Source organism: Oculina patagonica, chromosome 1 (genome assembly GCF_052425735.1).
Source record: "Oculina patagonica isolate OP01 chromosome 1, crgOcupat, whole genome shotgun sequence".
NCBI lineage: Eukaryota > Metazoa > Cnidaria > Anthozoa > Scleractinia > Oculinidae > Oculina > Oculina patagonica.
In genome coordinates, this window is record NC_135758.1 from 11,999,253 (window position 1) to 12,070,226 (window position 70,974).

The 70,974-nt window shown below is 37.4% G+C and overlaps 6 protein-coding genes and 1 non-coding gene across 8 annotated transcripts; 3 read left to right on the forward strand and 4 right to left on the reverse strand.

Annotated features, from left to right (window-relative positions):
* The first annotated feature begins 4,911 nt into the window (after positions 1-4,911).
* Positions 4,912-12,899, forward strand: LOC144657006 (uncharacterized). 2 transcript variants are annotated; one of them, XM_078517281.1, is made up of 5 exons: positions 4,912-4,987; positions 7,614-7,701; positions 9,010-9,277; positions 10,666-10,813; positions 12,679-12,899. In XM_078517281.1, exons 2-5 carry the CDS (start codon positions 7,620-7,622, stop codon positions 12,784-12,786), a joined length of 606 nt encoding a protein of 201 aa, XP_078373407.1. In that variant the 5' UTR covers positions 4,912-4,987; positions 7,614-7,619; the 3' UTR covers positions 12,787-12,899. The 2 variants fall into 2 exon arrangements, with proteins under 2 accessions (XP_078373407.1, XP_078373417.1); XM_078517291.1 differs by having other exon boundaries at positions 4,925-4,983.
* Trnat-cgu (transfer RNA threonine (anticodon CGU)) lies at positions 9,597-9,670 on the reverse strand. Its single transcript has one exon. It is a non-coding gene; the product is annotated as a tRNA-Thr (tRNA).
* A 6,401-nt stretch (positions 12,900-19,300) lies between the features above and the next one.
* Positions 19,301-24,223, reverse strand: LOC144648616 (uncharacterized). The gene is made up of 4 exons (XM_078508128.1): positions 24,091-24,223; positions 22,975-23,173; positions 20,852-20,969; positions 19,301-19,614 (listed from the first exon to the last, which is right to left on the reverse strand). Exons 1-4 carry the CDS (start codon positions 24,161-24,163, stop codon positions 19,456-19,458), a joined length of 549 nt encoding a protein of 182 aa, XP_078364254.1. The 5' UTR covers positions 24,164-24,223; the 3' UTR covers positions 19,301-19,455.
* Positions 24,224-32,036: 7,813 nt separating this feature from the next.
* Positions 32,037-35,042, forward strand: LOC144648627 (uncharacterized). The gene is made up of 4 exons (XM_078508138.1): positions 32,037-32,175; positions 32,968-33,124; positions 33,575-33,683; positions 34,829-35,042. Exons 1-4 carry the CDS (start codon positions 32,103-32,105, stop codon positions 34,925-34,927), a joined length of 438 nt encoding a protein of 145 aa, XP_078364264.1. The 5' UTR covers positions 32,037-32,102; the 3' UTR covers positions 34,928-35,042.
* A 1,824-nt stretch (positions 35,043-36,866) lies between these two features.
* LOC144645112 (uncharacterized) lies at positions 36,867-38,036 on the reverse strand. The gene has a single exon (XM_078504591.1). It carries the CDS (start codon positions 38,034-38,036, stop codon positions 36,867-36,869), a length of 1,170 nt encoding a protein of 389 aa, XP_078360717.1.
* A 1,040-nt stretch (positions 38,037-39,076) lies between these two features.
* Positions 39,077-50,079, forward strand: LOC144645121 (uncharacterized). Its single transcript, XM_078504602.1, has 2 exons — positions 39,077-39,700; positions 49,615-50,079. The coding sequence occupies exons 1-2, from the start codon at positions 39,077-39,079 to the stop codon at positions 50,077-50,079; spliced, it is 1,089 nt and encodes a 362-aa protein (XP_078360728.1).
* A 9,242-nt stretch (positions 50,080-59,321) lies between these two features.
* On the reverse strand, positions 59,322-63,456 carry LOC144657054 (uncharacterized). The gene is made up of 4 exons (XM_078517347.1): positions 63,326-63,456; positions 62,098-62,296; positions 60,922-61,039; positions 59,322-59,614 (listed from the first exon to the last, which is right to left on the reverse strand). The coding sequence occupies exons 1-4, from the start codon at positions 63,396-63,398 to the stop codon at positions 59,459-59,461; spliced, it is 546 nt and encodes a 181-aa protein (XP_078373473.1). The 5' UTR covers positions 63,399-63,456; the 3' UTR covers positions 59,322-59,458.
* Positions 63,457-70,974: the final 7,518 nt, after the last annotated feature.

Genomic DNA, 70,974 nt, shown 5'->3' on the forward strand with positions numbered 1-70,974 from the left:
AAGGATGGTGTTTTTCAAACTGACGACAAGGAGCAGTCAGACGGAAATAAACAAATTCATCACTTGCAACTAGGGTTTATCGTCTTACGGTCTAACTAAGGGCCCAGTACTACGGGCAACATTTTCTTTCAATTGTCTCGCAACATTGTTGCATTGCACGTTGTAAAGTATTGTTGCGCGTATAAACCACCCGTGTTGCAAGTTGCGGCAACATGTTGCACAAAGTTGAACTTATGTCAGACTTTGCGCAACCTGTTTCTTTATTAGCTCTCACCTATTGTTATCACTGTTGTTAATTATTGCTTAGCTCGTTACCAGCACCTCGCTTTGTATTTTTCAAGTTTTAAAATCATTCGCTTATTGTAACCGTCACTTCTGAAGATGCGTGCTGTAGCATGCGAAACGTCAAGTAAATTTAGATTCTTTTTTCAATCCATGCGTAGTCTATGTGTTATGTTTGTTACTGCTGTTTGTATTTCAATTCTAGTCAGCTTATATTATTTATGCTAATTTTTGACAAAAAATTATAAAACGGACCTCTTTGTGAAACGTAATCGCTTCTGCATGCATTGCGTAATTTGCGTTCCCTTTATTGTGTATTATTACAGTCAACTCTCTCTAAGACGGACACCTTCGGGACCGGCCGCAACTGTCCGTCTTAGAGAGGTTTCCGTCTTGTAGAGAGTCGAGGAAATATGACACCAGTAATTTTGAGATAATAAAGCTAAGCCTATGCACAAGGAATACACGTCTGTTTTGAGTCTGTTTAAAGTCACTTTCTTTAACAAAATCTACAAACTGGGACATCAATAATATCAGAAAATTGACTTGTTTTCCCATTACAATCGATAATTCACTGCTTCACGCAAGCAGAGAAGCTTCATTGTTTTTGGTTAGTAAGCTTGGTATACGCATATCCTTAGGGCACTGACTAACTTTGCTTTAGCGATATGAAGTTTGGAAGTATTTTCAGTATAAAACATGATAAAAAAAAACACATCTTAAGTGTCCGTTGATGATGTCAAAGTGTCCCTTGTCCGTCGTAGAGACATGTTCGCCTTTTAAGGAGTTTGGTTTCAGTAAAATGACTGAAAAACGGCAGGGACCATCACCTGGTGTCCGTCTTATGGAGGTGTCCGTCCTATAGAGGTGTCCGTTAAGAGAGAGTTGACTGTATCTCCCTATCCTCGACACTAGCCTATAATACTAATGCTTTACTTAACCTTCTAGAACGGCATATCAAACGCCAAAGTTGAAGCTGACGTCGATATCGACGAAGATTTGATGAGTGGATTCAAGGTCAAAATTGCTTGCATCAAGCAAAAAATTCCAGTCAATTTGGAAACTTAAAAAATGCAACTACAAGAATGTGTTGCACGAACCATGTAGCTGAAATAAATGTAGTTAACCTTATACTTGTGGTTGTACTTGTATCATAGCACCGACAGGCGAGCCTAAACTTGCAACTACAAAGTGTTGTATGAACCATGCACTGTAGCTTAAATAAACGTAGTTGAACTCATTTGGTAGTTGAATTTTGCCCGTGATCTTTGAATGCCCATTCTCTCGTGCTTGCAGCACTGCGTACACACACACGCACACAGGCATCCCCAACATGAGCCTCTAAGGCTTCGGCCCGGTCCACACGTATTCGGTTACGTCTGTGAACGGGTAGTTTAGGCTTTTCGTCCACACGTAAACGACATGAACTGTAATGTTGAAAACTGGTTGAACAGGCATAAAGAGATGCGGTTGTAAACTTTGACGTCACACCAATTATTTTGCGCATGCTTGATGCCAGTGGTAAATCTCGTACCCAGGACTCCTTGTTTGATCGACATTGAGGTTCGTCCTCCGTGTAAAAGACCACAGCGAGGGGGGGGGGGGGGGGGGGCTCACATCTTAAGTGGACTTGTGTTTAGTTAAGGGGGGGGCTCACATCAAATTGAAGGGCAAATGAACGATACCGTTTCCTTCCTGGTTTCCTGCTAACGCGTTTTTTGTTTTGTAGCGGCCGTTTTGAATTTTAAATACGCGGTCCGCTGGTGGGAAGTCTGAAACCGAATAAACTATACGTGGTAAGCTGCTGCGAGGTCTGGAACCGAGATATCTTAGGAATGCGCTCGTAACTCTTAGAATATGGCAAGGGATGAAACTTTACAACCTTCAAAATTTGAATCAATTCGAAGCCAAATCTCTGTCTGAATTTCAAAATATTTATTCGACAGACAGGAAAAACGTTGAACTAGATATCCGTTGGTTTATTTTGCCTATTATATTCGACCATCAATGTCATCAGCTATTATTTTGTAGCTCTTTTTTTTTTTTTCGTTCCTTCGGCGATCATTTAATTTCTAAAGAATTCAATGCAAGCACTGTAATGGTAGCCAATTCCCGTGTATGCCTATTAAAGGGACTATGTCACGGGGATTTCGCAGATTTTTGGTCTTAGGACTGTTCTAAAATTACTGGTAGGCAACTTTAACTTAAGTAAACATTATCTTTGAACGTCTAAAGGAAAATATAACCTTAATTTGCGGATAGAGATCAAGCTACGGCTATAAATATCGATATTTCGAAGACACTCAGACACAACTTGAAAACGTTTGCCTTACTTTTTCAAATTGCAATCCGTTTCCATCCGTGCCATCCGCAACCAAAGATGCTCGTTAACAAATTAAATGCTCTAATATAGCAATTTTTAATAAAAATGGACTATTATATTTTGGTTTCCTGTGACACAAATATAAATTTTAGGGGTTTAAAAATCAGTAAAAATCCGTGTCATAGTCCTTTTGACAAATTGCGCACCCATTAGCGGCCATCGAGAACCAATGCTCCTAAGTCCGCCCGCAATCAACTAGTATTTCAATAAAGAAATGGCTGGATTAGTCCCCACCCCCTTCCCCTTATGCAAGAGAATCGTAGTTGTCGAAAACTGCTTATGGCCGATAACTGAAAATACAACGGCCACTACCAACGAAAAACAAGCCCCGCAAGTCTCTCGAAAATATCCCCTACAAAATATAAAGCCCATGGACTTGTGTTTAGTTATTAATCTGACTATGAGCCCCCTTAATCTGATTATGAGCCCCCTTAATCTGATTATGAGCCCCTATTGTAGGGCTTCGTTTTTATTTTACGTAGTCCGAGAATGAAGGAATATTTTTAGGATTCAGTTCGTTACTTTGTTGTATTCTCTACAGTAATAAAAAAAATCAGTCACAGTGTCACGTCCAAACGAAAAACCAAAGATTTTTGCAACGCAAATTTCAATCACAAAAAATAATGAGGTGATTCAACTAACACCTCAGAGAAATCGAGATCTCATAATCCAATTGTTTAAGTAGAATTTTAACTAATGTTCTTCAAATAACGAACTCCAATAATTTTTCCACATTTTTAGTAGTATAAAACTTAACACTTAAAGTGAAATTGCGTGCGGACTGAATTATCCTTTGAAACTTGCATCTGTACGTGTGTGCACGCGCTCATCAATCTTTAGTTCTTAAAGCCCCTTAACGGTAAATCTCTTTCTTTTAGTCCTCGATAATTCAGTTACCTAGTAATATTTCTTAATCCTCTTTTAAACTTCAGAGAAACGAGAAAACGTCACCATTTTGTAGTTAGTTATCGACAACAAGTAAAGCTTTCCATCTAATAAACGAAAATTGTGAGTGAAGTTTGTTGGCGACGACCTGATTTTTTCATCAATATTGTTATAGGCCACTTGTTTTACATATGAACGGTTCTCCTGTTGGCTACTACTTGACAAACTTACATTAGCTACAAAAAATCACTTTCCTCGTCTGCGGGGTCCCTTAACTATCTTTATTTGAGCCTGACGTTTATTTTTACCCCGAACGGCAAAAATTTCACTTCTGCCTCCATTCGTTTGGCGTTTGTACGCGAAAATGAACTTCTTTTTGTTTATCGTGAAAAGGCATTTTTCCTTATTTTTCGGAGGGACTCGTTTTAAAATTCGATAACAAAGATGAAAAAATGAAAAGCGAGCTCGCTTTTGCCGTTTTGGGTAAAACGTCGTGCTTAATCTCTCCATGCAAAACAACCAATAACAATCCCTGGGCTTATACAACTTTGTCAGGAGCCCATGACCAGACTTCGTAAGGTGTTTTAAGTGGGCTAATTACTGGGGAACTTATATCGATCGGTGGGAGGGGGGTGCTTATAAGTGGCATGAAAGGCGTTTGAAAATGAATTGACAAGAAAAAGTGATAAATTGTATAAGTGACGCTGGGGAAAGTCTTTCAACCAGCATTTTTCTGTATTTTAGCCGCCTCTTGTTTTATTGATTGCCTACGTTTCGCGAAGCGATTTATACCATTTGGTAAAAAGTATTAACGTAAAGAAAAAAATATAATTTCGATATTTGTATGGGAAGGTACGGCTATACCAACAAAGCTAAATTCATGTGTTTGGCAAAACTGCATTAATTAATATATTCACTTTTCTGACAAAACGGAATAGGGTTTGAAGGCTACCTGTAATTATTATAAATTGTCGGCTCTTTTATTAATTAAGAAAGCACTTTGCTGAAAGAAATTTCGGTTTTCGTCTTTAATCTTTGGTTTTGTCAAGGAACACTAATTTCCTTTTTCCATTGCTTTTTTTAATATTGTGGCGAGATCTATATAAACTAATGCAGAAAGAAAAAGTTCAAGTTAAGCCTAAACTTATAACGATGTATAAAGTAAAAAATATTAAACAAAGAAATTTAATCGCATCCTTGGCTATTGCTAATCTTGCTTTCCTTAATTATATCTGGGCTTAACAATATGGTAAAGTGATCCTTTCAAAGCAAATTAATATAGCGGTTGATAGTTTGATATGAATTTAAACAAACAGTCGGGCTAGGTGCAATAAAACAAGTCACTTAAGTTTGATGAGAGTATTTCTGCTAAGAGCCTTACCTGTGAAGATAAGATCTTAAGGGAGGACTTTGAGTTACAAACTGCATGCTGAGTTGGTAAGTACCTTTTGTTGAAGTTTTTTCAAGTTTAAATTTTTTTAATTAATGTTAGTGATAACTTACTGAGTTGGTAAGCATAGTTTGTTGGGTTTTTTAAAATTATGAATTTAAGTGATAACCTACTGAGAACGTGTACTAGTTTGTTGGATTTTTGCCAGGTATAAACGATAATGCGTAGGATAACAATTTGTAAAAATAGATGGAAAAAAACCTGGTCCTCCAGGTTGGGGGTCGGGCGGTGGGCCAATCACCCGCCCCCTTAAAACAAAGCAGATTACAGAAACCTTAAACACTCGAAGGCAACCTTCTCTTGGGGCCAATGTGGTACCTTGCTTAGGTAGGCAAAGCATGACGCCCTTGGGCCAAAGCCGAGAGGATGCTCAGGAGATGGAAAATAGAAGAATAAAAAAAGGAATCGTTCTCTTAGTAACGTGTTAAATTGTACAAGAATAAAAAGAGTGGAATCGTCCACTTGGTAAAGACAGTAAAGCGTTGAAACAAAATAATCCACTCAAAACGAAAAAAATGCTTTACTTTAAAGCGAAAAACTTTGTTCTAAATTCATTTGGATAAAAGCAACACTGATGAGGATGAGAGAGTGATATTCAGTAATAACAGTTTCTTTCCTGTTTTGAACGATTCTAATGCCTGTTTGAAACAGATTGTAATCATTAAACTGTTACAAAGAACTTTAATCTGTTCAATTAAACTTCTTAATGTGCCATAAAATGAATATTAAAAGCGTTTTTCGAACGATATAGAAAGTGTCCTGCATCCAAGCTGCGTCAGAAGCCAGCTTAGTCCCTTAAAAGCATTATATTAAGCCGTTTATTCTTTTCATTATTTTCTTCCGTAATGCATGATATTATCTAGTTTTCAAGATTTAATCTCAGCTTTTTTTGCAAACACTCGTCTCAGTGAAAAACGATTCATCAAGAAAAACAAAACAAAAAATAAAATGGAAATTCAGCAAAGTGTTTTCTTTTTTCACGTAGGGTTTATTGCTGTTTGTAAAGACGTTTTTTAATCATTTTACAACTTCATGGATCAATATATTTCCAAAGCTTTTCGCTATTTCATGCCCAGTTGAAAAAATATGCTTTTATTTTTATTTGTTGTTTGTTCGAGATTTAATTGTATCATTTATTTCCTCGACTTAACCACTATCACCACACCGACTTTTGTGAATAAAATGAAAATTTTAATATTTTATCTTAAAGCTTTCGGCTAATTGAGCAGCAGATGGAAAATCTAAGCACCAACAAGCTGAGGAATTAAATAATGTTTATTTGTTCTGTGTTTCTATAGTGGCGGACAATTTAATTGAAAACTATAATCTGCGAATCATTTAACTTTCTTAGTTGTATTTCATGAAAGCAAAGCGGCGTTGCTTTGTAATCACGATATTCGCAACATTGACTTCTGAGGGCCATGTTTGATTCTTTTGCATATTATTTGTGTTTTGTGTACTTTAGGGTACAATGGAAACGTTGCAATAGGAAAATACGAGCTACGTTCGGCATTAACCATATTCAGACCGGCCTTGTTTTGATCTTTTCAGAGGGGGGGATTCCTCCCCCTCTCCGTAACTTCCAGGATATTTAAGCAATTACAGTGAAAATTAGAGGATATATGGAATGTCCGGAAAATCTATCTTTTGACAAACGCCACGTTGGATGATGACGTCCCATCCTGTGCCAATTACATCATGATGTCAAAACAGCCACCATCTTGGATTTCAATATCATTAAAACGGTGCAAAAAAAAAACTAAAAAAGGGGGAGAAAAAAATTGCATTGAATTTAATTTTCATTGATAGAAGCACAAATATTACAAATTTGGGAGATATGTCTGTCAAAATGCCGTTTTCATGGTAACGCCATGGTTTTAAATGCTCTACACTTTCATTTCGTTTTTTTCTGAAAAGGATGATTACGGGAATATTTCAACAATTTTTCTTTTTTGTTTCATTTTATCTCTCACTCTCTTTCTACCTTTTTCCTTTCTTTCTTCTTCCTTCCATTTTTTTCTTTCTTTCCTTGCTTTCTCGCTTCCTTGCTTTCTTATTTGCGCACTTTAACTAGTGTTTTCTCTCGTCTGAAGTATAAGCTGGCCAGATACGCTGACCTGAGATCCTTTCACTATCATGAATGCATAGTTTTGAATATTTTTTCAAGATAACGTTTTAGACCTAACTTTTTAGACATTTTTATAATTCACATTGTTAATAGTTTTTATAGTACATGTATATATATTTGTATCTTGTATATGTAATTTAATATTTTAGTGCTCGGGGGCTCCTGTTGATAGCAAGTTGCTTTAAAGCCCCTGAAAGGACTACCCTGAACCTCAAAATTAAAAATAGCTGTCTATCTGTCTGTCTATCTGTCTGTCTGTCTGTCTGTCTGTCTGTCTGTCTGTCCGTTTGTTTGTTTGTTTGTTCCGTTCTGTTTTAGCCTCCTGGATTCACAGCTACGTTGTATAATATTACGACGAAATTCGTCATCAATAAGAGGACAGACACAAAAAGCTGTTGTTCATAATAAATGATACTATTATAGATTCAACATTTGGAAAAGGCCAACTTTATTCACACAAAATCAATCACTTGCTTATTCCGCAGTTAAAGATGAAGTTTGCATTACTGGTGACTGCAATACTATTGATCAGCGTTCGTTACGGTGAACAAGTGGACATGTCATGTCCCGCAGGTACGTGATGACAAGTAAATGTTTAAAGTTTATTACTTTGCTAGATGGTACAAGAGCTCTCTGTTACTGCATCGTTTAATTTCATAGCTCATTCTCCTGCCAAGTGTTTAGATATTGGGTCAAACTTTCCCTCTTTTATCTGGGTCAGTAGCACACTGGTCTTGAAATGTCTTGAAAATGAGCTAAAACTTGGACAACAAACTGGCAGGGTCTAAAAGTAACGTTAATTTCTTTTTATTGCGTCAGGAAAAGTTGGCTCATTTAAGGTGTTCTGGTTCTTGTGACACTAAAGTAGCTTATAGGGGGCATTAAAGAATCCACAATTTACTTCTGCTTCACACGAGGAAGGGATTTGCTGTTGTTTCTTTTAAGCTTTGGTTTTTCTTTCTTTCTTTGACAAAATCTATTTGACCAAAATAGATTTTGACCAAATTCTTGACCAAATTTTTTCTCCACCAAATTTTAAATTTAGTAATCGTATACGAACTTGAAAGTACCAAAATATTTGATAACCATAAAATGTCAATCACTTTAAAATCCAACTTTGCAGTTCTTGAAATTCATCTCTGAAAATTATACCTAAACATCTATTTTTCGTCTAGATAATTATTCACCAATGTTCACTTCGAGTAATTTAATTAGGTTTTAAGGCTATGTTCCTATCTATTGGGACATTTCAGGGACATATATTATGAAAAACATAGAAACGAGGCTAAGTAGGGCGGGGCGGCTTTTCCAAATTTGCATGCAACCTTTAAACTCAAAACACTAATCTCTCATAATGGCATATTATTTTATAATAAAATTTGGTTTGTATCTAATCTAAAAAAGGTTGGTAAAAACGTATAAAACTGAATTTTCGGTAACACTCTGTTACCTTCATCAGAGTTAAAATTGGTTCAGTTTTTGCATAATAAGTATTTTACTTATTATGCAAAAACTGAACCAATTTTTACTTATTATGCAAAAACTGAACCAATTTTAACTCTGATGAAGGTAACAGAGAGTTACCGAAAATTCAGTTTTATACGTTTTTACCAACCTTTTTTAGATCAGATACAAACCAAATTTTATTATGTCAAACACTGATCGCCCTAATAACATCGCATATTATTTTATTTATTTTCAAGTTTCGCTATCAGTGTTTTAAGAAAGTTCACCAGCCAACACAAGACAATGCACGACGGACATTTTGCATTGGTCCCTGAAAGGAGTCAATATGCTTGAATCTTTTGCACTCATTTTAGCTCGCTTAAGCGTGCTGTGGACATATTAGGTCTCTTACACTAGGTTGCAATTTTGTTTTAGTTGATTTTGCCTTGGAGCTTACGAGTTTTCACATTATCGACCAAAGTACTGGTCAAGACCTTACCAGGCTACAAGTCTATCAGGGTGCTGTTCTTGATATCACGGGAAGCGTAACCACCAACGTGCCCATTACAGCCAATTCATTTACTGCCAATGTGCGACTGAATTTGGCAGGAGAATTGTCTTTCCTTGGCATGTCATTCAATTTGGACCAACCGATAGACTGCCCTGACTCGTTCGCTGCTTCAAGCAACGATCCAAAGCTATGGTAAGTTTAAGTGTATGCTAAAAATTAAACCTCACCTTGACTCGTGAATCAAGTGCCATTGCATCTACACAAAACAATAATCTATTCCTTTCTTGCTTCGCATTGTATAATCTGAGACTTTTGAACTCAATTTGCGTTTCGAGTTTTCCACAGTAGTGTGCTATCATTGTACCAATTTGACACCAGTTTTTTTTTTTTAAATCAATATATATATAATTCATATATTTGTACTGCGGATATACATTTTAAGCAAATGAAGGATCATCGCAGTAATGTATTCAACTTAAGCAGTGGAGAAAAGCAAGTCTGAAAAAAATTCAGGCTTGAACGGGAATCGAGCCCATGACCTCTGCGATACGAGTGCAGCGCTCTAACCAACTGAGCTATCAAGCCAACTGGGAGCTGGTCATTGTGCGATATACTTGTGGATGGAGAAGATATGAAATGAAGATATGTGACGAATTTAGCGCAAACTAAACATTGGATCAATTTGATACCAATTTGGACCTCGCCGTACTTTCTCCAACCGGGTCTTTTTACTATTAATACGAATTTAGCGCAAACTTTAAAGTCAATATAATTAATGAAGAACATTTTCAATCTCACTGATAATTCATCAATTCATAATTGTACCTGAAGTTTGGATATCTGATCTAAATGAGCAAAGTTTTTGTAACGATTTTATTTCTCTATTCACTCCTTATTGTTTGTTTCGATTGACAAGATATATCAAACGTGCACTTGAGGCATTCATGACCACGTTTCCAAACAGCTCGATTTAGTTAAAATACTCTGCTGCGAGTTCTTTGTATTTTCAACTCAACTTCGGTGTTTGGAAATGTAATGAAACGGGTGACCCCTATTCGGCGGAATGGCGGAATGATGGAACAGCACTAGTTTGCTTGCGGTTGGCTTCACCTTGGTTTGCTAGCGGTTAGCTCAGTTAAGCCATCATCAAAGTGAAAAAAAATTATTCTTACCCGACCAGGAAAAGCAATCTGAAGACGTAAAGAAAATTGGCGCTTCTGTTTTTACTTTTGATATAAAGGACATGTTAAAATGACAGCTTTAAGAAATGAGCAATTTGGATGTTACAACTTGTATGACGTCAGATGCAAGCGCTCCCCCTCCTGTTTAAAGGCTGTTCAAAAAAGTAAAACCGCTTTGGACTTTACAAAAAATGGATAGTGAAAGCGTTTTTCGTAACCAGATAGTAAATTTATGGATCATGTACAACGGTTGCTACTCGGCTTTTTTTTTTTTCAAAAACAACCCCTGATCCCGTCGACTGCTGTAGAAAATATTTAATATGCGCGTTTTACGAACACCCTTTAAATCCTTCTATACGCTTTTGCTTTTCTAACAGTAGAAATTTCTCTTGTTTTAAGTGTCATCACTGCCCTCTGTGACGGGTTGGCAGAGTTGCTGGGGGCCGCGCAAACATTTTCTTGCGAACCGATTTCAGGAGTGATAAATTTCCAGGCGTCTGGGCTGCCAGTGAATCCTGTAGAGCCAGGCGTCATTCCAAGTACAGTGGTAAGAAAAATATTATCACGTTTTATACCAAGAAATAAAGCACTGTTTGCATTGATGCTTCTCTTAGACGCTCTAAAATACCAACCCCCATCCCCTCTTTAACCTTCAAGATTATTAAAGCTACGACAATGAAAATTTAAAGTTGTTTAATATACATCACGAAATGTTTTTTTTTTGGAGATCTACACAATGAGAAAATTACGCCTGCTGATTTGACGTAAGAATTACAACACAATTTCCAAAAAGCCGTATCTTGCATCCACCATCTTGGATCCGCCATCTTGATTTCTTGATTTTCATGACATCAAAAAAAAGCAGCAAAACTGGCTCAAAAAAATTAACACCGATAATTGTAGACGAATGTTAACGTGATCTGAAGAACAAAGTTCACAGCAAAGAAACTTAATAATTGTCAATGAAAAAACAGCAAAGTTCAAAAGTTGAATAGTTTGGATGCCAGGAACCAAACTTGCCAAACTTAATTGTTGGTTGAGTCTGTATACGGGCCTAGTGGCCCACCAGGCCGGAGCTTTTCCCAGTTTCCGTTGCATGAAGCGACTAGGAGTATTTTTTAATCTCCCCTGGATGGGATGCAAGTCCATCGCAGGGTTACCCCTTGCAGTAAATTCGCCAGTACTCATTTATAGAGATGGGTGGGGAGGAACACAAAACAACGACCACGGCCAGGGCTCAAACCCGGACGGCTCGATCCTGAGTCCTGCGCGGTAACCATTACACCATCGCGCCTACCACAAACTTTATTGTGGCCAGCTAAATTTCGGGTAACGTCGTAAAGTTTGATGGCTTTTGCCTTAATGTAAGGAAAAAAGTAATAACGAGTTTAAGGAGGCTCGATGTAGTTTTTAGCCGAAGGGTGGGTTTTGAAAATTAAAATTATCTAGGAAGCCAATGTTCGATTTTGCCAAAATACACCTATGATCAAATGTGACCAAATTTTAATTTTTTACCCGTCACTTGTCACAACGTACCATAGCAACGATTGACGTTTTCTTTTTTCTCAAACAAGCTTGTTTTCTGAATCTAGACTGACACTTGCATTCATTTTTGATGTAAGTACAGTAGATTTACTACCTGTGCTCAAAATTAGATTTGAGCGTTTAGAGTACAAGATGAAGTTTTTGTTTTTTTTTCCTCGGAGCGATTTTAACAAATTAAAGCAAAAAGTCTTTCGCTTTAGTTAATGTATGTTAATTTTTTCAGTGAGAGAAACTGTGCCATTCGATTTTAAGGCGCCATTTTTTTACTGTCTAATCTTCTTTCTTGAAAACGCTCACAGATTTTCTAAAATTTCTCAACAGTTAGTCATCTACTAAACTTAACATATCAAAAAATAAACACCAAGTGTCATCAGAGAAATCCTTTTAGAACAAAAGAAAACGTCAATCGTTGCTATGGTAACCGTTGTGACCAAGTGACGGGTAAAAATTAATTTGTACTTTGATCATTATGTTATTTGGCAAAAATCGAACATTGGCTTCCTAGGTAATTTTAATTTTCAAAACAACCACCCTTAGTCTAAAAAAACTACATCGAGCCTCCTTAAAATGTGGGACTGATTCCAGCATCATACACCCCCATTGCCCGTTTCTTCTGGTCTGGCAGGGGTGAAATTGGTGTAGGCAGTAACCAATTTTGATAAAGTAAAATTTAAACTTGTCTCTGTGGTTTTGGGAGAAAAACAACAGAGTTAAATTATTTACCATTTAATAAACCTCTTAGTTATTTATATTCATTTACATCACTAAGTTTCAGAACCAAGTAAAATTTTAAAATATTGCAACGAATGACGTCTATCGACCTTGATAATTGACTAAGTTCATTGTATTTTCTTTTTCATTCTTTAGAACAACAACTGGAACCCAAAAGTGGAAATCAAGGTGGAAATTTACACTGATGGAGGTGCCATGATAAGCTGCATAAACAAGGAAATTTTGCTGGATATCGAGGCATGAGTTATAACTTGATCGGCGTAAATCTTAGTTGGAGCAAGGAAATTTGAGTCCTTTAACCTGCACAATGATATTCAACACTTAAAAATAATAAAAAAGAGGAAAAGTTACATTAAGCGATGGTTGATTTCTTTACGACTTATTTGCATACGTAGCTTACGTTTTTCATCTTCAGCAGAGATTTCGATTGAGCAATTTTCCAGCTTCTCTTTACTTTCATTTCTTTTACTTGCACTGTGTCGCAAAGATGCTGAGGGTCTTGGATTTGTCACCAACACAGGTCCAGTAATTCAAGATAAAAGTGTGATAACAATTCGAACGCTTGACCATGTCATTTTAGAGGCTCTAAATGGGGTTAACCGACTAGCGACAAAGGGAGAAAGGTATTTTAACTGAGAACCGACAAAGTAATTCAATTTTAACTGACAACCGACACGAGGACCCTCCAATTAATACCCGACTAACGACGAAGGGTGAAAAATATAACTGAGAACCGACAAAGGACAAAGAAATTAAAAAATTAACTGACTTCCGACGTGCCCCCCCCCCCCCCCCCCAATTCAGACACTGAAGCGACCAAGAACGCCGACTAGAACATCACTAAACATAAGACTAAATAAGAATTATCCTTTGCACGCTTGTTATAGACTTTGGTACATTCCTTTTCCCGTTCTCTGCAGAAAAGCAACTGAAAATAACATATCTCTGCGAATTTTGGAGATCATGAAATTGTCCTTTCGGAATTGAGCACTTTTTGTGACCCTGTGACTTACAACAACAGTGTAGAGGATTATACGAAATGGAAATTCTGAATCCCTCTAGAAACAGGAATATAGTGCTATCTTTAGAACCTAAACGGTCAATATATCATTCAAACTCAATTCTCGACAACATAAAAGTAAAGATAGTTGGGTGAACAACAGAGTGCTAAAGAGCCATTTTACGCTGATATCGGAGTCAATATGTTTTTCGCAATCACAGCAATGCGTCACGAAAACAAAACATAACGGTTAGTTTTCTTTTTTTTATTTGTTCCTTCACTTGTTTGTTTGTTTGTTTGTTTGTGCGTTTGGTTGTTTGTTCGTTTTTTTGCTTGTTTACTTTTGTTGATTTTTATTAACATTCCAACTGGAACCTTTATTTTAAAAACCAAATTGTTACACTTCAGGGGCTGTATCTCCGGATCAGATTACTTTTTTGCAGTGTCATAACACGTTTAAAATGCTTAATATAACAGCCTCTCGCTTCTTTATACCTCTTGTTTTTAAGCACAAATTCTCAAACAAAACATTTAACAGATAATGAATGAAACGGGAGCTATTCGTTATTATTATTTTAAATTACTTCATTTGCTTAACATAGTTCGTTTCAATTTAATGCATGCTGATTTTTTTTTTCGTATATTTCCTTGCTCCATTCAGGATAAAAACGACGACGTTATAAGCTTTCATTGTCAACAGTTTATTGCAGAGAGTGAAAATAAAAGTTATACCTGCAGCTCTGTGATCTCATATTCTTTGATCTTCTACTTTAAATTTGCAGGATTACCAGAAAAAAAATCTGGTTCGAGAAAAAAACGGACATTTCAAATTCCTTCTTTCTTATACTGTGGTGCTTTCCACTCCAAAGTGTTTTCATTTTAAGACGCATATTTTTGTACGGTTAAGTGTTCATTCTCACATAATATTTTTTTTCTGGTGAAAGTCCTGTATTCAAGAAGAGTTTGTGGCTCGGCAGCCATTCCTAACTGAAGTACTAAAATGCGGTCGGGTGTTGCATACATAAATATATTATGGTCACATGCGCATGTACATGCATACAAACTATTGCTTGTAGATTTCATATACCCAAATAAGAAGACTTAAGAGAGGGTCCATATGAAATCCATGCAATATTAAAATTTGAGTCTACATCGACCCTCTCAGATTTCCTTTATATTTTGCATGGGGCTACATATTGAGATGATAATGCTGTAGGTACAATATTATCGCAAAATTCTTTAACGTGTGGAAGATATCGTGGTCAACGTGCCCATGGTCGGTTTTGAGCCAAAAAATACCTAAATTTTGACCCATCTTTCGACCAAAATATCTCTGCAAGAATTGAAGCTTTCCATATAAAAATACCACTGTAATTAGTATCACCTAGTACAATTTAAATGATATCATCAAGATTTTTCATCGCTCTCACGTTTAGTAGTAAACCTATTTTAAAAATAAGGTATTTCGGGCAATGCGTGACACTAGAGATTTTAGGTTAAAATTACGTTTGAATATCGCCGATGCGGCGTTATTCTGATGGTTCCATTAGCCATTATTTTGTAAAACATTTACTAAATAATAAATTAAAGTCAAAAAAAGTATGTTAAGTTCAATCGGCACGTATGATTTTAGCGTACAAAAATGTGGTACATGTGAGCAAAACAAAAACAAAGTTCTGAAAGTTTTAGAACGACTTTCATAACATGATGGATAGGTCGGCTGAGGACGTGTGAAATACCGCTTACATAAATCCAATAAACCTTTTAGCATCTAAAGTGGTTCGTGATGTTAATTATCCGGCTATTTAGTGCCCATAAATACAGACTTACAGCGTGAGAAAAGGTAAACAAGCCACTTGACATGTTCATCATCGATCGAATTCAAGCGTATCTTCACGTGCAGATTGGAAAGAGAAAACGTCGCTCACTCCTGTCTACCTGGTAGTTATAATGTTCACAAACAATTCTGCAAGGATTTAGTCTCCACCTTTCTCGTAAGCGATGGCCTCAGTGCTTCACATTTTCATAAGCCTGGTAAGTTACTTTTCACCCGGGCGCCATGTTGTTTTGGACTAGTACCCAGTCTCTCAAGACTTGCCTCAGTGCTCGATCGAAACGCTGGAATGGACCATTGTTTTACTCGAAGCGTAGTATAGTACAGTACAGACGATTTCTTTCCGTGGCGCTCTCTGTCCAAACAATTTTTCCAGCTGCATCTTTCTGCAGACAATGTTTTTTGATGTCTTCAAACAATTTATGTGGGCATTTTGCTATTGCAAACAATTTTTTTTCAGGATTTTTGATCCCACTTGGCCACTCCTCCAAAAAAATAATGTTGCTTCCCTAACTGAATGTTTGATTTATAGTGTGGATGTCAAAACCATTAATGCCAATTGAAAGGTCTTTCAAAGGCCTTGTTAACAAAATCGAACGACCGCGCAGTTCGATTTTGTTAATAACGCGTATAATTACATACCCAATTGGACTTCACTCAATCTTTATACACTGGGGTTATATCCACCATCTCTCTAGCTCCTGTTCGTACCATATTGCAGATCAATGTGATATATGAAAAAGTTAAAGTAGCTTATATTAATTATACACAATATTACTTTCAAATTAATGAAAACACTAATGAAGTACTAATAAACCTTAAGTGAGGTTCTCTGCGACAAATCGCTTCGTGTGTACTACTTCAAAAAGTCCCTGCAACAAGGCGTTTGTTCGGTGCACCTGCAGCGAATTTGGAAGAGGGAGAATGTAAACTAGTTTTTGAATTCAATACATGAAGCTCTCTCATTGGTTAGTTTATATTTTGTCGCAGAAGTTCACACACGCTGCGACAAGGCTGCTTTCACTCATTTTGTCACTGCGATCAGTCGCACGAATTTAAACTGGTTTGAGTTCGTGCCTGGTGCAGCCTCGCCCTCGTGGATCATGCCTTTCGTGCGCTGTCGACATGTCGTCATGCTGACGCGTATATTTGCATTCTGCTCGCTTGCTGCAAGTAGTTTCTTTTTCGTTGCTCTAGCCTTCACTATATCCTTCTTTCTTTCATCCGTGCTCTCCACTGGCTTCGGGCAGTGTGACACTGTGACTCAAAGGGCCTCGATGTGGAGCCGTTTTCTATAGCAACCGTCCAAGCACTTACCTCTCAGTCGGGTTTCCGCTTTCGCCTCAGGGCCACTCCGCTGGTGCCTCATTCCTTTTCATTCCCAGCCAAACCCCGCCTTCAATTCGTTGCGTAGCTTAACAGACATTAACGGCAGAGGTCTCGATCCCTGGCGCAGAACAGAAGGACCGTAGACTCTGGGAGCGAGAACGGATCATTCCATCTCAAGTCTCCGGTGCATGCGCACAATTAAACCGGAACCATAAATAGCCCAGAGGGCAGAGGACGGCCCAGTTCGGTCAAGGCTGACGGAAAATGCGCAAGTTCTTGGAACGAAATTTAATGTCCAAACTCGTTTATCAACCGCTGGTTTAGGGGAACGAAGACCCTGGGAACAAGGATCCAGAACAGTTTCAACAAATTTGGAATCACCTGTATCTCTGATAGTGCTCCTACTGATTTCCTAATTTAAAGCTAGAATGACGGACCGACGTATCGACGGAATTAAATATTTGTATAAGTGTAGATCAGCGTGCCTTTTTACAACTCATGATTCGTCTTTGCCTTGACCAGGTTGTTGAAAGTTCGTTTTCAATGATACTCATAATCATACTCTTTTGTTCTATTTTATTTTTCCCGTAGGCAATCCTTAGAATAAATGTAAATGAGTGAAATACCGTAAATGATTTAATAAACGCCCCACTCTTAAATAAACGCCTCCCCCTGAGGTGTAAAATTTGTATTAGAGGCCTCTACTAATAAACGTCCCGTGTCTAATAGACACCCCCTGCCCCCATCACCCCCCCCCCCCTCCTCAATAAAAAAAGAAAAAATATATTCGCCTCATAATTCAAGTAAACGTTTCATGGAGTAAAAAACACGCAATTTTCTTTAGTTAGTTAATTGATTCACTCGGACATCGAAGGGACCAAAGGAGCTAGCTAGCCAACATGGTTAACCCCGATGCGATGACGATGAAGACATCGATATCGAACAATCTGTGAACGACATCTTTAGGCTTTGCATTAGAAAAGATTAGAGTAGTCTCCTACTCACAAAATCTGTTTCCTATCTTTATCCGGGAGCAAACTACGCGTCATATTTACATACTTGTTTGTCTATTTGTTTCGTTACAGTTAGAGTGAAATCATGGGCTCCTGGTGAAATGAATGCCCCTTTTCTACTAAACGCCTCATATTTATTTAAAACTCCCGCATGTACCCCTTAAATTAAAAAGCCCTGGCGTTTATAAGATTATTTACGGTAAGTCGGTATTAAAGGCTAATTTTTCGATTTCAGATTTTCAAAATTAAAAAAGGTGGAAAATTAAAGCCATGGCGATTTGTGGCGTATTGGATCATTTATAAATGAGCCAATACATATCCCATGGCCCCTGAATGTCAGGTCCTTCTTGAAAGCACATAAACGAAGCCATGACGATCGCAATATGATCTGAGTCAGAGTGAAATATGAGACATGAAATTTGAGATAAAATTCACAAGTCGGTCTGTCACGCAATCAACTATTGTCGGTGTTCTTCGAAGAACGACAGCACCAAAAACCACTTGTGCCACAGATTCTTACTGGATGAAAACGATGACTACATAATTTCTTTGCAGTGGAAACATGTTTTTTTATATGTGAACAAAACACGCGACCGAATTCTAAAACAAGTCGGTTTTCATGATCGGTGGATATTATATTCGATGTCTCGCCGCCAACTTGTTTTGATAACATCTGTTCTTAAATTACTATGGTGCTGGCAAATACGGCAAAACGCAGCTTACACACCAAGAGGGCGATGCCAAAAACCCTTGAAGGAAATGACTTTTATGCAATGATGCTTGCTTGTGGGGATATCTTTCAAATTGGTGCAGTACGACCAGCAGGTCGGTATGACCTTTGTGTTCGTTTGAATTTGTTTAATTTGCTTATTACCAGCCAACGACTTCCAGTAGTTAAAACTACTAACGATTTTAAAGTATTTTTATGCAAAAAGCTTCATAACGATGTTTTACTTCTTATAGCAACATTTTATCTAGTTTATATTTTACAAACTCTGAACTTATCACGATTTCCGTGTTGAGCTCATTTGCATATTGTCACGAAGTTAACACCATTTATTGATGCGAACCTGTAATTCCTCTTAAACTTAACAAAGATTTTATTTGATAAATAGGGACACCATTTCCTTGGCAATCTATTGATACTTTCAAATTCGATTGAAGAAACGCCGCATGTCTACAAACAACGACTTTTGAAACCCCACTTTTTTGATACGAATTGAATAAGGAGATTTGGAATTTTGCTTTCAGCCAAACGCAGCAAATGACACAAGTTTACTGAACGTTTTTCTATTGTTCGGGACTTGATTTGTCTTATGTAAAAGTTTCGTATCATTTCTTTTTATATTTAGCATGTAGCGGGGGATCAAACATGGTGAATATTTTTAGGTCAAATTTAAGTACTTTCCACTGTCTGACAGTTTGATTGACATTTCTCCAAAACAATAAACAATTGAACCAAAATATTGCACATGGTTAATGTACTAGTGAAGTTACACAAGTGTGCCAAATTTGAGGGAAATCGGTGAGATGCGCTGTAGACTCGCCTGCATGGTTCTCGTGCGGACTCACTCTTAAATGTTTCATTTTAACGTTTTATTATATTTCCCTCTTTATCTTTACAAGCAGCTTTTTTAACTTCTTTTTCCTACTTCCTTGAACGCGAACGCAAACTTAATTCACAGTCGCTTCATTTGCTGCATCTCCTCCGCTGCAATCTACTATCCTTTCCAAAACTACAGAATACTTTGCAAACCAATTAAGCAAACCACAAGAAAACCAAAAAACTGCCCAACTGCCTCCTTTGCTCCTTTGCTCATCATTTGCAAACATGCAATCCGTTTGTTGTCTCTTTTATCTCTCAGTTCCCCTGTAACCTGGTATTGTCCCTGAGACTGATAAAAAATATATCTGTTAAGATCCCAAATAAAACGAACAATTGTCGCCTGCTTGAGACAACAGGCTATCGTTTGTCTGCGTTAATATAGGTTAAAGACGCTCATTAAAAATTGTGTTCCAAAAAAGGAATTAGTGCAAAATATCGGATATTGATTGTGATCGCTTTCTGTCACTTTTGTATAACATATTTTGCTCTTTATTTAACGACTGTATTATAGAATCGTTTATTGTAAATAGTTTTGGGCCACAGAGAATTATCTTAGATGTTGTTAATAATAACAATTATAGTAATAATAATAATAATATTAATAATAATAATAATAATAATATTAATAATTATAATAATAATAATAATAATAATGATGATGATGATGATAATAACAATTAAAGTAATAATAATAATAATAATAATGTATAAGACAATAAGCTGGCTCAAAATTGTTCCCTGCTGTTTTCAGCACCTCAACTTTGCTAGATCAATACTAGGACTCTTTTTCGGTTGACGAAACAGTTATAGTATCAAACAGATGACTAATTATCGGTGAACAAGTTGTGATTATTTTCTTGCCACTACAAATTGCTATAGCAACTGTATAACCTGTTAAAAACACCCTTGTTTTTAGCTTTAAGTGCCCATAACTCAAAAACGAGTTGGTTGACCCACATATTTTATTATTGAATTGTAATCAACAGAATAAGATGCAACTTTCTGCAAAATCTTCCAAAACCTGCACATGGAATTCAGACCAACTTTGAATTTTTAAAAATTTAAGGTGCCTCTGAACTTAATGTATAGATTTTGTTTAAACCTTGCCAAAAGTTGCACCTTGTCTTGCTGATCAAAATTTAACAATAAAAAGTTGGGGGTCACTGAACTCGTTCTTGAGTTATTAGCAGTTGGTTTTGGTTTTAGTCCTGATTGGTTGAGAAAGTAGCGCGAGATTTTTAAGCCAAGCACTATGCGTAGTAATGCAAAACCAAAGCAAACCCAATTTTCTTTCGTCACTCAAGTGAAAAGCGCTCTATTATATTGTTTTCTTATGTTAAAATTTGACTATTACACATTAACTGGTAAATACTTTTTCACGGGTTAAATGAAATCACTCTAGTTCACAAACTATTACTTATTGGCTTTTCATTTCGATTTGGAGAAAAGTCTGGACCTTGAAAGACTATGCAACTCGGCCCCCTTAAGTCTCATAGAAAGAAATCCATTTTAATTACATAACTTACCGACTTGAGGAAATATGGCAGATCGAAACTTTGTGTGCCCATGTAGGTACCCGGTTTCAGAGGACACTGGGCCCCTTCAAGAGTTTTCGCCAGCTCATCGCATTTGACTTCGTGGTCGCTAAACGAGGAAAGAAAAATTAACATTCCATTAACATCATTTTTTTCGTTATTATATTCGTATTTTGTAGTGTAAGTTCTAATGTCCATTTTAAATCTGTAATTAAGGACGCTCGATGTAGTTTCTTTAGCCCTATGGTGGTTGTTTTGAAAATGAAAATTCTGTAGGAAGCCAATCTTCGATTTTTGCTGACCAGGGTTTATTTTTTTACTGGTCACTTAGTCACAAAGGTTACCATAGCAACGCCTTTCGTTTTCTTTTGTTTTCAAAACAAGCCTAATTTTCTCGAAATCTAGATTGACTCTTGGTATTCATTTTTTGATATGTTAAAGTTTAGTAGATTGACTAACGGTTTGAAAAAAGTTTAGAAAAATCTCTGAGAGCGTTTCCAAGTAAATCAAGAATGAAGTTTTCAGAAAAATCCCGTTAAATGTGAAATGAGTGCTTTTAAATTGTTTCGTAGTATTTGATCACAGTTATTTAAAATGAAATATTTTACTTTCACCATCAAAGACATTAACTAAAAGCGAGAGGGTTTTTGTTTTAATTTGTTAAAATATATTGACTGCCGATTGTAGGAAACTACAAGAAGTTACAAAAAACTTCATTTTTGATTTACTCAAAAACGCCCTCACAGTCTTTTCTAAATTTGGCTATAGGTAGTCAATCCACTATACTTTACCACATCAAATAAACGGCACGCATACATGGATGCACAGGCGATGACGCTTTACAATGATCCCAGAAATTGCATTTTTCTTGTTCATTTTAATTTTTATTTGCCTTGACTACAAAACGGACCTCCAATACATTACATACATACAGTATGAAAAGATAAATACATTAAATCATTATGAACCTCGTCATTTAGCAACAGAAAGGCCCAGGATTGATTTCCACACCATTTCCGTATTGAAATGGTCTGAAATGTAATGAAGTCAACACCGCTTACTAGAATCACTCACATGCATTTATGCAACTTATCAAACAAAACATCTGAGATCAGCTAAATCAGCAATAGAGTAGAAATTCTTTCTGAATTCTGGCCTCTCGTACAAATAGGAATACGGATACCGTCACTGTTTTGTTTTTAATGGCTTGAGATAAATGCTGGAATAAATATTATCAAAAGCAGTAAAAGGAAGATGGCGAGTCGCGAAGGGAAAAGAAAAGAAAATTAACTTAAAGTTAAATATTATCGACAACAATGCACGTCAAAGCAAACAAAGATTTCAGATAGCTCACTTTGCAATCTAATCAAGATACTGCTGCCATCGGTCTCCCTTTTGGAAAGGTTTCAAAAGTTATGACACTAACCGGCCTTCACTCGTCAAATTCAACATCAGTTTACTTAGTCTTCCATCACGTATGCCGACTTCGAATACACGTACAACGGTAAAAAAAAGTTCTTTAAGCGAGCTTACAATTATCCAGTATATCATTCTCCCCTGACCCCAAAACTCCGTTTAACTGTACGTTAGAAATCAAACGCGTTTAGCCGATGGATGCTCTTAAAGTTGATTCATACTCATGACAATCAAAGATGGCGTACCGAAACTGAGTAAACAACAAAGTGCCTATTTCCCAATGCTACTCGGTTGGAGTAATCGTAACAAGACCCGTCCACAGGCGACAACATATAGGCGTCACCGCCTAAAAATGAATACCAAGAGTCAGCGCAGTTTTTTGGTCTTAACCGTTCTGAAATTAGTGGTAGGCAACTGACCTATGAAAAAGTTATCTTTGAACATCAAAAGGAAGATATAACCTTAATTTGCGAATAGTTATCAAGCAACGGCTATAAGTTAAGCCGTCCGCAACCAAAGACGCTCGTTAACAACTTCAGTGCTCTAATATAGCAATTTACAATAAAAAAATGGACTGTTATATAGGTTCTATGCAACACAGATATAAACTGTGACTGTTCAAAAAACTGGTTAATTCCGCGACAGAGCCCCTTGCGGAATAAGCAAATTTTGAGCTCGGATGTAGCTGTAAAACTTACCACATTCCAAAACAAGGGAGTTGGACCCATCTGCCAGTCTCTCCTGATCTCCGCTTCAAGGTGAGATGAAGTTTGTAGTGCGTTCCAGTTGTACCAGCGACCGTAAACTTGCCACCCAGTGTAACCTTACGGCCACCTCCCATCCTCGAAGAGGGTGGAGACATGCTTACCTGATTGATCCTCATAGACGATTGCTGATCTGTTGGAAAAAAAACAAATGATCTTTTAAACTTAGAAGCTGCATTATAGACGGTTAATCTTGAAAACATTGCTAAATTCCTTTAAGACCGTAGTTCATCTTACATCTTTTTTTCACGGGAAAATAAGAACTAACAATTAACCTCGCTCCCAAAAAGTGGCTTCATAGCTCAGTTGGTAGAGCATCGTACTGGTATCGCGGAGGTCATGGGTTTAAATCCTGTTTAAGCCCTGAACTTTTTTCAGGCTTCTTTCTTCACATGTGAATTATTTCATATACCTCATGCCCCTTTTAACTCTATTGAAAGTCTGATGACACCCGTTTTCATTTATCAGGTAATAAAAAAATACCATTTGATGCCTCATTAAGCGAAAGAAAATATTCAAGGAAATTTGACTAAAATTGGTAATCGCTTTTCAAACTGGATTGCATTTTTTTTTTGATATTTCAATCCATTTCCATCGACGCTATCGTTTTCCATTAAGGCTTCTCTAATGGTTTCCTGTCATTAGGCGGATTGTACTCTTCTACAAAATAAATCAAGTATTGTCTGAGTTTCTGTATTTTAGGTGTGTTTCTTAGCTTGTCGAAATCATTTAGTCGCACTAGCAAATAACAGTAAAGTTTTGATCGATGGAATAACAGAATCGTAGCACACATTCGCCAATTAAAAAAATCGGATTGGATTGCCGGAATTCAATTTTGTTTTTAAGAATAGCAAGAAGAAAATGTTTTCTATCCCAAAACGTTAAAACAATAAATTAGAAACCTGATTCGTAGTAAGCATCTTTGTTGACATCACTAAATGCAGAACTCGGATAAAGGCTTCTTTGTCTTTAGTTTTATATACACTTATGCATACTAGAGATAGAAATATTATTGTAAAGTAGGAAAAGGAAAAATATATAAATCCTTACCGCAGTTTCTCCATTTCATAGCATCAACTGCAAAAGCGAAAATCACAAGAACGAAAATGTGTCTGAAGGCCATGGTAGCTTTGTTGTCAAAAACAAACTGAAGCGATTTGCTGCATGTAGGCCGCTATTTAACTTTTCCATACGATGCACTATAAGAGACATACAGATATGGATATATTGAATGCACGGGTAAATATTGTTCAACAATCTTAACCCTCCACCTGACAAAACGTGTTGAACACATATTTACCCCAACGTACAAAACACGTGGCCTCTTTGCAATCACACCTTTAAGCTATCTTTTAACGTTAGTATCATTTAGCAGTTGTATTTACACTGATAAATTGGGTAGTTTTAGCTCGTTCAAGACCAAGAAATCTTGTGAGTAAATGCTAGAAAATCATTTTTAAGGCTTATTTCACTTTAAAGCTTTTATTCCAAAAAGTGACAAAAGCGATAGTCGTGAGATGTCATCGTTTTGTCCAATTATTCGTCTTTTATTACAATGCAATAAATGTCTACCTGTCTTAGAAAACTTCGCAACTCCATAACCTAATAAGAAATATTGATTTATTCCTCCTGAAAATAAAAGTCAGTTGTGGAAATACTCGCCTACGACTGGTATGGCACAGCTGTTCCGATTTAATTTCATCCAAACTTACTAGAGTGTTTTGTAAAAACGCTTGGCAAATGTTTTCCATTTTCTTGAGAGCCGAGATAGCCCATTGAAAAAATGATATTTAGCTTCAATAGAACTAAAAAGCGTCGATCGATGTGCCACGGGCTATTTTCCAACCGAAAACACTGTCGTTTTTAATTTATTACTTATGAAGAAGCATTAGAAACTTTACTCAGATTACTAACCAACGGATAAATTCTTGCTGTGGCAAATCCATTTTTGCCTTTTTATCATTACTCGGTATATAGTATATAGAAAGGCAAATGAAATTTGTCTCCACGACAACCCTACGAATATAAGAACTTACGTGCATTGAAGGGGTGGGCAATGTAGACAAGATGATTTACCTGGGCAATAAGAAACGCCTACTGATGTCTCGAGTTCCACTTATGTCCAGAAATGCACGAAATTACGAAAATACAGATTTTACGATTTATAGTTACGGCCATGCTAAAATTACAATCGTTCGTATCAAGAAATGGTCTATTGTTGTGTTTCAACTTTCCCATTAAGCACCAAACAATAGTCCTTTTGTTCGTGGTTGTCGAAGATAACCGGAAAAGCTCGTGACTTATCGGAACATTGTCGGTATGACAATTTAACTACACTGGGGGAGTAGGTAGCGTCAAATTTGTACTCGTCAGGTCAGGTTTCCGCGCCAGAAACTAACCAACGCTATGAAAGTGAAATTAAACCTCGAAACCAGAACCAATGCTTCAAAATCAGACCTTATTAAAATTTTTATTCTTACTTTTGAAGATACGAACCGACGCTTTGAATATGAACTCTCGCTTTGCTTGTTGTTTCTACTTGTGAAGACACGAACCGACGTTCAGAACTCAAACTCTTGTTGAAGATTTTATTCCCTCTTGCGAAGAAACGAACCCACGCTTAGAACACGAATCTTGCTTAACTTTTATCCACCCTTGCGAAAACGCGAACACACGCTTTGAACTCAAACTCTTGTTTAAGATTTTATTCACACTTGCGAAAAAACAAATCGACGCTTTCAAAGTTTACGACTCTCAGTTACGGTCTTGCCAAAATTACAAAGTTTACGATTTTTACTAAAGGTCTTGCGAAAATTGCAAATTTTACGATTTTTTAGTTGCGGTCTTGCGAAAATTATAAATTTTAGGATTTTTAGTTTCGGTTTTGCGAAAATTATAAATTTTAGGATTTTTAGTTACGGTCTTGCGAAAATTATAAATTTTACGATTTTTAGTTACGGTCTTGCGAAAATTATAAATTTTACGATTTTTAGTTACGGTCTGCGAAAATTATACATTTTAAGACTTTTAGTAACGGTCTTGCGAAAATTCTAAATTTTACGATTTTTAGTAACGGTCTTGCGAAAATAATAAATTTTAGGATTTTTAGTTACGGTCTTGCGAAAATTATAAATTTTAGGATTTTTAGTTACGGTCTTGCGAAAATTATAAATTTCACGATTTTTAGTAACGGTCTTACGAAAATACAAAGTTTACGATTTTTACTAAAGGTCTTGCGAAAATTGCAAATTTTACGATTTTTTAGTTGCGGTCTTGCGAAAATTATAAATTTTAGGATTTTTAGAGACGGTCTTGCGAAAATTATTAATTTTAGGATTTTTAGTTACGGTCTTGCGAAAATTATAAATTTTACGATTTTTAATAACGGTCTTGCGAAAATACAAAGTTTACGATTTTTACCAAAGGTCTTGCGAAAATTGCAAATTTTACGATTTTTTAGTTGCGGTCTGCGAAAATTATACATTTTAAGATTTTAAGTAACGGTCTTGCGAAAATTCTAAATTTTACGATTTTTAGTAACGGTCTGGCGAAAATAATAAATTTTAGGATTTTTAGTAACGATCTTGCGAAAATTACAAATTTTACGATTTTTAGTTACGGTCTTGCGAAAATTTCATTTTTACGATTTTTAGTAACGGTCTTGCGAAAATTACAAAGTTTACGATTTTTAGTTACGGTTTTGCGAAAATTATAAACTTTACGATTTTTAGTAACGGTCTTGCGAAAATTGCAAATTTAACGATTTTTTAGTTGCGGTCTTGCAAAAATTATAAATTTTAGGATTTTTAGTAACGGTCTTGCGAAAATTATAAATTTTAGGATTTTTAGTTACGGTCTTGCGAAAATTATAAATTTTACGATTTTTAGTTATGGTCTTGCGAAAATTATACATTTCAGGATCTTAAGCTACGGTCTTGCAAAAATTATAAATTTTAAAATTTTTAGTTACAGTCTTGCGAAAATTTTAAATTTTACGATTGTTAGTTACGGTCTTGCGAAAATTATTAATTTTAGGATTTTTAGTTACGGTCTTGCGAAAACTACAAGTTTTACGATTTTTAGTTACGGTCATGCGAAAATTATAAATTTTACGATTTTTAGCTATGGTCTTGCGAAAATTATACATTTCAGGATTTTAAGCTACGGTCTTGCAAAAATTATAAATTTTAACATTTTTAGTTACAGTCTTGCGAAAATTTTAAATTTTACGATTGTGAGTTACGGTCTTGCGAAAATTATTAATTTTAGGATTTTTACTTACAGTCCGACGTTCAGAACTCAAACTCTTGTTGAAGATTTTATTCCCTCTTGCGAAGAAACGAACCCACGCTTAGAACACGAAACCTTGCTTAACTTTTATCCACCCTTGCGAAGACGCGAACACACGCTTTGAACTCAAACTCTTGTTTAAGATTTTATTCACACTTTCGAAAAAACGAATCGACGTTTTGAACTCAAACTCTTGTTTAAGATTTTATTCCCTCTTGCGAAGAAACGAACCCACGCTTTGAACTCAAACTCTTTCGAAGAAACGAAACGACGCTTAAAACTCGAAACCCTGCTTAACTTTTATTCACACTTGCGAAGACGCGAACACACGCTTTGAACTCAAACTCTTGTTTAAGATTTTATTCACACTTGCGAAAAAACGAACCGACGCTTTGAACTTAAAATCTTGTTTAAGATTTTATTCACCCTTGCAAAGAAACGAACCCACGCTTTAAACTCAAACTCTTGTGTACGATTTTATTCACACTTGCGAAGAAAGGAACCAACGCTTTGAACTCAAACTCTTGTTTAAGATTTTATTCACCCTTGCGAAGAAACGAACCCACGCTTTGAACTCAATTTTTACGATGTTTAGTAACGGTCTTGCAAAAATTACAAAGTTTACGATTTTTAGTTACGGTTTTGCGAAAATTATAAATTTTACGATTTTTAGTAACGGTCTTGCGAAAATACAAAGTTTACGATTTTTAGTAACGGTCTTGCAAAAATACAAAGTTTACGATTTTTAGTAACGGTCTTGCGAAAATTGCAAATTTTACGATTTTTTAGTTGCGGTCTTGCGAAAATTATAAATTTTACGATTTTTAGTTACGGTCTTGCGAAAATTACAAAGTTTACGATTTTTAGTTACGGTCTTCCGAAAATTACAAATTTTAGGATTTTCTGTTACGATCTTGCGAAAATTATAAATTTTACGATTTTTAGTTACTGTCTTGCGAAAGTAACAAATTTTAGTAATTTTAGTTACGGTCTTGCGAGAATTACCAATTTTCCAAAAGGTCGGCCTAATAAAAACGATGCTATACAGAGCCTATCGACTATCGTCTACTTGGAAAGCTTTCACCGATGAGTGCGAGATTCTTAAGACCACGTTCGCTCAACTGCGTTATCCAACTCGATTAATTGACTCAACGATTAAGGCATTTATTCACGACCAAACCATCAGAAACAGGTCCAGTGTGTCTAACGAAAACTCAAAAGAAGAACCCATCAGGATCCCCATCCCGTTCAAAGACCAGAGATCAGCTGACAACACAAGAAAACAACTCCAATCACTGGGCAGCAAAATCGGCGTGCGCCTACAACCAGTTTTCACAAGCCGGAAAACATGAGACCTTCTGAAACTCAGGGAAGAGAAACCTAAAATCGTGAGCGAACAATGCGTGGTGTACTATTTTAAATGTGGTCTATGCGATATGGACTATGTCGGTTATACCAACCGACACCTGCACCAACGTGTTACCGAACACAGTTCTCAGAATTCGTCAATTGGAAAGAACATGTTGAACACGCACGGGATCTCAAAACCGGATCTAATTAACAACTTCTCAGTTTTAAAGAAATGCCGCAGCAAATTCGATTGTCTCATCAACGAAATGCTAATTATTCAAGACCTAAAGCCAACTTTAAACGTGCAAACTGACTCCATCCGCGCGGAACTATTTACATAAATTACGGTCTCGCGAAAATAACAAATTTTAGTAATTTTAGTTACTGTCTTGCGAGAATTACAAATTTTACTCTTTTTAGTTGCAAAAATTCAGAATTTGCAATTTCACGGACGATTTTTCGTTGTAGCGCTTTGTGAGTTTTACAATTTTTTTCGCGCTTTGTTATATAAATTGGAACGCATTGGTTAAGCGGCGCTGCGCATTTTATAAATCAAATTTGCGAAATTTGCGAATTGTACAAACTTAACGGTGTTAGAGGGGCTTTGTCTCGGATTTTAACAGCCGATTTTTGAACAGACAAAATATATATTTGCGTAGTAAGAAATCTGAAAATACTGGTCCATTCTTATTAACAATTGCGCTGTATGAACGGCAATGAAACTGTCAACTGGGAATAGATGGAATTAGATTACTACTTGAAAATTGAGTCTAGACTATTTCAGTTGCTTCCGCACGTCTTTCAAAAAAATTATAGCCGTAGTTTGATTTCTCTCCACAAATTGAAAGACAATTGAAAGACAATTTTTTCAAGGGTTAAGTTGCCTGTCACTGAATTCAAAGCAGTTTGGACCAAAAATCCACGAAATAACCGTCCCTTGCAAGTCACTTGGCCAGAAAAGAGGGCGCCTGAATTTTCACTTGCGAGAGGAGCTTCATGGTAGTTGCGAGATATATAATACGTTCAAAATTGTTTTCCGTTTCATCTTCAAAGTGCTCTAGCCTGAATTGTTTTATTGAACATTTTTAAAATACCAGTGAAAAGAAATTGTATTCCCGGGTCTATAGCCCTGTAGGCAAGCAACGCCGCTTAGTGAAGCTAACAGTCGAGGGTCATGGGTCGCGCATGTGGATAAAGCCGTGGGTAGCAAAAAAGTCTTATGATGTGGAGTTTGAGAAATGAAGAACTTTATAACTTTTGCATTCGAACGTGGTCAATCTACAACGGTACAAAATGGCGTAACTAAGCATGTTTATCTATGGTTTATATTCTAAAAGGGTAATGCTATTAACCTACAATGCTGGTGGTTCTTCTCTCGTGCATTGATTTTATCTGTTCTGCTCGTACATGTAACCCAGCAAATATCGTCCTTGTCAGTTCACCGTCTTTCGCACGCTTAGGAGCGTATTTCATTTAAAAATTACATATCAGTCTCTTGGGACTCCGCCCAATCCTTAAAAGCGTAAATTATAAACATACATAAATTGTGCGAAACATATATTTAAAGTATTTATTTTCTCTCGAGAAGCAATTATTTTCTTCGCTGTTTTTTATGCTTATGCAGCTCGAACATATTGAATCGGAGCAACCCTCACTAAATCAGCGAAGTGAAACACAAAAATGTTTTTGTACTTTTTTGTCGCCCTTCCCATAAGAATTAGTTAGGTCACGGCATGTTATATTCATTATTTTTAAAACTGTTTTTTTTTCTTATCAACTAAAAGTCTAAATCATAAAATCTGATAAGCTTAACCCGACTTGTTTGCGCATTACAGCTCTGTGCTTCTTCGACGTTTTACTTGAAAAACGTACTATAAACGTCTCATAATGGTTCCGAAATTTCTCCACAATAGACTAATGATCCCTGTAGTCCTTTTAACAATTTCCTGGTACAGTGGTCACCATAAAATCCCCGTAACACAGAGCATTTGATGGGGTTGTCATTCCTCCCATTGACTGCAAATTTATGAAACAAGTAAGGCCCATAGCCAATTTTTCCCCTGATAGTTTTGTTTTCTGGCGGTCACGAAAGGGTTAAAACCGACCAAAGCTTATTAGTTTTGTCTCTTAACTCAAGTTACCAGCAGCACACGAAATTCTATTAGAGGCGTTACATTAACTAGTTTTTTGGAAACTTGTAGGCCTAGTCAACCAGCCCATAACGGTCGCTTTTCAGCGGATCCAGGGGTACGCTTTTCGGATAGAGTCCCTCGAAAATGCCTTCTCACTCACTTTTTGAAGATTTTATTTGTACTTCGAAAGCACCTAAATTCCAATATTTCACAAAAAGGAATTGCACTTATTTCACTCATTCTTTTAAATAAACGAGCTTGTTTTAACGTCACGTCGCATGCCATTGCGCCAGAGACGCCTTATCAGGAAATGATAGTTGGGAGATATATGATACGTTAAAAGAAAATGCTTTCCATTTCATCTTCAAAGTGCTCCAGCCCGAATTGTCAGTGTTTTATTGCACATTTTAAATATACGGGTTAAAAGTGCGAAGTTGAAAAAATTGTTTATCCGGGCATATTATCCTGTAAGCAAGCCACGCCGCTTAGTATAGCAAACAGTCGTGGGCGAGGGTGGAGGTCATGGGAAGTGAAAAAGACCAAAAAAACAGCACCGTTTGCGGTTGGAAAATAGCCCTTGGCACATTGATTGACGCTTTTTAGTTCCATAGAAGCTAAATTATATTTTTTTCAATGGGCTATTCCGGTTCTAAAGAAAATGAAAAATATTTGCCAAGCGGTTTAACAAAACAACCTAGAAAGTTGGGAAGAAATTAAATCGGAACAGATATGGCAATACCAGTCGTAGGCGAGTATTTTCACAACTGGCTTCGATCTTCAGGTGGAACAAATTTAATATTATTTTATTAGAATATAGAGTTGCGAAGTTGATTTGGCAAGGGAGATATTTATTGCAGGATAACTTAAGACGAATAATTGCACAGAAACGATGCTAACTCACGACTACCTCTTTTACCGCTTTTTGGAATAAAATGAAGGCTTTGAAGTCTAATGAGCCTTAAAAATAATTTTCTAGAATTTAATAACAAGGCTTAAACTACCCAATTTCTCAACCAAATGATAGTAGTGTTTTCACCATTATATTTACACAATGTTTAAGGACAGTTTAAAGGTGTGATTGCAAAACGGCAGTTGGTATTTCGTCCGTGGGGATAAATATGTATTTAACACGTTTTCTCAGTTGAAAGGTGCAGTGAAAGAGACCAGCTGTTGAACAATATTTACCCGTGCATTCAATATATCCATATTTGTATTTCTCTTATAGGAAAGGTTAAATAGCCCTCCACAGGCACCAAATAGCTTCACTTTGTTTATCGCAACAAAGCTACCATGGCCTTCAAATTGATTTTCGCTCTTTTGATGTTCACATTTGCAGTTGAGGCTCTGCGGGTGAGAAACTGTGGTAAGCAGCATTTAAACATTCTTCCTCTTTTGCTTCAATGAAATATTTTTATCTCTGGGAAGCATTAATGTATTTACAATATAGCTTTAGACGCGCAATGCAATTCCAGCGGACATTGTTTTTAACGTTTTTGGATGAAAAACGTTTTCTTCTTGCAAATATCCTAAAATTCAATTCATCCGATTTCTTTTAATGGTCGATGTTTCGTTTGGTTCGCTCATCCCCACTTTCAAAAGCACACAATTATCAGTTGGCGCGACTTAGTGATTGTGTCGAACTGAGAAACATACCTAAAACATAGAAACTCAAGCAATAATTGATTTATTTTGTATAAGATTAAGAGTACTCCGCCTGATCATGATGACAGGAAACTAAAAGAAAAGCCATAATGAACAAAGATGGAGACGTTGGAAATGGATTAATATATTGAAAAAAAGCCATCCAGTTTGAAAAATACTGCATAGCTTGCAATTACCAATATTACTTAAATTCCCTAGTTTTTTTTCAAAACTCTTTTTGAGGCATCAAAAAGTAATTTTTCGTTAGTACCTGATATTAAGAAAAACTGGCGACATCAGACTTCTAATAGCTACCCACTTGAAACAGTTGGCTTTTTTGGACACCGTTTATAACGCATGCAGCTTCTTAGTTTAAAATCATTTGTCCTCTCTAATAAAGGGAATTCGCCTGTAAGGATCAATGACATAAACTTCTCACAAGCCATTTTTTTTTAAGAGACACCGTCCATAAAGCAGCTTCTTAGTTTAAAATCATTTGTTCTCTCTTATACAAGGAAAACGCCCGTAAGGATCAATTTCATTAACTCCTCCCCACTCAGAGCTGGTCGTACAGTCAACTTCAATGGCAGGTTTAGAGTGTTGTGGGCAACTGGAACCAGATTCAGACTTTTTGTCACCTTGAGGCGGGGAAGGCGTGTTGTCTGGCGCTCGTAAGTTTTACAGCTACGACCGAATTCAAACTTTGTTTATACTTAAACTACGAAACGTTTCAGCGGATCAAATTTCTGACAAAAAAATTTTATTTGGGAAATATACATGTTGCGGCAAAATTAAGTCCCAATTGAGCACTTTTGAAACAATGAAATCTCATGAATAGACAACAGGATATTCAATTAAATACACTAAACAGTTTAATTGACGTCTTCATGGTCAAGATAGCCTGCGTAGCAATCGATTGCTGTCAAAGCAAGCGAAGCGAACGAACAAATGAACGGACGGACGAGCGTGCAAGCGAGCGACGAGTTCGATTCGTTCGCTCCGCAAGCTTGGAAATGAATCGACTTCAAGCTGAAGCACTGATTTTTCAATGCTAACTAATTCCGGGTTGATGAATTAACAGTTAGATGTTAATTTAATGTTATTTGTCTTTTCCCGTTTAGCCAAAGAAACGTCGGTTGCCGCCAGTTGGTGAAGGGTCGGTGTCCTCCAGGACGCGGTACCTACAACGCTAAGAACCAACGCGTCGTACTGCCAGCTTTCCTTCCTGGTGTAAGTAATGTGATAAAAATGGATTTCTTGCTATAAGACTTAAAGGGGCTGAGTTACAATACCTTTTAAGGTTCAGACTTTTCTTCAAATCCAAAAAGCCAACAAGTAATAGCGGAACTCCAAGCGCAGAGCAGAGCCCCATACCTATAGAAAATTTCCAGAACCATGCTTTTAGTTTATCATGGTCATCATGGCTAGCGGCATGGTTCGCAGGCGCGTGCGCCTAGCGACGACGACGACGTACTTACGTATGGCCATACTCCAGAAATAGCTTAAGGTCAAGGTTAACTACAGCCTAACGACAGCTTATCCATGTTATGGTCAATTACCAGTTGTCAAAAGAAGGTATCCGCTGACTAGTATCACATGACCATATCGCGGGCTCAGATATATATCTCTTCGAGGTCGAATGATTTTGTGAAGTTTACCGCTGATAAAGTAATGGTTTGCATTGGATCGCGGGCTCAAGTCCTATATTTTTCTGTTAACGGTCAGTAAATTCGGATTAACAAAAAGGGCAAAGTAAATAACCAGGGAGCTCCGCTTTTAGGCTTGGCTAAATCTAGTTAATACAGTAGTCTGTATTCTGTTAGATAAAAGCTTAAACCGAAGTATGCAAACACCAAAAGATGTGATAATAAAACAAATAAGGAACAAGACAGGTGTAAGATACTGAGTAAAACAATTGAGCTAAAAACAGCAGCAATTTTCGAGGGTATCATTCACTTCAACTTCGAAGTTCTTTTAAAAACTTTCACTATTAAACTATTATCATCATCATTATCGATATCATTATCATCATCATTATTATTATTATTATTAGTAGTAGTAGTAGTAGTAGTAGTAGTAGTAGTAGTAGTAGTAGTATTATTATCATTATTATTATTATTATTGTTATTATTATTATTATTATTATTATTATTATTATTATTATTATATTATTATTATTATTGAGATGAATTAAGAACAACAAACCTAAAAAATCACAAACCGCAGCGTGCCCCTTTAAAATAGATTGTTAATTACTGCTTTTATGCGCGTCTATAACCCATATGAACGCAGACAGACGACCGCCTGTTGTTTCAAGCAGGCGACCATCGCTCGTTTAATGTGGGATCTTAACAGGTATATGTTTTATATTTCAGGGAACATACCAGGTAACAGGAGATCTGAGAGATGCAAGAAACATTAGAAGACGCATTGCATGCGCAAACTTCCAAGTGTTCATAAGAGCTCGAGGTTAATTTATTCCTCGCACTGCATGCATGAACATGCAAGTGACATAAGAGCTCGAGGTTAATGAATTATCTTGAAGAGATAAAGAGATAAACATAATAAAGTGCTGAATGAAACACTTAAGACGTCTTATTTTATGTATGTATGTACATGCGCACGTGACCATAATATAGGCAATGGTATTTTGAGCTCATATACCATTGACCACAAATTTGGTAGCCGATACGCGTCAACGAAAATACCTGGAGAGCTCAATCATTGCAATTCTTTGGGCGTTTTTAATTAAAACAATTATTCCACCCGCGCTTGTTGGATATTAGATTGTTATAGCCAACTCGGCGCTACGCGCCTCGTTGACTACCTACCATCTCATATCCAACGCGCACTCGTGGAATAGTTGTTAAGTATAACACCCGGCCCGATTTTAGTGGGTCAGACAGCTTACTTTTACAAACGTGTTTTTGAAAAGAGAATCCTGAAATAATATAAAATAATAAAAAATGTGCCGACGAGGCAAAATTGGTTTAAGTTACAAGCGGTTTTCTGAGGCGATCTTTTTGAACAAAACGCGATTATTTTTAATAAGCCACCGTAAATTTTTTGGGAATGACTTCAAACAAGCTGGCAAGTTCACTCAGATAGTTACGTGGTAGTCCTTACCGTAGATTTTACAAAATAGCAATTTTCTTAATATTGCTCTAAAACTGCTCTATTTTCCTGTCCACCTCAACTCCCGCTTCATGTGATAGCTATCTTGACCAATTATTAAAGATCGGAGATTTACATCCAATCTTAGCAATCAATAAAATTGAACGATTTTACGCCGGAATATTGAGAAAATGAAACAAATTATACAATTGCAACTTGCAAAAAAAACTTTTGATTTGTTTTCATTATTTTTTGAAGCTAGCGCTAGAACACGATATTTCAAAGGTTCATGCTATGACTTAGCATGAAGTTTGAGCGTGTTCGTTCGTACGGTTTAAAAGATTTCTGACTTAAGATCAGGTACTTTTGCTTTCTTAATTTTTCGTCGCTTTGCAAACCTGCATGGCGTACTTAATTACTCCGTGTTGTTGAACGAGTATTTTTATTTTCAAATTCCCCACGATTTTCTTCCGCTTGGGAATTGCACGTTCAAAAGCAAAGCTACTTTGTAAAATCTACAGTTAGGATCACCTGATCATCACGTAACTTTCGGTGAAAAAAACTTTAACAGTTTGCCAGCTTGTTTAAGGGCATAACAAACGATTTCACCGTCGTGTTGTTTTTTTTTAACAAAAGGCTTCAGAAACCGCCATGAATAACTTAAATAAATCTTGCCTAAACGTCACATTTCTGTGAAGATTTAACATTATTTCAGGATTTTACTGCCAAGCTTTAATAAATCAAAGAAATCGCTTAATGCGGTTTTCATTTTCAAAAAATGCGTTTTTAAAGTAGCGTTTAAAACACGCGGGCCACCTTAAGAATCCACAAACTCTTTTTGAACACAGGAATTTCAACAGAAAAAAATATTATGTGATGACGAAACATCTAACCGTATCAAACAATATGTGTCTTCAAACAAAAACACTTTAAAGTGGAAAGCGGCAAAGTATAAGAAAGAAGGAGTTCGCAATGTCCATTTTCATTTCTCGAGCCAGCAAGTTTAAAGTAGCAGATAACAGAGCTGCAGGTAGCATTTATTCTCAATCTCTACGATAAACTTAAAATTATTCACTGTTTTCCGGGATCTTTTCCGAGGTTAAGAATATTTACAATTCGACGTTTCGATCAGTTTCACTGATCTTCTTCAGGCTGTTGTTAAAAATGACAATATGGCGGATTGTTTCTCATGTTCAGCTTGGTAACCGCGCCAATAAATCGTGACTATTATACGACGTATGTGAAAAAAGGCGGGAAAATGTAACGAGGTCTGTCAAGTAATTTTACATTTGTGATACTTCACTGACTATTATAGTCTCCCTCACGATCGAAGAAGGAGTTCAGGATTGACTTCCACGTTTCAACATGATCAAAATTGTTAAGGACTTTCATTCCGCGATGTTTCTGTCGCAGTGATTCAATTCCTTCAAGAACTTTCCTTTGTCTCAACCCCCTATCTGTTGCTACGATTTTTGCGTTTGTCCAGTCAATACTTTTCTGGCACTCAATAGTGTGTCGTGCCAGGCCTCCATCTTCTTTGCCCATTCGTCTTTCGGCCGATAGAGTGTTTCCTTTTTGAAGGTCTTCATTTGTTAATCTGACTTTGTCCATGTGTTCTTTCTTTCGTGTTTTGAACAGGCGCCATGTTTCTCCTACGTACACTGAATTCTGGAAGGTACACGGAATCTTATATACAACACCTTTCTGCTTTTCACCAAGGGGCTCTTGACATGTACGTTTAATCTCTTTGATCTTTCTTCCAGGCTTGAAAGCAACTCGAAAAGAGTGTCGGTTAGCAGTTCTCCTGAACCGCTCAGACAACCCTTTTAAATATGGTATGGTCACGGTTCCACGACTTTCCTGTTCTTCCTGTTCTTTCTTGTCTGTCTGTTGATGTCTTTGCTCCATAAACCTTCTCACGGTCTCTCTGGGATACCCATTCGCTACAAACACGTCTTCGACGTTGTTCAATTCTTCTGCCAGGTGTTTTTCATCGCATAAGGCTCTCGCTCTGTCAGTAAAACCTTTCACAATCGCTCTATTCATGCTTTCTGGGTGATTGGACCTTTCCTTTACATTTATGTTTGTGCGAGTCTTCTTGTAATAGACAGAGCATTCTATCTTCTTGGTCTTCCTGTCTACAGTCTGTTTCAAATCAAGTACTGGTAAAACATCTCCTTCTTGGTCTTCCTTTGTAAACACAATTACTCCTGGCTCAATGGTATTGAGGTGATCTAGTATTTCTTGAGCTTCTCCTTCTTTGCATTTGGTCTCACTATCATCTACGTACCAGAGCCATTCATTTAGGGGATACGGAGACATTTCCATAGCTCTCAATTGGAAGTCTTCCATGTATATGATTGCAATTTCACTCGTGGCACCAAGGCCTATTGGTCCACTGTCCAAAACAAAATGGCTTCCTCCGTATTCACAATAGGTCAGATCGAACATCCACTTTAACAACTCCATTATTGATGTTACACTCATTGTAACATCATCATCTTTCCACTAGCTCCAACGCTTTGTCAATAGGTATGGAAGGGTACAAGTTCTTAACATCATAGCTGACCAGAATCTCATTTCTCTCTACTCTCCAATCTTTGATTTTCTCTTTGAGCTCTCTGGAGTTCTTAACATAAAGGTCACTCTTCCCTTGTATAGTTCTTAATATTGGGATTAGGGTCTTTGAAACCTTCTCAAAAGGGGATCCTACCATTGACACAATACCTCTCATTGGTACTCCTTCTTTATGGACCTTTGGCAGTCCAGTGAGTCTCGGTGCATGGCAATTCTTTGGTTTTAAGCGGTTGCCTTGATCTTCCGTTAACTCCTTTTTACTGACTATTCTGTCTATAATCTTTCCTCCGTCTCGACATACTTTGTCTGTTAGGTCCCAGTCTTCTCCTGCTCTTATTGAGGGTCTCGCTTTGAGGTCGATGAGTACTTGTTTCATCTTGTATTCGTAACTTTCCTCGCCCCCCCTGCTCTCATATCGATCCATGGCGACCATTATCCGTCCTTTATCCGCAGGTAGGAACACTTTCTCTTTGTCTTTCATGGCTTTTTTCTTTCCTCTCATTTCCTCTTTTGTTAAATTCGTGGTGTAATTCTTGTCCTTCGTTTTTCTTGAAATCTCTTTCACTTCCTCTCTAAGCTCGTCTATTTCTCTGTCAACTTCATTTTCATTCACTTTTCTGCACCGAGACTCACGGGACTGCCAAAGGTCCATAAAGAAGGAGTACCAATGAGAGGTATTGTGTCAATGGTGGGATCCCCTTTTGAGAAGGTTTCAAAGACCCTAATCCCAATATTAAGAACTATACAAGGGAAGAGTTGCCTTTATGTTAAGAACTCCAGAGGGCTCAAAGAGAAAATCAAAGATTGGAGAGTAGAGAGAAATGAGATTCTGGTCAGCTATGATGTTAAGAACTTGTACCCTTCCATACCTATTGACAAAGCGTTGGAGCTAGTGGAAAGATGATGATGTTACAATGAGTGTAACATCAATAATGGAGTTGTTAAAGTGGATGTTCGATCTGACCTATTGTGAATACGGAGGAAGCCATTTTGTTTTGGACAGTGGACCAATAGGCCTTGGTGCCACGAGTGAAATTGCAATCATATACATGGAAGACTTCCAATTGAGAGCTATGGAAATGTCTCCGTATCCCCTAAATGAATGGCTCTGGTACGTAGATGATAGTGAGACCAAATGCAAAGAAGGAGAAGCTCAAGAAATACTAGATCACCTCAATACCATTGAGCCAGGAGTAATTGTGTTTACAAAGGAAGACCAAGAAGGAGATGTTTTACCAGTACTTGATTTGAAACAGACTGTAGACAGGAAGACCAAGAAGATAGAATGCTCTGTCTATTACAAGAAGACTCGCACAAACATAAATGTAAAGGAAAGGTCCAATCACCCAGAAAGCATGAATAGAGCGATTGTGAAAGGTTTTACTGACAGAGCGAGAGCCTTATGCGATGAAAAACACCTGGCAGAAGAATTGAACAACGTCGAAGACGTGTTTGTAGCGAATGGGTATCCCAGAGAGACCGTGAGAAGGTTTATGGAGCAAAGACATCAACAGACAGACAAGAAAGAACAGGAAGAACAGGAAAGTCGTGGAACCGTGACCATACCATATTTAAGTGCTACCGACTGGAATTTTCGAGAAAAAAAATTCAAAACTCCTAATTCGCATTTCTTCATATTCAGTCAAAAGAAACCCTTTGGTGAACTATTTACGAAAATGACATTTAAAATTTTCAAAGGGTTTTTATATTTGAGAAAATCGGCAAAAGGTTAAAAGGCCGTTTTCGCGTCCCCGCCGCCATAAAATTTTGTCGAATTTTTGTGGGTATTCAAAACACTCGTACGGAAAGAAGGTTGAACGTATGAAATTTATCTTTGGCAGGTATGCGGGGCATCCAATATACTACACAGAAACCTAAAAATATTGCAAAACGATGCAATTAAACATATCTTTTTTAAAGCCCGAAAATTGGTATTTTGAGCACTTTGGTAAACACTTGAAACAAGGGTAACTTTGGTGGCAAAAATCGTGTCCTGGTACATCGAAATTTGGAATAAAAAATAGATCGGCGTCAACTACTATTATGGTACTGTAACATATAAAAAATCCAGCCCGGGCAATTGAAAAACCACCCGTTAAGAGAAGTAAACGCATAGTGAATATTTCATGTATTGACTGCAAAAATTGTCACGGTCACGCAACACTAGTAAACACATTTCGATCTGATTTATTCAATGTGTTTTAGTTTTGCTCACTTTGGCTACAGTTTATGCTCGAAAAAGTCTACCTATCTTATGTATAATTTACTGTTTTGTATTCATATAATAATTAATTTTAGAGGATGGGATAATTGATCTGACCGCAAAAATACAAAGGTCAAGTTTCGTGTCATATTTACCGACTTTGCCGCTCACACTGTGTAACTTGCACTGTGAAAGAAATAAAACAATTCAAAGCGAAATGTCTTCACAAAGTAGTCTCGAAGCGTGTCATATTTTATCCTGGTGGTTCTGTTTCATTAAATTACTAACTATTTAACACTGGTAAAAGTTATTTTTAGTTCCGGCTGTATCGATTCTGTAAAGTTTTTCGAATACCTCGGTCTGTGTGTCAACAACATGAATTTTGCAAATACAGTATGTGTTCATAAACAAGACGATGATCTTATCGACAAGCGTATCTATAGGAGAACATCGAAAAATGAAGTAACTGTGTTCAACTGCTTGTATATTTTCCTTTTAAGAGTGCGGGTCCTCGACTTGATATTATACACCAGAACTGATACATGTACATGTTTACTAAGAACTGCAAGAACTGGAATTAGATGTCTGTCTGAAGGTCTGTTGATTTCCTGTTTAACAATAACAATAAAAAAAAACACTCTTGACTATAAAGCAAAAGATACTATACCACCAGCAGCAGCTTACCATACATCTCCAAACATAACAAGTAACGATTCTCGGCTGGTTGAGCAAATACCAAACACATTCGAAAAGGCGAACTCCACAGCCGTTGTCAGCCGTCGTCACGCTCTCCCCTTCGCTCCACTGTTCCCAAGCTGTCTGCCTTTCTCCCGTTTGCAATTTTTACACAGGTTCTCTGTCTTTTTACTGCGGCATTCACAACCAATCTCGAATCACTCTTTGTACCTCCAGACTCTTAAAATCAAATTCCATCCTTTGGATAGCGGGGAAAGGGAAGGTTTTATACGGGTGTTGGGTGGGGGTAGTGGGGGGGGGGGGGGTAGGGAGTCAAGGATTATTTTGTCATTGATCTTATTGTCCCACAAAGTGACTGACCAGATTACCAGAATTGCAGAAGTAATCGTTACCTTAAGGTTGCTATTTTTAGCGGCTACTTATTTTGCCATTTTTCTGAGCAAGATTTAGTGACTATTTAATTTAGCGATTTCAGAATGTGCTTTTTTAGGCCAGGCCCTTGTGTGGGAAATGGTCTAGGCAAACTCTCTTTCGAAGCAAAAACTGTAGCAGCTACAATTCTTTTGCAATGAACTTGGACTAGCTGTTCCTGTTCCACAAGTGAGGAAAAGGGCTCTTTATGTGGTCATGTTGCAAGAACTTGTCCAGGAATGTAGTTGCATGAATGCGGGACCAAGTTAAAATGCTCTGTGTTCTGTTGCGTCTGCAACTATTAAAAACAGTGGCGGATCAAGGGGAGAAGCCATTGGGCCCCGGTCCCCATTATTTTTAGGCTAAACCGAGGCCCACGGGACCAAGAAAAATCATCTTCAAGAGCTAATTTCAGGTAACGATGATTGGGGGCCCCACCTACCTAAAGGTCTGGATCCGCCACTGTTTAGTACACATAAGCTAGCTCCTAATAAATTGTCCAATACTAAGTGTCGTCGTACTAGCCGTGCATTTAAAATTACTGTTTTATACACCTCGAGTGACTTCTAGTACACGCATCTCCAAGCTACGTGAGATACGACAAAGAATTGTGCCAAAGTCTTCCTAACGTTGTGTGGCCCTCTGCATTTAATCGTCCCACATATCCTAAAACAAGAACATTGAGAAGCTTGAGAAGCTTAAAATCGGGCGCTTTGCCTTGAAAGGCAGGGTTCAGTACAGCAGAAACCACGAAGCAGTTACTTAAGTAGCACTCAGTCCGACTGTGTTTGTGTAAGTCACAGGGCTTGCATGAGCTGTATTAGTGTGCATAATATAATATCTAGAACGTTGTCGAGATTGCATTATTACTTAATGACATGATGGTTTCAATTTATAAATGTATCTCACACAATACAAATAAACGATTGAAGTAGACGACTAGACAATGTAAAGTTTTAAGACTTAGCAAAGTGCAGTGTATTGGTAATACTGTAAGGTGCGGTTTCACCTGAAGGTCGTGTGCTTTTCGGTATTTTCCAGGCATTGCACTTTGATGGGACAGTACTACAACTGTTTACCGGGGAACTACTATTGTCAAGAAAATGATCACAACTTGTTGATGAATGATTGAACATTTGTTTCATACCATTACTGTAATAGCAATTGATGAAGGCTTTTAGTCCTGAACCAAAGTATAAGGACTGGGAAATACTGAAACCCATTATCAGCCACCTTAAACGGAAATATCTTGTTGGTGTTTCAAGGAATCCAAGGAAACTTCATTCATCCCATGTATCTATGTATTGCGGTATTTTGTAATTTTTTGAGTGATTTTTGGGGATGTTTGGCAGGTGATAGTTTTTTTAAAAGAATTAGTAAAATTTAGACAACTAAGAAATATTGAAAATTTAATGTGAATTTAACATTGGAATTTGAAGTTAGAAATTGCCAAACGGACACCAAACAGCCCCGTGACATCCTGGAGTGTTTTTGCATGGGGGTCAACTGTGTGATGATGTTTCCATTTTTTTCTTCAATCCCCACTGATAAAGAACTGTTGTTGGTGTTATGTTGGTGTTATCACATGTCAAGCCTTTAACAAGGTATGAAAGAACACAAGGATTTAAATTATTCTGGTGCTCAATTTTTGCGTAACTAAAATTAATGTTACTCAAATTCCTGATGGATTCTGTCTTAAACTGTTACGAGCTTAGTATTTCCAAATTATTGCATGTCAATGTAAGGCAAGACAAGACATGCCTTGGTTCTTATGTAATTCTCTTAAAAACACATAAGATATTGACTATAATTTCGTCTGTGCTATGGCAATTCACAGTGGGGTGGTCTTGATGTGTCTTTAACTTGTAGACTGGACTGGACTAGTAAAACGCGGACTAGTAAAACGCGGACTTGTAAAACGCCTCTAGACACTTCGAATTCCTTGGCCACAATCATCTTACGGCTCTCTTCAATACATAATGTCTCAAAAAAACAGTAACCTCAGAAAGAAGTCAGAAGCAAACAAGGTCGAAAGACCGAATTTGAACATATAACGGCAAATGTTCTAATGTCACGAACGTAGGAGTCGTGTAGGCCCGTCACCTTTATTTACCACATACTGCCCCCAAATTAAAACAGTACCCTCAGAAAGAAGTCAGAAGCAAATAAGGTCGAAAGACCGAATTTAAACATTTAACGGCAAATATTCTAATGTCACGAACGTAGGAGTCGTGTAGGCCCGTCACCTTTATTTACGATTGACTGTTGATTTCTGGACGGGCCCCGTTCTACCTCGTGCGAGCAATACAAACGACTGCACTCAACAGACGTCAAGAAGTGGAAAGAAAGAAACATATGCACACAACTCATAGCATCAATCCCGTTGTTTTAGTAGGGGTTTGCAGAACGAACATGTGCTATACTGCAAAAACATCTCCACGCTAAAACAGACGATAGAGTGCTCAAAAAAGCTAGAAATATGCCGTCGAAGAAACACACAAGAGCTTCAAACACAAATTGTTTCGCTCGCTAAACCGTTTAGTTTTATCCGATTTACAAGCGCTTGTTTTACAAGTCCGCGTTCTACAAGTCCGTGCTTAACAAGCCCTCGTTTTACAAGTCCGCGTCTTACAAGTCCGCGTTTTACTAGTCCTCGTTTTACAAGTCCGCGTTTTACTAGTCCGCGTTTTACTAGTCCGCCTTTTACAAGTCCGCGTTTTACCTGAGTCCGCGTTTTACTAGTCCTCGTTTTACAAGTCCGCGTTTTACTAGTCCGCGTTATACTAGTCCGCGTTTTACAAGTCCGCGTTTTACTAGTCCGCGTTTTACTAGTCCAGTCCAGTCCTCGAAATACAGTATGCCAAAACTCCCCGCCCTCTAAAGATAAGTCCTTGACGGTTCTTGTCGTTTTTCGGTGCCTATATATTCATCTTCGGCATCTTTCTCATCCACCTCTCGTTCTGTCCTGTGTCTGTCATCACACGAAAGAAAAGCTGATTCTCAAAAAATCTGCCACAAAAGGAAATTGACAAAAACAATATGAAAACCATATATCGAAAGTTTCTTATTCTAAAATTTTATCATACGTCTTAATTCAGAGCTACAAAGAAGTTCCTCCTTTTGAGTTATTGATACTGTTCTTACAGTACCTCTTTCCACTAGCGAAATTTTACAAAATTCCTTCGCGGCGAAAAGGTAGCGCGAATCCAGAACAGACTCCAATCGAGAGTGGGTTAATTCTAGATTACTATTAATTAACTATTACAACATTCATTTTTAAAATAGTTTCCCAAGCCGACTAAGCTAACTAAACGTCGAGTGTATCTTTCAGTAAACAAAACATGCCGTTATGAAGCCGGAAATCCAGCTCACGCATACTATACCCCGTGACTCACGCAAACCTCCGACTTACGTGCTACTACAGTCATTCCTTTCTAAACATTTTTTTTTTGACCACCACCGTACCTTTCTACCCAAAAAACTCATGAAACCGCCCGGTTTTAACCTGTTTTAACCTTTCAAAAATTAGAGCGTTCGAAACTAAATAAGATCCGTAATCACAAACAACATACAGCCGTTTACCAGCACTCTTTAAAACTCCTGAAACCCTTCAAAATCAGGCAAAATAAATCTTTGAAATAACCTTTATCAATGTTTCTTATTTTTTATTCAGTTCTATAAAATGCCTTTCATACACTACTGTCAAACAAAAATTTCAATTTCCTCAAAGTTTCAAGACAAAAGAATAACAAATATTTCGTGCACAATGTAATTTGATTAAGCCAATATTATTACGTCTAAAAATATTTCAAGCAATTCAGTGAAAACCCGTTTTTTTTTTCGTATCAACGAAAACCACTTTCGAATAATCAATACATGAAAATAACAATAAGATCAAAAGGAAGAAAGGAACCTTTCTAATTATTTGAAGACTTTCAAAGCCGTGATATTATGCATCCAATCCGCGATAAAATTTAATTACAACAAAATCCAAGTTCTCATTTTGAATTCCATTTTTTTCAGTTGATACCTTTATCCAACTTGTGAAAAATTCCAATCAAGTTCCTATTAATACTGTACATTCCCAATGTTTTGCTCAGGTCTTCAGAAGCGTCTTACTAACCAAATCTAAAATAATTCCAAAACATGCTGTACAAACATTCTACTCTTTGTGACAAACGACTTGACGACCAATTGTTCAGAAATGAAAATCGACACAGTTCTTGCTAAATAAAAAAAAAGTTTTACGGCGGAGTCAGGCTCAAAAAATATACCGCAAGATCACACCCCCATTCATAGTCAGAAACCAGCAAACCATCTAGTTTGCTAAAAAAAACACTGCGTGACATCAATGACGTTACCTTTTTCATTTACAAAAATAACTTTAACTTGTCAAAGTAAGTGCAATTTCACAATGGTGAATATCAGTACAGTATGGGGCCCAGTTCTCGGCCGGGTCCAGTTCTCGGCCACTTTGTGTTTAACGCGTTTTTTCACACTCCAGTTGAATCAAAAGAAAAAAAGTATTTCCTTCAAACGATAGACTGATTCATGTGCTTTAAGTATCTTGAGTTTGATCGTTCAATTCGATATAGAAAGCTCACACGTCGAGTTTACGCGGAGGTAGGTGAATTTGCATTCCCGAAAAAGTTGTTTGTTTACGGCTCCAAATTCATGGATGTAGTTAAATTCGTATTTTATCCAAAAGCCCCCACCATACGAGCTAATTTTTGGCATGTGAAACGTAGAATAATTCAGCTTTCTGCTTTAGTTAACTTTTCGTTGAACCGTTGTATTTTTTGGTCTTAATTTACTTCGAAATTTTTTTCTTGCGACGTTTGCGTATTTGCCAGTTCTCGGCCACCCTGCTCGCTATCACAGCTTAGCGCTTGGTTTTTAATATAATTTCATCTGCTGCTGCCAGAATGAAAGAAATAAATGTTTTAAAAATAAAGTTCAATCTTATCTCTAAGTTTTGAGCTGACTCTTGTCTTGTCTATTATTTCTACAACACCTAAATCTTTCAAGACCTTTTCACTGCAAAATAAACCATCTAAATGCACGGGTCACACAATGCGGTTTTGCCAGAACCTGCACATAGGCAACTAGGTGCGTTAAAATCCTTCTTTTCTAAAGTGAAACAAAGCATCATAAAAATAATTTGGGATCGATATAGTATAAATAGGTTTACAGAGTGATTTTATGATTGTGAAAATTAATTGAGCATTTTTTTACAGATAATTACGCACAAGCTTTTTAGTGGCCGAGAACTGGGCCAAGGTGGCCGAGAACTGGGCCCACAAATGGAGCTTTTATTTTTATTATTGCTCGGGCAAATTAATTTTTGACCGGTCGATAGCTTTACACCAAAAAGCTGAATAATGTAGCTAGCTCTGGGAGAAATTTCAAGTTCCTGCGGTTCTTCTGAGGTAAGAAATACAAGTTTACGTCAAAAGTGGCCGAGAACTGGGCCCCATACTGTACTTTGCCCCGTAAGCTTTTTTCTCTGTCCTTCCGCCGAAGCAAAAAAACACAACCTGATTACACATTAACCCAAAAGTCGACCAAGTGTGCCTGCAACGATTTCCTGTCAAAACTAAAATGAAAATCATTGCGGTATGCGTCACCCGTAGCGGTTTTGTAGCAACCCCAAGCTATCCCCGTCTTTTTGGCCGCGCCAGGAGACTACGCTCTAGGACGACCAAAGGGTAAACTATAAATCGGCCACGCCCGATTAATAAGGCAAGGGGCAAACCTTCAAATACTGAGAAGTGGAGACAGAAAATGATTTCCGACCAATTTTTTTCTGCAAGGTTGGTCCTTTTCTTCTCTCTACTACAAGGTTTTTTGTCGCTGTTGTTTTTTTTTTAAGTTAAACCTCTCTTCCTGAATTCCTGTCCACCTCAGTATCTGAGGGCTGAGGGCCAACCCTTAGCTAGTTCCCAGGCTGCTGTCAGTACAACATACCTCAAGGGTGCAATTTTTAACGGCTTCTAATTTTAGTGATTTGAGCGAGTAGCACGAAAATTGCTAAATTTAAAAGTACTCGCTAAAATTAGTCTTCGTCAAATTTAATACTCGTTCAATTTTAGTACCTCCCTCCCCCCCTCCCCAAAGGAAAAGAAATTAATCATAGTCGACATCAAAAATTCTTTTAAGAAATGGATATCGAAACTTTGTTTTTTCTGACAATGCCGTCTAGTGATTCTGTTCTTTTACTGAACATTTATTTCCATCTTAGGTATTACTTTATGAAATACTGGTTTACACTGGGTATCTTTTTTTCTAGGGCCTGCTAGAACTCCTGTTGTTTTTTTTTAAAAAAATCTGATAATCGCTAAATTACATTGTCGCTAAATCTTGCTCAAAAAAATCGCTAAAATTACTACCATCTTAAACCTTAGGGTAACTGATTACACCAGGTAATCTGGTCAGTCACTTCGTGGGACAATAAGATCAATGACAAAATAAACCTTGACCCCCTACCCCCCACCCAACACCCGCATAAAACCTTCCCTTTCCCCGCTATCCAAAGGATGGAATTTGATTTTAAGAGTCTGGAGGTACAAAGAGTGACTCGAGATTGGTTGTGAATGCGGTAAAAAGTCAGAGAACCTGTGTAAAAATTGCAAACGGGAGAAAGGCAGACAGCTTGGGAACAGTGGAGCGAAGGGGAGAGCGTGACGACGGCTGACAACAGCTGTGGAGATCGCCTTTTCGAATGTGTTTGGTATTTACTCAACCAGCCGAGAATCGTTACTTGTTATGTTTGGAGATGTATGGTAAGCTGCTGCTGGTGGTATAGTATCTTTTGCTTTATAGTCAAGAGTGTTTTTTTTTATTGTTATTGTTAAACAGGAAATCAACAGACATTCAGACAAACATCTAATTCCAGTTCTTGCAGTTCTTGGTAAACATGTACATGTATCAGTTCTGGCGTATAATATCAAGTCGAGGACCCGCACTCTTAAAAGGAAAATATACAAGCAGTTGAACACAGTTACTTCATTTTTCGATGTTCTCCTATAGATACGCTTGTCGATAAGATCATCATCTTGTTTATGAAAACATGCTGTATTAGCAAAATTCATGTTGTTGACACACAGACTGAGGTATTCGAAAAACTTTACAGAATCGATACAGCCGGAACTAAAAATAACTTTTACCAGTGTTAAATAGTTAGTAATTTAATGAAACAGAACCACCAGGATAAAATATGACACGCTTCGAGACTACTTTGTGAAGACATTTCGCTTTGAATTGTTTTATTTCTTTCACAGTGCAAGTTACACAGTGTGAGCGGCAAAGTCGGTAAATATGACACGAAACTTGACCTTTGTATTTTTGCGGTCAGATCAATTATCCCATCCTCTAAAATTAATTATTATATGAATACAAAACAGTAAATTATACATAAGATAGGTAGACTTTTTCGAGCATAAACTGTAGCCAAAGTGAGCAAAACTAAAACGCATTGAATAAATCAGATCGAAATGTGTTTACTAGTGTTGCGTGACCGTGACAATTTTTGTAGTCAATACATGAAATATTCACTATGCGTTTACTTCTCTTAACGGGTGTTTTTTCAATTGCCCGGGCTGGATTTTTTATATGTTACAGTACCATAATAGTAGTTGACGCCGATCTATTTTTTATTCCAAATTTCGATGTACCAGGACACGATTTTTGCCACCAAAGTTACCCTTGTTTCAAGTGTTTACCAAAGTGCTCAAAATACCAATTTTCGGGCTTTAAAAAAGATATGTTTAATTGCATCGTTTTGCAATATTTTTGGGTTTCTGTATAGTATATTGGATGCCCCGCATACCTGCCAAAGATAAATTTCATACGTTCAACCTTCTTTCCGTACGAGTGTTTTGAATACCCACAAAAATTCGACAAAATTTATGGCGGCGGGGACGCGAAAACGGCCTTTTAACCTTTTGCCGATTTTCTCAAATATAAAAACCCTTTGAAAATTTTAAATGTCATTTTCGTAAATAGTTCACCAAAGGGCTTCTTTTGACTGAATATGAAGAAATGCGAATTAGGAGTTTTGAATTTTTTTTTCTCGAAAATTCCAGTCGGTAGCACTTAAAAGGGTTGTCTGAGCGGTTCAGGAGAACTGCTAACCGACACTCTTTTCGAGTTGCTTTCAAGCCTGGAAGAAAGATCAAAGAGATTAAACGTACATGTCAAGAGCCCCTTGGTGAAAAGCAGAAAGGTGTTGTATATAAGATTCCGTGTACCTGCCAGAATTCAGTGTACGTAGGAGAAACATGGCGCCTGTTCAAAACACGAAAGAAAGAACACATGGACAAAGTCAGATTAACAAATGAAGACCTTCAAAAAGGAAACACTCTATCGGCCGAAAGACGAATGGGCAAAGAAGATGGAGGCCTGGCACGACACACTATTGAGTGCCAGAGAAGTATTGACTGGACAAACGCAAAAATCGTAGCAACAGATAGGGGGTTGAGACAAAGGAAAGTTCTTGAAGGAATTGAATCACTGCGACAAAAACATCGCGGAATGAAAGTCCTTAACAATTTTGACCATGTTGAAACGTGGAAGCCAATCCTGAACTCCTTCTTCGATCGTGAGGGAGACTATAATAGTCAGTGAAGTATCACAAATGTAAAATTACTTGACAGACCTCGTTACATTTTCCCGCCTTTTTTCACATACGTCGTATAATAGTCACGATTTATTGGCGCGGTTACCAAGCTGAACATGAGAAACAATCCGCCATATTGTCATTTTTAACAACAGCCTGAAGAAGATCAGTGAAACTGATCGAAACGTCGAATTGTAAATATTCTTAACCTCGGAAAAGATCCCGGAAAACAGTGAATAATTTTAATTTCTTAAGATGAGAGGTGAAAGTTTCAGAAATAGGATACTACGATAAACTGTTGACAAAGAAAGCTTATAACATCGTCGTTTTTATACTGAATGGAGCAAACCCAAATTGGAACATTGCGCCGCAACATTGCAAAGTTCCCATAAAAAGAACATCCGGTTTGACTGTAACTCTATTATGCACTCATCATTGGCTTTCCCGGGGGTTAACCCCGGGGAAATCCCCCGGGCAAACCCCTGGAACACAAAGGGAATGGTGCAGTTGTGACACAAATATTATCCCGCGTTGTTTTGTTTTTGAAACGAACGTGCCAGACCCCCGGGTGTACCCCCGGGATTTGTTTGGCTTTGGTAAGCGGTACATCTCTTTCTAAATCCCAAATGAGCTTCAAGATGAGCGACCTTTCCACCATTTGTTATTATTGTACATGACATTTTGTAAAGGTCCGTAGTGTTGTCTGTACAAGGATGTTGTTGTTCAAAGGTTGGGGCGTTAATAAATCTTAAGGGAACATGTTGCGGCGATGTTTGTTTGTTAGCTACGCCCCATAGGGGTTAATAAGTTATACGTCGCACGGGACTTTTACTCATTAGTATTCTAGTATTCTTGTGAAGTTGAAAGACTTTAGTAATCGTTTTTCGCTTGTGGACAGTTTTTCGCTAGTCGTTCGAATAGTAAACATCGTATCGTTTCGTTTCGTTTTTTGGATATTCTTATTACTCAATCGGAGTCGTTGTAACACAAATTGGTCCTTCGCGCCGGATCAAAATGCTCTAGCGTTTTTCGATATCGGATGGCCGACAAAGACGGAGTCGCTGACGAAGAAAACGTGGCCGTCGGAATCCAGAAGGCAGTTGACATTGAGTCATGGACATCGCGACAAATTGAGTATCTTCATCGAAGGAGAGCAGCCTTCAAAGGAGTGATTACGAAAAACACCAAGAAAGCCGAGGATATCGTTTCCAGGAATGGCAGTCGAAAGGTTATTCGATGAGCAAAGGAACGTGTGTCTCAAGCGTTCCAAACGCTTAGCAAACAACACAAGATGTTATTGCCTTGCAAGGTGACAATGTACATCAGCGGGTTGAAGCGGAAGAGTGGTTGGATCAATTACGGAGCGAATTCGAGGAAGAGATTTTGAAACATCGTGCAGATGAACCTCCATCAGTTTTCGGAGATTTTACCGTCGATCGATTGAGTGATGTTGACGACAAAGCCAGTCAGCTTTCTGAGGTGTCTGATGATTCGCTAGCCTCCAGTGCAGCAGAGAAGCTCGCAAAGGCGGAGATAGCTGCTTTAAAGGCGAAACAAGAGAAAAATAATGAAAGGAAAATTGAAATTGCAAGAAAAAGCAGCGCAAATTAAGATTCAACAGGAAAAAGACGAGGCCGAACGCTTGAAGATGGAAGCCGAATCATTGTCGAAATGTGCGGGTTCCAAAGTCAAGTAATCTGAGAAGTTGGCAAGAGGAACTCTTATTCGGAGAAAACAGAGAGCGGAGAAGACGAAGAATTCGATTCGAAAGATGTTGACAGAATGTTCAAAGGAATTAAAAAACCCACACTGACTGTCTTCAGCGGAGACAAAGACCTTTATCACGATTGGAAAGCGCGGTTTGAAATATTCGTGGATCAGATGAAAGTTCCAGCTAAAACTAAAATGATGATGCTGAAAAATTCCCTGTCTGGTAAACCTCTTCGAGTTGTTGAGCGCTTGGGCTACACACCTAGACAATATCAAACCGCCTTAAAGAAACTTGACCAGAAATACGGAGGAGAAAAGCGATTGATGCAATGTCATCTCGAGGCCATATTACGGGCTTCACCGGTCGAAGAAGCTAATCTAAAAGAGTAAGAATTTTTTCAGATCGACTAACTGACGTTGTGGCTAAGCTTGAGGATAATGACCAGCATCAGGAGCTCACAGGAGTTTCTTCGCTTTACACAGCAGTGCTAAAAAGGATATCAGAGTCCCTCCTTGTTTCATACCAATAGAGGTTAAACAGATAACCGAAAAAGGATGGACTTACCACGTTTTCGAAATGGTTGCAGAAACAAGTTGTTTACCGCATGGACGTCGAAGAAGTTAAAGAGAGGACAAAGAAAAAGAAGGAACAAAGCGTCAAGTCCAAGAAAGCTAAGAAGGGAGCTGCCCACACTACTACAACCAAGCCTTCTCACAAGTGTGCTCTCTGTCATGGACCCCATCAAATTACATCGTGCAAGAAGTGGGGCGAAACATCCGTGAAAGATAGATGGGAAGTAGCCAAAGAGAATCGTCTTTGTTACCGTTGCTTGAGTTCGGGTCACCAAGGAAAGAACTGTCCGAAGAACAATCTCTGTGGAATTAATGACTGTAAAGGCACCCACCACTTCCATCTGCACTTTGAACAACGACCTAATCCGCTTAAACGTATGGACGCTGCAGTGGGAACACGCAGTGATTGCGCACGCAGAGATTGTTGTATTAATTGTAGCTGATGAATTTGACCGTGTTTTTAAATAAAGATCATTTATCTATCTAGTACTTTCGGCGAGTCTGAAGGAGACGTTGTGTTACGAACTGTGCCAGTTTTGCTTGTAGGCCCAGAAGGGCAAGCTATTTATTAAAAAGGCAACGCTTTCCTAGATGATGGGTCGGATTCGACTTATGTCCGAGATGACATCATTACAGCCCTTGGCCTCGTCGCTGCTAATGAAAGAAACTTCAAACTATCAACTCTCACTGACAGTTGTGTTCCTCTCAAAAGCAAGGAAGTGATGCTGACAATAAAGAGCCTCGATGGCGAGACCCAGTCCACCGTTGAAGCGTGGACATTGCAAGAAATGTGTCAGGGCCTGTCAATTCCAGACTGGAACCAACACAAGATCAAATGGGATCATCTTAAGAACATTACATTCCCTAAAATCCCTGGCAGGAAAACGATTGACACTCTTATTGGGTCAGACCATCCCAAACTGTCCTTAGCCTTGTCAGAGTGCTATGGGCCAATTGAAGCACCAGTGGCAAGGAAAACGCCCTTGGGGTGGACCTGTGTTGGACGTTTACCTGCCCTGCCTTCAGCTAAGAGAATTGCTTTCGCCAGAACCTTCCGAACGCAGACCTTAAGTGAGACACGTCTTGATGAACAATTGCAAGAAATGTGGGATTGACTCTTTCGGAGTTCGAAATTCGGACGTTAACCAATTAAGTCAAGAAGAATCCCAGCAATTTCAAAGGCGGAAAAGTCAAGGCGATGGATAGGAGGTCGTTACGAGGTCACAATTTCGTGGAAGGAAGAATAACCCTCTGTACCTGATAACAGAGAAGATGCAGAAAAACGACTGTACTCGTTTGAGAAGAGCCTACTCAAAAAGTCGGAGGTTGCACAGCGTTACAAGAAAGCAAGCACTGTACTCGTTTGAGATGAGCCTACTCAAAATGCCGGAGGTTGCACAGCGTTACAAGGAAGCAATGAACGCGAGCATAGCCCCATATACCAACAGAGCAAAGATGGCATTACAAGAATCTTGGTTATAAGAGGCCTTGACTGGGATGAAGAGTTTCCTGACAGCTTGGAAGCGTCCACTCAGCAATGGGTAGAACAGTTACCCGAAGCTCCCAAGGTGAAAGTACCGCGTTGCTATCGACACGACGAGGAAGTAAAACGAGTATCGCTTCATACGTTCATCGACGCTTCCCGGACTATCTTATACTGCAGTAAGCTACATGTACGCCATATACACATATTATTTACCATTAATTTAACCTCTAAGGTATTTATATCCTTTTATTTCACTTATTTTCGGAACTGAGTAAAATTTCAATAAATCGAAATCTATGACGCCCAGCAACCATGATAATTGAGTTCATTGTATTTTCTCTTCATTTCTTCAGAACAACAACTGGACTCCAAAAGTGGAAATCAAGGTGGAAATTTACACTGATGGAGGTGCCATGACACGCTGCATAAACAAGGAAATCTTGCTGGACATCGAGTCATAAGTTATAACTTATCTGATCGTTGAATCCTAGTTGGAGCAAGGAAATTTGAGTCCCGTAACGCACACCTGCATGCACAATAATATTCAAAAAAGAGGATAGGCTTTATCATGTTTAAGATATTTTTGAGTGACGGCTGATTTCTTTACGAATCATTTGCATACGTAGTTTACTTCTTTTTTCCTCAGCAGTGATTTCAATTCAGCAATTTTCAGCTTTTCTTTACTTTCATTTCCGTTTTACTTGCGCAAAGATGATAAGGGTCTTGGATTTGCCACCAACACAAAACAAGATCCAGTGATTCAAGATAATAGCGTGATTACTATTCTAACGGCTCAACATGCCATTTTAGGGATCCAGGTGTAACATTTGGGAGCTTAAGCAATCAACAACGGCATTTAGAATATGATCATCGCTAAACATAAGATTAAATAAGAAGTGCAATGCCTTTGCACGTGCGTTATAGACTTTGGTATATTCTTTTTCGCCCTCTGCAGAAAATCAACTTAAAAATTTAATAATATATCTCTGCGAGTTTTGGAGATCATGAAATTTTCATGTTTACTTTCGTAATAGACCTTTTTAGCTAGCTGGTCACGTGGTTTGAAATGAGTAAACAAAACATTCAAGATGGCGGATTCGGTTGTTGTGTTCGAGTCGCACTGGCCAAAATACTTGAAAAACGTCCCTAAAGTATCTTCAATTACTATTGCAAAGCAACCTAACAGGCTGTGGAGAAAAGGAGACTGCGGGAAAAAGGATATAAATGCTTTACAGAAAATTACATACACAATGTTTTTGTAAAAGAAGAAAATCATGGATCGTGTTTCGTATAAAAGGCCCGCTGTTTCCGGAGCCAAAAGAAAAGCCGAGATTCCCTCTCAATAAATTTTAAATTGAAAAGTGACAAGAGAAGAGGAACTGTTACAGAAGCAAAATGTTCTTAATTTTGTTAAGCTGGGTAAGTTCTTACAACCACGCGCGATAGACAAGAGAATAGATGATGATACAAGATACTCTGTCTCAGTTGTGCAATGTGTTTTTACACTATAGTGTTTGTTATATTAGCCTAGCTATTAAAGGACCCACCCATATCCTATTAATGGAGAAGATATTATAAGTGGTGCTTTCAATTGTATATCTTATCCAAAAATTAAGTTACTCGCTTGAACCTACCTTGCTAACTAGTAGCTGCTTTGTATTTCATGCCTGGAATAATAAACTGGCTACAGAAAAACCTGTTTGTGTCATGTGGTCTATTCATCTGTATTGCTAACTTTTACAAGCATTTGGTGGTGAATTTTTTTTAATTTGTATACTCTCTTGTCGTAGGAGTGGAGGGCACTTTAATCATGTTTTGGGCCTTTTGTATTTGCTGAACCACTGGTGTTTTTTTAAGGATCAAGTACATTCCAGTAAATAAAACCTGCACTAGTGTTCCTCACGAATGGCATAAACGAAGAGGGGATAGCATTAACCCAGAGCCAGCCATGAAATCTGTATTAAGAAAAGCTTCATCTGACATGGCTGACACACTTAAATTACTTCCGGTCACTTGCAAACTTTATGATGTCTGAGGAAAAGACCCTACTGCCTAAGTTAACATGACATGACAACAACAATAACAACCATTTTATTTTGCCAAAATAAACAGAAATAATTATAGCATAAAATAAATTAACTAAAATAGGCAAAAAACTACCCAGAATAGAAATACACTAATCAAGCTGAGTAGTTACAAGGTTGTACATGACAGTCAGGCAGATTCCCCACCTCCTTTGCATTAAACTAGGGTTTTTTTTTTTTTTCAGGAAGGGAGGGACGTTCAGTTGAATTTCTACTTTCTTTACTCTTCTTCAATATCAAAGCCTTAATCTGCCATGATACTGTCACCAGCATTAAGCTTGGATACTTCTTTATTTCCTGAAAGTACCTCAAGAAATCCACTCCTTGTGAGAATTTTTTTATCAGATATTTAAACTCAGGGTTTGTACAGGTCCTGGAATGTTTTGGAAATCTGTTAAACTCAAGTAACAACTGAATTCTTAGAACTTGCATCATAAGAAATGTATGGAAGACAGTAAGGAGAAATAATATTGAGATCTTGGGAGTGAAAGGGTTAATGTGAATTTTAGAGTCCTGGACAGATCAATCTGAGTCCTGGAAAAGTCCTAGAAAATTGTTTGTGAAAAAGGTTATGAACCCTGTAAATCTGTGTTCAGCTGTGAAACAAACATAATTGCTCCCTTTAAATCAACTCACACAAGAGATTTCAAAGTATTCAGTGATGGATTTGCAATTTGAGTAACTTTGTGATTGAAGTATACAAGTGAAATGGGCACTGGATTTTTATTTTAGTGCAATCTATGATTATAATATTATAATACAGGTACAAAGAAAACACTTTTAGAAAATCTGTGCTCGCAGATTTTCTTGAGTAGCTCTCGAAAAGCAGTTAGATCGAATTAGCCTTCACCCTCTGAAGCCGTTTCAGTTAGCTTTACGTCAAGGACAGCATTTCTAGCTCTTCTATCTGTTTTTTCTTCTCTGGAAGCGACCGCTCAGGAGCTATTTTCGTCCAGCTGCAAACTGATGGGCAAGCGAATTGGTTTCAGTCCTCTTGAACTTGTCTCAAAGCACACAAAATTCTCTTGTTGGAAATGCTCCAAACAAACTTTGGTATAAGCTAATACCTTGAAATCGTTCTTAGGATCTCTTCTAATTCTTGAAATCCATACATTAAAGCGACAATGTAACAAGCTCGAGTAAATGAATGTTTCAAGTTCATCAATAATGTTGTCGTAAATCGTAGGCAAAGCGTAGTTGGGATCGCATTTTAGCGATTAAATTTCTCTTACCTTGACGAGTTTTTTATCGCTGGGAAAACTATGGAAAGATATCTCTTCGTTAGTAGAGATAGTAAAGCAGTAATACACACGGGAGTATAAATACTCCATATCGAAATCCACGCACAATACTTCACTTCGAGGAAAAGCGTGTTTGTTTACCCATTTCAGACCACGTGATCAATGTATGACGTATCAAGCTAAAAAGGTCTATTGAACGCGTTTTGTGACACTGTGACTTACTTAAACACTAGACCGACTACAGTACAGAGGGTTATACGAAATAGCATTTGTGAATCCCTCTTAAAAAAGGAATACCGTAAAATTCCGGTTATAAGCCCTGGGCTGATACAACTTCGAAAGGGGTTTTGGGTGGGTTTTTAAGCGGAGGGGCTTATATCCGGGAGGGCTTATAAGCGGAATAAAAAAAATCGTTTCGAAACGAGCCACGGGAGTGTTGATCGAAATATGTTTTTAGGCTAAAAACACATAATAAAGCAACATTTAGCCCTGTTCAGTACTGTCATTCAGCATAGGGGGGCTTATATCCGGGGGGGCTTATAATCGGATGTATTTTTTGTTTCCAGGTAGATGGGCCTATAACCGGGGGGGCTTATAAGCGGGGGGGGGGCTTATAACCGGAATTTTACGGTATAGCACTGTCATTGTTGTTGGCAATCCCTCGTAATGTAGAGTAAGATGTCCCTTTGGCATTCGCTTTCATTAGAACCTTAAAGTCCAATATCTCATTCATCTCACTTCTCGAAAGAATGAAATGAAAGGTAGTTGGGTGAACAACAGAGCGCTAAAGAGCCATTTTACGCTGATTATGAAGTTAACATTTTTTTCGTAATCACAGCAATGCGTCATGAAGATAAAACATAACGGTTAGTTTGCTTTTTTTTATTTGTTCCTTCACTTGTTTGTTTGTTTGTTCGTTTGCTTGTTTGTTGGTTTTTTTTGCTTGTTTACTTTTGTTGATTTTTATTAACATTCCAACTGGAAGCTTTATTTTAAAAACCAAATTGTTACACTTCAGGGGCTTTATCTCCGGGTCAGATTACTTTTTTGCAGTGTCATAACACGTTTGAAATGCTTAATATAACAGCCTCTTGCTTCTTTATACCTCTTGTTTTTAAGCACAAATTCTCAAACAAAACATTTAACAGGAAATGAATGAAACGGGAGCTATTCGTTATTATTATTTTACTTCATTTGCTTAACATAGTTCGTTTCAATTTAATGCATGCTGATTTTTTTTCGTATATTTCCTTGCTCCATTCAGGATAAAAACGACGATGTTATAAGCTTTTATTGTCAACAGTTTATTGTAGAGAGTGAAAATAAAAGTTATACCTGCAGCTCTGTGATCTCATATTCTTTGATCTTCCACTTTAAATTTGCAGGATTACCAGAAAAAAAATCTGGTTCGAGAAAAAAAAACCGGACATTTCAAATTCCTTCTTTCTTATACTGTGGTGCTTTCCATTCCAAAGTGTTTTTATTTTAAGACACATATTTTTGTACGGTTAGGTGTTCATCCTCACATAATACTTTTTTCTGGTGAAAGTCCTGTACAGTAAAAACCCGCGTATAAGAACCTAACATTTAAGAACCTGTTAGGCTAATATTTCATTTTTAAGCACCCTTCACATAAGAACCATTTTAGGCTAAAATTCTAAAACAGGTTCTTATTTTCAAAAAAAGAAAAAAATAATCTTCTCAAAAATATAGAATTAAAAAATCTTCTCAAAAATATATTTGTGAGACAGTCTGTACACATTATAGTTACAGTATAGTTACATAAAACTTGTCCTTCTTGAATATTAGTATTAACTATTTTGCTTACCGAACATTTAAGACCAGATCATTTAAAAATTCTACTTTATTTCTTGAACAAAAGTTAAGAACCTAATTAAGAACCTAGTTAGCCTAATTTTACACTAAATACCATTTATATAAGAACCTTTTTAGGCTAACTTGAAAAAACCTAGGTTCTTATACGCGGGATTTTACTGTATTCAAGAAGAGTTTGTGGTTCGGCAGCCATTCCTAACTGAAGTACTAAAATGGGGCCGGGTGTTGCATACATAAATATATTATGGTCACATGCGCATGTACATGCATACAAACTATTGCCTGTAGATTTCACATACACAAATAAGAAGTCTTAAATGTTTCATTAAACGTTTTATTATATTTCCCTCTTTATCTTTACAAGAAGCTTCTATTCCTTGTACGCGAACGCAAACTTAATTCACAGTCGCTTCATTTGCTGCATCTCCTCTGCTGCAATCTAATATCCTTTCCAAAACTACAGAATACTTTGCAAACCAATTAAGCAAACCACAAGAAAACCAAAAAACTGCCCAACTGCCTTCTTTGCTCCGTTCATCATTTGCAAACATGCAATCCGTTTGTTGTCTCTTTTATCCCTCAGTTCCCCTGTAACCTGGTATTGTCCCTGAGACTGATAGAAAATATATCTGTTAAGATCCCAAATAAAACGAACAATTGTCGCCTGCTTGAGACAAGAGGCTATCGATTGTCTGCGTTAAAATAGGTTAAAGACGCTCATTAAAAATTGTTTTCAAAAAAGGAATTAGTGCAAAATATCGGATATTGAAAGTGATCGCTTTCTGTCACTTTTGTATAACATATTTTGCTCTTTATTTAACGACTGTATTATAGAATCGTTTATTGTAAATAGTTTTGCGCCACAGAAAATTACCTTAGATGTTGTTAATAATAACAATTTTTGTAGTAGTAATAATAATAACAACAATAATATTAATAATTATAATAATAATAATAATAATAATAATAATAATAACAATTATAGTAATAATAATAATAATATTTTATAATAATATTGCCGTTTTCAGCACCTCAACTTTGCTAGATCAATACTAGGACTCTTTTGCGGTTGACGAAACAGTTATGGTATCAAACAGATGACTAATTATTGGTGAACAAGTTGTGATTATTTTCTTGTCACTACAAGTTGCTATAGCAACTTTAAGTGCCCATAACTCAAAAACGAGTCGGTTGACCAACATATTTTATTATTGAATTGTAATCAACAGAATGCGATGCATCTTTCTGCAAACTTTTAAAAACCTGAACATGAAGTTCAGAGCCTGCTTAAATTTATGAAAATTTAAGGTGGCTCTGAACCCCATGTACAAATTTTGTTTAAAAGTTTGCCAAAAGTTGCACCTTGTCTTGCTGATCAAAATTTAACAATAAAAAGGAGGGGTCGCCGAACTCGTTTTTGTTTTGCCTACATGTGATTTTGCCTAAGTGGGAGAGAGCAAAAGATCGTGGAATTCGCGCGGCACAGAGCACAAGCCTGGCACAAGATCTAATAACGAAAGCGCAATAAGATTTCACGCGGAAACAATAGAACATGACATCCATCCGGATTATGTAGAAATTTTATTAAAGAAATGTCAACAATAGGCAACAACGCCTATTCCTAGAAGCGCTACATTCTATCCAGGACATTAACTGTGTGAATGAGCATGTGCATTTCCCACAAGTTTATTTAACATTGGAAACATCCCTACAGACCGGCGGTGTATAAAAACTTATTATGCAAAAACTGAACCAATTTTAACTCTGATGAAGGTAACAGAGAGTTACCAAAAATTCAGTTTTATACGTTTTTTACCACCTTTTAAAACCGATTTTAAGATCAGATACAAACCAAATTTTTTTTATTATGTCAAACACTGATCGCCCTAATAACAAATCCATTTTAATTACATAACTTACCGACTTGAGGAAATATGGCAGATCGAAAGTTTGTGTGCCCATGTAGGTACCCGGTTTGAGAGGACACTGGGCCCCTTCAAGAGTTTTCGCCAGGTCATCGCATTTGACTTCGTGGTCGCTAAACGAGGAAAGAAAAATTAACATTCTACTAATTTCATTTTTCTTTCGTTATTATATTCGTATTTTGTAGTGTAAGTTTTAATGTCCATTTTAAATCTGTAATTAAGGACGCTCGATGTAGTTTCTTTAGCCTTATGGTGATTGTTTTGAAAATGAAAATTAAGTAGGAAGCCAATCTTCGATTTTTGCCAAAATACACCATGATGTTCAAACATGACCAGGGTTTAATTTTTTACTGGTCACTTAGTCACAAAGATTACCATAGCAACGTCTGTCGTTTTCTTTTGTTTTCAAACAAGCCTAATTTTCTCGAAATCTAGATTGACTCTTGGTATTCATGTTTTGATATGTTAAAGTTTAGTAGATTGACTAACGGTTGAAAAAAGTTTAGAAAAATCTCTGAGGGCGTTTTCAAGTAAATAAAGAATGAAGTTTTCAGAAAAATCCTGTTTAAATGTGAAATGAGTGCTTTTAAATTGTTTCGTAGTATTTGATCACAGTTATTTAAAATGAAATATTAATACTTTCACCATCAAAGACCATTAACTAGAAGCGAGAGGGTTTTTGTTTTAATTTGTTAAAATATATTGACTGCCGATTGTAGGAAACTACAAGAAGTTACAAAAAACTTCATTTTTTATTTACTCAAAAACGCTCTTACAGTCTTTTCTAAAATTTTGTCTATAGGTAGTCACATCAAAAAATGAATACCAAGAGTCAGCGGGGATCTCGCAGTTTTTTGGTCTTAACCGTTCTGAAATTAGTGGTAAGCAACTGACCTATGAAAAAGTTATCTTTGAACATCAAAAGGAAGATATAACCTTAATTTGCGAATAGTTATCAAGCAACGGCTATAAGTTAAGCCGTCCGCAACCAAAGACGCTCGTTAACAACTTCAGTGCTCTAATATAGCAATTTTCAATAAAAATGGACTGTTATATAGGTTCTATGCAACACAGATATAAACTGTGACTGTTCAAAAAACTGGTTAATTCCGCGACAGAGCCCCTTGCGGAATAAGCAAACTTTGAGCTCGGTTGTAGCTGTAAAACTTACCACATTCCAAAACAAGGGACTCGAACCCATCTGCCAGTCTCTTCTGATCTCCGCTTCAAGGTGAGATGAAGTTTGTAGTGCGTTCCAGTTGCGCCAGCGACCGAAAACTTGCCACCCAGTGTAACCTTACGGCCACCTCCCATCCTCGAAGACTGTGGGGACATGCTTACCTGATTAATCCTCATAGACGATTGCTGATCTGTTGAAGAAGGCAAATGATCTTTTAAACTTAGAAGCTACGTTATGGACGGTGTATCTTGAAAACAATGGCCAATTCTTTCAACACTGCTGTTCATCTTATATCCCTCTTTCACGAGAATAAAAGAACTCGCAATGGGCCATTTCCGATATGTTAAATTTCTAACTTGGCTCCGAGGCTTGGGGGAAGTCTGATGCGCCCGTTTTTCATTTATCATGTAATAACAAAAAAATTACCATTGGATGCCTCATCATATTCAAGGGAATTTGAGTAAAACTGGAAATCGCTTTTCAATTTTTTTTTTTTTAATGTTTTAATCCATTCCCATTTCCATCGTCGTCATATAAAAAAAGGACTTTTGTAGGGTAACACAATTACTGGTGTCCCAGTAGTTTTCATTGTGGCCCTGAATCCCCAATCGAATTAGAATTTAGAAATGTTGGTTTTTGTGGAAGGAGGAAAACCGGAGAACCCGGAGAAAAACCCTCGGAGCAAGGACGAGAACCAACAACAAACTTAACCCACATACGACGCCGAGCCCGGGAATCGAACCCGGGTCACATTGGTGGGAAGCGAGCGCTCTCACCTCCCCATCGTTGTCCTTTGTGGCTTATTTAATGGTTTCCTGTCATCAGAAGGAGCACTCTTGTACCGAATAAAGAAATTTTTGCCTGAGTTTCTGTTTTTTAGATATGTTTCTTAGTTTGTCGAAATCACTCAGTCGCAGCAGCAGTTAAAATTATGCTTATGACCGCGGGAATAAACGAGCCGTACGAAACATCGACCATTTAAAAAATGAAATTGAATTGAATTCAAGTTTGTTTAGATAAGCAAAAGGAAAAGAAATTATCCGAAAACGTTGAAAACGATAAATTAGAAACCTGATTCATGGTAAGCATCGTTGTTGATATCAGTAAATGCAGGATTCGGATAAAGTCTTCTTTGTCTTTAGTTTTATATACACTTATGCATCCAAGAGATAGAAATATTTCATTGAAGTAGGAAAGGGAAAAATATTTAAATTCTTACCGCAGTTTCTCCATTTCATAGCATCAACTACAAAAGCAAGAATCACAAGAGCGAAGATATATTTGAAGGCCATGGTAGCTTTGTTGCAAAAAACAAAGTGAAGCGATTTGCTGCATGTAGGTACCTATTTAACCTTTCCGTGCGATGCACCATAACAGAAATACAAATATGGATATATTGAATTCACGGGTAAATATTGTTCAACAATCTTAACCTTCCACCTGACAAAACGTGTTAAACACATATTTACTCCCAACGGACCAAACACGTGGCCTCTTTGCAATCACACCTTTAAGCTATCTTTTAACGTTAGTATCATTTAGAAGTAGTATTTACATTGAGAAATTGGGTAGTTTAAGCTCGTTCAATACTGGGAGAACCTTGTGAGAAAATGCTAGAGAAATATTTTTGAGGTGCATTACACTTCGAAGGTTTCTCTGTATTCCAAAAAGTGAAAAAATGATAGTCGAGAGATTGCATCGTTTATGTCTAACTATTCGTCTTTAATTATCATATATGCCATATATGTCTCCTCTGCCTTAGCAACTTCGCAACTTCATAAACCAATAAGAAATATTGATTTATTCCTCCTTAAAATAGAAGCCAGGTGTGGAAATACTCGCCTACGACTGGTATGGCACAGCTGTTCCGATTTAATTTCTTCCAAACTTTCCAGAGTGTTTTGTAAATTACACTTTAAAGCTTTCTCTTTATTCCAATAGGTATCAAAAGACGTTTGTGATTATTCGTCTTTTATTATCATGCAATATACGTCTCCATTGCCTTAGCAATTTTGCAACTCCATAACCCAATCAGAATAATGGATTCATTCCTCTTGAAAATCGAAGCCAGTTGTGGAAATACTCGCCTACGACTGGCATGGCACTGCTGTTCCGATTTAATTTCTTCAAACTTTCTTGAGTGTTTTGTCATAGTTAATAGAGGGAAATGGTTAGGAAACCCGCCAAACATCAAAGAAGCAAACAAAGAGGCCAAGATTTATGTTGGAAGGTCCACGACCCTGCACATCTTTTGTTTTGCGCTCATACACTATGCATGAATTACGTCATAGCAGTGTTTCCATTGGTTAGTTGCATGAACCCACGTAACCACCTATTGTATTTTGTCAGGTTTTGTGCAGGGTCAACCCCCAAAATAGCGAACAAAAACATACAACAAAGAACTTTGCCGGGTTTCCTAACCATTTCCCTCTATTAACTATGGTTTTGTAAAAACGCTTTTCAAATATTTTCCATTTTGTTTAGATCCGAAATAGCCCATTGAAAAAAGTATAATTTAGCTTCTATAGAACTAACAAGTGTCAATCAATGTGCCAAGGGCTATTTTCCAACCGCAAACAGTCTCATTTTTAACTCGGAAAATTCCGAGTTTTGGTGAGAGGGCCGATTTCACTCCTTCCATCGATTCCTGTTAAACATTTTAATTGAATTAATTAATTAATATCAAATTGAATTAAGCAATTAATCTTGTGAAGCGGGTAGGGGGTTGGCTAAAACGCGAGCTTTACTTTGTTACTTTATATGAAGCACACAAAGGCTATATATTTGTTTCTGAAGCCCCAATGCTCTCCTTGTGGTACGTATTCTTCCAGCCATAAACCCAAGCACAGGGAACTTTGCGTTAAACGCATGCGCATAAGACTCGAGGTGACAATATTGGCTCGATCACAAGAAATCTACATTTCTAAAATGCCATCCAATATGGTAAACACCGAGATGACTAAACGCCGTACACACGCATGCGCATAAGACTCGAGGTGACAAATATTGGCTCGATCACAACAAATCTACATAATTCTAAAATGCCGTCCAATGGTAAACGCCGAGATGACTAAAAGTCGTACCATCCATGATCGAAATACATCTTTGTAGTCTCAAAAGTGAAAAGGAGATGCAGAAACTGATGGGAAATCAAGTTCTTTGACAAGGCGACAATTTGTAACAATCGAGCCGCATTTAGCCCTTTCTTCTATCATCATAATGCATTTTGTATAAGCTTTTAACTTCGGTATGAGCTTCAACACTTGATTTTAGTTGGAAACACAATACTCGTTCGCTAAAAAGAAATACAAAAAGAAATGAACAATATACGATTTCTCGAATACATGATTTCTAACGTAAAACTTGACATGATTTTTCGTTCCGGTAAATTGGTACAATAATTAAATAAATGATATGCTTATAGAGAAATCATATAAATACGCGCGTTAAAAATATTAAAAAACCAATAGGAAAAAAAAAGAAAAAAAAAATTCTGTTAGTTCAGGATTCGAACTCTTAACAATTCCGAACTTCAGTTTACAGTTCACTGCCACTTCCAGTTGCGCCACGACGCCACAACCGGAAGTTGATGTGAGAAAAATCGGATTTGAACCGCTGAGTCATTCCCTGGAAAAGCGGGCTCAACTAAGTGTCGAGGTTTCTGTTTCGAAACCGGCAAAAACCTACGGTTTACTTGCCTAGTGATTTGCTTTGGTGACAGCATTTCACATTTGAGCATCTGTAAAGTGCATGGACGTTCAATTCGAGAGTGGTCTCAGTAGTGTTTGTTGAAGAGCTCGATTTCGCTGCTTCACTCGAACTGAACATACGTACACTACAAGTTACGAATGGACTCACATCATTGTGGAGAGTGACTGAGGGTGGAATTATTCATGGCTGTTGCTTTGGGAACCATCATAGGTAAGCTAAGCATGAACATTTTTAAATATTTGCTGTTTGTATACGAAACATTTGATAGATTTTCCTTCGGGTATGGTCGGAAGCGCTCGTAAAAGTCACCTGACAAATGACGTGTACTAAACCTTGCTGAACTCAGCGATTCGCCTTTAAAGCATCACTTGTGCCCATAAATAACCAAATTTTCTACATTCATATGGATTCTTATACGTATCAGACAACAATCTGAACGACTAATATAGAAAACAGAAATTTTGTTTCAAACAAAGGATATTTTGACTTGCTTGTTATTTTCATGTTGCAAAATTCTTGGACTGCCACAACTTGCATTTATAAGCATAAACTTTTGGAGTTAAAAAGTAATCAACCTCATTATTTTGGAGGGTGAGGATCAGGCATGTCAACTGACATGCCCTTCCTTAATGAAGGAATCCAACTTTAGGTAAGTTGCTAACGTTTAGGGTGTTACTGGGGTGGGGGGGGGGGATTTTATACAAACACTGATAAGCATTTTGACTACATCTATACACCTTTATACTATTTCCTCTTTAACCTACAGCTGTACATGATTTTTATTCGTGAATGCATAATGAACGAGTATAGTGGGGGAAGTTGAGCCATCCGTCCATCCTTCCATCCATCGTTGTTAACATTATGCAAATTAGGTATACTCACGGGCGCTTAGCTTTCTAAATTTCGTTTCCCTCGGCTGTGAATAAAAATACAGCTTTACAAAAATATCATTTCAAAGAAATAAGTGTAGAAAATACTTCACCCCTGTAAATGAGAAGCAATCGTTTCCCAAACGATGAAATATTGCCTTTTCGCATATAATAATCGCGAACATTCGGAAACGATGACCAGTGACTTTATGTATGTGTTATTAAAAGACTGGAAGGTTTGAGCACGGCACTATTTATTAAAGGATAATCAGTAAAAGAGTATCGAAACTTTATACAAGACAGATATGTATATAATATCCGTGGAAAAAAAATAAGAAGGAAAAAAGAATTTTAGCCACAGGGTACGAGAGTCGATCCCGGGTCACCCGCTTTAGAACGCAGAGCTGTACCACTGAGCCATCGGTTTGATAAGCCATTATAAATGTGGAAAAAGTAATTCTTATACCTAAGCGTCCTGTTATATGTTCACCCTCTTTAAATAAAGTTGATTATTATTATTAATCCCTATAATGAATATTTTCCATCGATACTATACTGTTCAAAGGAACGATTCAAATGTATCTAATGCATTCACGAGTAGGTCATAGACCTCTTTGATTCTTATTTCAGGTGCAACAGTTTTGTTCTTTGTTCAACATGTATGGAACCAAACGAACACTGCATATATCCAAGTAAAAGAGAAATGTTAACAACTTTGACACCTGCTGAGATACTTATAAGCTGCAACACCTTGGAAGCCTTTTTGGACATTGCCTGCAGGACAAGTCATATGGTAAACTTCACGGAATAAAACTGAGAATTACATGTGTCTGAAAAAGAAAGGCATCAAGTACAAGTATTTTGACTTCCTTGGACTACATTTATGAGTAATTACAGAATTCAGAAACACTTCAATTTGAACTCGGTCCATTCAATTCGGCCATGTACATCACTAAAAGTCAAGGATGCCTACAAAGAAGATGCATTGCTTCAGAAAAATTCTGGCATTCTACATGTCACCACCTAATAATTGATGCCACATAGAGTGTAATCAGTCATAATAACTAAACAACTGAAATGAACTTATTCTTTGAAGTGAAATGACAGTCAAGGTCACACTGTTATACAGTCTACAGTCCAAGTTGTGGCTGTTAAATTATTTTTCTTGCCAAGTACTGTTATCATGTGTCCTGCTCCTGACAAAAATGTCATTGATAAATTTTTACAAATTGTATTATACAGTACATGTTGGCTTGATTATTTTGTTTGCACGTGCGACATTTACATTATTCCAATGGAACTGATAAGACAATACAGTGTTCATTACAATGTCAATGTCAATTTTTGTCCCTTTTCACTCACCCAGACGATATGACACCAATCTATTTAATTTAGTAAATTATTATTTGTACAGTATTTTAACTAAACATTAAATAATAAATAATAAATATATTTGTTGCACCTATTAGGGTGAAACTTGTTCATTTTATATATAATGCTCTTTTCTTGTCCCCAGAGGCAACAATGTTATTCTTGAGAACCAAGAATCATTTAGTTATGGACTCTGGGGACAAGATTGCGAAAAAGCTACAAGAACACTAATTCATTATGTCCACGCCTAATAATTAACAACAAATTATGTTCCAGGTGATGGGCTATGTCAACTCACAGCCTCTTAATGTTGAGGCCACTGAGAACAGAGTTTCCATTTATTCACTTGTCACTGGGTCATTGGCAGTACAGTTGAACCTCTTTAACGGAGCATTTTGTCAATTGTGATGATCCCTGTTCCCTAAAATATCCAAAACATACCTTTTGTTCATGAGTTCCCAATTATTTTATGGCCATGTTCTCTTGTTATCTGAAACCCCTGGGAGGTCTTTACGAACTTGTGGACTCCACCCACCCCCCCAGGAAGTGCTCGTTAAACTGACGACCACCCAGTACTGACGACCACCCAGTGGCAGTAGCCTTACCATTTTCACCCTTTCATGATTAATTTTCCGAGTTCAGTGGCTCATAGCCACTTTGAATAGTTATTTAATTTATTACCAATCAAGAAGCAGTAGAAACTTTGCTAGGGTTCAAGAAAAAATTATTGCTGTGGCAAATCCTTTTTTTACTTCTTATTATTACTCGATAGTAAAGGAAATTAAATTTTGTCTCCACGACCACCGTGTGAATATAAGAACTTGCGTGCATTGAAGGAGTCAGTAATGTAGACAAGATGATTTACCTGGGCAATAAGAAACGCCCACTAATGTCTCGAGTTCACTTATGTCCAGAAATGCACGAAATTAGGAAATTTTAGGTACGGCCTTGCGAAAATTACAAATTTTACGATTTTTAGTTAAGGTCTTGCGAGAATTACAAATTTTACGCTTTTTAGTTGGCAAAAGCAGAATTTACAAATTTGACGAATTTTCGTTACCGCGCTTTGCGAATTTTACAAAATTTTTCGCCGCCCTTTGTTATGTTCATTATAACGCACACGCAAAGTGGCGCTGCGGATTTTACAAATTAAATTTTCAAAAATTGCGGATTTTACAAGCTAAACGAGGCTAAAGTGGGTTTGTCACGGATTTTAACAGATTTTTAAACAGCCAAAGCCTGAGTACATACTTGTGTCGTAGGAAGCCTAAAAAATAATGGTCCATTTCAAACAATATTAGAGCAATGAAACTGTTAACAAGCGTCTTTGGCTGCTGATAGCTAGGATAGAAATGGTTTACAGCTTGAAACATTGAGGCTAGGCTTCAAGTTGTTTCCGCACGTATTAAAAAAACGATTTTAATTAGCCGGGGTTGGATTTCTTTCCACAAATTAAGGTTATATCTTTCTTTAGATGTTCAAAGAGCGCCCAACCGGTATCTGGGAGGTCATGGGTTCGATTCCCGTCGGGGACTCAGAATTTTTACTTTGTCCCATGCCCGTGTCATTGTTGAAAATTTCATTTTCATTATTTATCACCGAGCTTAAAATTTACCATCTTTATTATTTACAACACACTTGATGATTTCGACATTGCTGATACTAGCAGTATGCAGAACGCGTGTCACTTATCAACCTAGTAAATGGCCCAGCTCACCACGTGTCTCTCGTAGCTCAGTTGGTTAGAGCGCCCAACCGGTATCTGGGAGGCCATGGGTTCGATTCCCGTCGGGGACTCAGAATTTTTCTTTGTCCCTTGCTCGTGTTTGTTGAAAAATTCATTTTCATTTTTTATCACCGAGCTTAAAATTTACTATCTTTATTATTTACAAAGATAATGTTCTTCATGGAGTAAGTTGCTTACCACTAATTTTAGAGCAGTTTGGACCAAAAATCCACGAAATACCCGCAAGGTAGCTCCTTTAAAGTTCTTTGCCAGTCAGTTGGCCAGAAAAGAGGGCGCCCGAGTTTTCACTTGCGAGATAATGATACGTTAAAAATTGCTTTCCATTTCATCTTCAAAGTGCTCCAGCCTGAATTGATTTATTACACATTTTAAAAATACAGTAGAACCCCGATAACTCGAACTTGGATAACTCGAACAACCCCGCTAACTCGAACAAACTTCCATTTCCTTTGGATATGACCCCACTTTTCAGTCATTTTTACTCGGTTAAATCGAACTCGGATAACTCGAAAACCCCGCTAACTCAACCTAAATTTCGTTTCCCTTGATCAAAGTTTGGGTGAAATCTACCCCAATAACTCGAATTCTGGCTCTTACAACTCGCCACAGTTGCACATTGAAATATTCCACCAGCTCTTCTTGTCGTGTATTTGGATTTAAACACTAAAACGAACACTGCAGCAATTAAATTTTAATTGAGCAACGAACAGATCATGTATTTGACAGTCATTTTTCACTCAAGTTAAAAATGTATGCTTGTTTGAAAGTTTCTGACGAGAAAAGTTTAATTTGCACTGTACTGTGCACTGAAGTGCTAAAAACCAGTTAACTATCAATTATTAACATGGCAAATTGAATATTCAGTCGACCCCGATAACTCGAAACCCCGCTAACTCGAACTGTTTTTCGTTTCCCTTCAGTGTTCGAGTTACCGGGGTTCCACGGTACCAGTCAAAAGTGCGATGTTGAAAAAATGTATGCCCGGGTCTATAGCCCTGTAGGTTAGTACGCCGCTTAGTATAGCTAACAATCGTGGGTCGTGGGTTGCAGATGTGGATAAAGTCGTGGGTAGCAAAAACCGTTCTTTGACGAAGATTTGATGGAGGAGCTCGGGAAATGAAGAAATTTAATTTTTGCATTCGAACGTGGTCAAGCTGCAACGGTACAAAA

Excerpts from the sequence above, each read along its gene's own strand:
- LOC144657006 (XM_078517281.1), top strand. The coding sequence starts at position 7,620 with ATGAAGTTTGCATTACTGGTGACTGCAATACTATTGATCAGCGTTCGT. Across the intron at positions 7,702-9,009 it reads GGACATGTCATGTCCCGCAG|TTGATTTTGCCTTGGAGCTT; the intron begins GTACGTGATGAC and ends ATTTTGTTTTAG. Across the intron at positions 10,814-12,678 it reads GCGTCATTCCAAGTACAGTG|AACAACAACTGGAACCCAAA; the intron begins GTAAGAAAAATA and ends TTCATTCTTTAG.
- LOC144648616 (XM_078508128.1), bottom strand. The coding sequence starts at position 24,163 with ATGGCCTTCAGACACATTTTCGTTCTTGTGATTTTCGCTTTTGCAGTT. Across the intron at positions 23,174-24,090 it reads TATGAAATGGAGAAACTGCG|ATCAGCAATCGTCTATGAGG; the intron begins GTAAGGATTTAT and ends TTTTTCCAACAG. Across the intron at positions 20,970-22,974 it reads CTCCCTTGTTTTGGAATGTG|CGACCACGAAGTCAAATGCG; the intron begins GTAAGTTTTACA and ends TTCCTCGTTTAG.
- LOC144648627 (XM_078508138.1), top strand. The coding sequence starts at position 32,103 with ATGGCCTTCAAATTGATTTTCGCTCTTTTGATGTTCACATTTGCAGTT. Across the intron at positions 32,176-32,967 it reads TCTGCGGGTGAGAAACTGTG|GGAAAACGCCCGTAAGGATC; the intron begins GTAAGCAGCATT and ends TCTCTTATACAA. Across the intron at positions 33,684-34,828 it reads TGCCAGCTTTCCTTCCTGGT|GGAACATACCAGGTAACAGG; the intron begins GTAAGTAATGTG and ends TTTATATTTCAG.
- LOC144645112 (XM_078504591.1), bottom strand. The coding sequence starts at position 38,036 with ATGGAGTTGTTAAAGTGGATGTTCGATCTGACCTATTGTGAATACGGA.
- LOC144645121 (XM_078504602.1), top strand. The coding sequence starts at position 39,077 with ATGGAGTTGTTAAAGTGGATGTTCGATCTGACCTATTGTGAATACGGA. Across the intron at positions 39,701-49,614 it reads AACAGGAAAGTCGTGGAACC|CCTGGAAGAAAGATCAAAGA; the intron begins GTGACCATACCA and ends GTTGCTTTCAAG.
- LOC144657054 (XM_078517347.1), bottom strand. The coding sequence starts at position 63,398 with ATGGCCTTCAAATATATCTTCGCTCTTGTGATTCTTGCTTTTGTAGTT. Across the intron at positions 62,297-63,325 it reads TATGAAATGGAGAAACTGCG|ATCAGCAATCGTCTATGAGG; the intron begins GTAAGAATTTAA and ends CTTCTTCAACAG. Across the intron at positions 61,040-62,097 it reads GTCCCTTGTTTTGGAATGTG|CGACCACGAAGTCAAATGCG; the intron begins GTAAGTTTTACA and ends TTCCTCGTTTAG.